This window comes from Euprymna scolopes, chromosome 39 (assembly GCF_053919585.1).
Source record: "Euprymna scolopes isolate OS-2025 chromosome 39, ASM5391958v1, whole genome shotgun sequence".
Lineage (NCBI taxonomy): Eukaryota > Metazoa > Mollusca > Cephalopoda > Sepiida > Sepiolidae > Euprymna > Euprymna scolopes.
The window spans coordinates 14,973,585-15,045,673 of NC_136520.1; the positions used below are offsets into that span (position 1 = coordinate 14,973,585).

Genomic DNA, 72,089 nt, shown 5'->3' on the forward strand with positions numbered 1-72,089 from the left:
ATATGCTGTTCTGTCATGATGATATTGAGGTAGTGCACCATCCTGCTGGCCGTGACATTTTGTATTTCTAAATATCTCTTGGAAACGTGGCATAGCCTATTTATGTAGCCAGTATAGATATTTGTAATAGTGTATACATTTTATTGGGACACCATATATATATATATATATATATATATATATATATATATATATATATATATATATATTTTGACTGAGCTCAATTCTGTAAGAAGAGACGTATCGGATAATATAAAGCTCGACAAGTATCAATTGGAGCTTATATAGGAGAACAATAGGAATTGTTTAAGATGTTAAAGTTTAATTCTGAAAATAAAAGTATTACCTCAAGTAACATCTATCAGGATATTTCACCTGATTTTTAATCTGTGTCTTATCTTGCTTATATAAATATATATATCTATATATATATATATATATATATATATATATCTATATATATATATATATGTATGTATGTATATATATACAGACACACCCACACCCACACACACACACACACATATATATATATATATATATTTTTTTTTTCTTTAGCAGCACCGCTTCTATACTTTGCTCTAGAATATAAAAGCTCAAAAGCGTAATCCTTTTTTATTTATTTAAAAATTGGATCTAATTAAACTCCGACTGAAAAATTCCTGTAAATATCGGGCAATTCGATGCATATATGATTTTTTCTATCAATAAATAGTTGTATTATTGGCCATGATTACATATAAATAGTAAAGATTTCCTAGACTGTTTTTCTGTGAATATAAATATCTTAATTACTAATTATACACTCACACACATGCACATACACATACACACACATATATATATATATATATATATATATATATATATATATATATATATATATATATATATGCCGAAACTGCCTCTGGATGAATGAAATTAATAAAAAAAATCAGTACAAATATTTTAAATACTGGTAATTTTATTTTCTTAATTTCATTCATCCGGAGGTAGTCTCGAAATAAAGACAAAACGCTTATGAACACCGAACTCGTTTTTTTTTTTCATTTTTTCATTTTCTATAACGTCAGAATACTATTTCCGTTATTCTTATCATTATATCTCACTCGCTCTCTCTCTCTCTCGCTCTCTCTCTCTCTCTATGTATATATATATATGTGTGTATATATATATATGTGTGTATATATATGTATATATATGTGTGTATATATATGTATATATATATATATGTATATATTATATATATATATATATGTATATATATATGTATATAGTATATACGTATGTATGTATGTATATATGGTCTTGTTAGATTTTATGCTTTAACAAGTACATAAAAGTAACTTTAAACGTGTGCTTATTTTTTTTAGACTTCTGTTGAAAATTAGTAAGTAAGTCATTTAATCTCCTGCAATCGCTGAATCAACTTGCCTTCTCTAATTTACAATAGTCTTACGTTTTCAAGGATCATCAGTTGTTTTCTATGAAACACTGTTTCGAGGAATTAAAAATAGCATATTAAAGCATGGCTTCTTAGCAGTGTCGTTAAAACACCACCGCCCTTAAAATAAAAATAATAAAACATTTTTCTGGCTATGACCAAAGTTTATTAGCCTAACCTAGTTAAGTCCGTATGAAATAATTCCTTTTATAAATTTTATAAAAATAAATCTAGCATATTAGTAAAATGTGTAAAATAACAATTACTAGTCGTGGCACTTATCACGAAAATGTGTGCTGAAACATACACGCACTTATGCGTTTATAAATTTTATCATTTAAGATGTAAAAGAAATAAGTTTAACGCAGATGCTCTTCATTATTTTGGTAAGAGCTTCGTAATGTAATCCCCATTCTAATATGTACCCGTGCCGTTATTCCTATGATTATACATCGTCGATTATCTACATATTCTGAAGAATATATTTAACAGCATTTTTTAGTATGCGAAAATATGCGATTCAAGGAAAAGCTTTTACCTGCATTGCTTTTATACAAAAAACAAAAAAACATTAGGTTTTGAGACGTTTCTATTCACTTAATTCAACTTTACCGATTGAGAGGTTATTTATATTAATACAAGTGCTAACACTGGAGAAGCATAACTTACTTCGCCATTTATTACGGAAAGCGTAAAAACTGCGTGAATCAATATTTGTTTTAATGAGTTCCTTCTCTATATTTTAATTATATGGCGACGATAGTTAGCTTAAGCGGATTGAACCGGTTTTCTCCGGAAGAGAAAGTTTATTGGAACACAAGAGGACTGCAGTCTCATTTAAATCGCGAATAAGATGGATGACGATATTAGGTGTTAACAGTTCATGCGTGAAAGTGTCGATGTCTTTCTACATAAAGAGTTTAGTATTTCAGAATGGTCACTCTTCTGGCACTGGTGAGTATATATATATATATATATATATATATATATATATATATATATATATATATATATATATATCTATATACATATACATGTGTATACATATATATACATATATAAATCTTTACATGCGTATACATATATATATATATAAATCTATAGTATATATATATATTATATATATATAAATCTTTACATGCGTATACATATATATATACATATATAAATCTATATTATATATATATATATAATATATATATATACATATATAAATCTATACATGCGTATACATATATATGCATATATATATACATATACATATATATATATACACACGCATATATACACACACATACACACACACACACACATATATATATATATATATATATATATATATATATATATATATATATATATTCAGAATGTGAGTGATTTATATAACATTTCTTGTGTGCGGCGCGTTTCGAATCCCGGGTTCGGATATGTCTAATAACTGAGGAGCACAAATAAGGGCGAAACTCAAGTCTTGGATTCATGATTGTCGAATGTTTGCCTCTTCTGGGCTGCGACGTTATTTGGCTGTAGAAATATATATATATATATATATATATATATATATATATATATATATATAGAGAGAGAGAGAGAGAGAGAGAGATATTTATATATATATATATATATATATATATATATATAAGTTTATTTTCTGAATGAATTACGCAGCTATATAAACTAAATCCAAATCGTCTGTTTTTATAAAGTTTTATTCGTGGCCTTATGATTTGTTTTACTGCACGATAACTTAAAATTTCTAAAAATCACATGTTCGAATAATCTGAAATCAATCTACTAATAAAACTCATGTGTTTCCGAATAACTACGTTACCCTATTGTGTGACATCACATCTAAGTAGCTGATTAAAACAATAACCTGGTTAGGCTTTATTTATCTATACCAGATTTTCATGAAATTAAAGCCATATTTTATGAGGCAGTAATTCAGAGATTTTTCCAATATTTTAACCACTTCTGACTTTATCAGTGGTTGAAACAATATAATGAAAAAAAACAAAACCAACATAACGTTGTGCAATCTGTGCCGGTGCATCAACCAGCAATATCTTTCTATTGGACCGGATTCCAAAAGATCTCCAACGTCATTTCTCTTAATCTGTCAATCAACCTCTAAACTCTGTTAATAGCTGAAACATTTAATCTTTCTGTGGATAGGTGAGAAATGGGGGCACGTATATATTCAACAAATAGACAGTAACAGATACGAAGGCACTTCCATTGTCATACCCTTAAAACTTAATACCTCTAATTTAAATATCATAAAAATAGAATATACTTTAATGTAAACATGCGCTTGATTGAATGTTGGCTTGCCATTTTAATGACAAACATTGCAAGTGATAAATGATTGAGCAAAGAATGGGGAGGTACAAAGAATTGAAAATATTTGTGATTGAAACCCAAGCACCCAATAGATCGTTTCCTTATTTAAAAAAAAAATCTCATTAAAAGGAAGTTACTCTGAGACAAGAGTAATGTACAATGTAATCTTCAGATAACAACGATTAATGTAACTGTTATTTTTAATGGATATCTTAATCACATTGACACACCGGTTCACATTAGACTACCAAAGTTCAGCAATGTTTAAGGCTTGTCAGTACTAAAATATATGACCTCTGGGGAATTATACGTGTCCTATGTGCTCTCCGTTATCTCGGCATTGTTTTCAAATATTCTGAACTTCTCCTTGCCAGTAGATTCAAACAGTACCGTTTTATAAGTATGGTTTGTGATGGAACAACAATAGCCTAGCAATTACATGTGCAGCTACAATTACAGGATATATGTAGTGCTTTAAATGGAGGAAACCATATATATCTAAGTGGTTCAATTCTAGCTGATCGAATAGTGGTTACTAACAAAGGCCAGCATCTAAGGTTTTCATTTCAAGATAAACCAATCGGAGGAGATAGGAAAGGCGAGGCGGTAAGAGGTATTCCTTTTACGATGAGGTTTTTGATTGAATTTGGGCTTTCTAGGAAACAGTTTTTGTTTTTCCTGTGAAATTTCAATTAATTGAATCGATGTTGCCTTTCCGATCAATATGAACCCTTGGCGCTCTTAATTAAAAGACTGTGCGATTAGGACAGATATGTTTCCGTTTGATAAGGGAGAACTTGTTTTGTAAATCTGTTATTCAACTAAGAATAACAGGTACCACTGTAATCTAAAAAAAATTCAACAACTGTTATTTGTTTTTAAACTGAAATTGAGTGGGTTTTTCTTCGTTTGGTTCGAAGAAACATTCGCAGTAAGTATTGACTAGATCTAAAAATACTTTGTTCCGGAAAAATAGCAAACACACAAGCGCATGTTAAAAAAAAAATAATTGACACTTTTCCGTTTAAATTCTAGCATTGAATATCTCATCGCCAAATAATCACGTAAGACAGGAGGTATATTATTTAATCCGAAAATACTAATTAATCTGTTCAACATACATTCTGTTGAAAAATATTTACAAAATTTTCAAAAAATACGAGTGAAAAAAAACTGATTATTTTATCTAAATTAATTTCCCGTAGAAATAATATTTTTTCCAAAGTTTGGAACTGTTTCCGTCGGCAGTTTTGTATTTTAAACCGTTCCGCCCCAATTCTCACTCGTGACAATTCCAAAGATTTAGCACAATACAATCAATAGATTAGAAATAAATCGATTTTGTCTCAAATAATTTCCACGTTCATTTCTAGGAGGCAATTAGCGCAATTTCAACAGGGAGGAAAAATAATAAAATAAAATTTAATTTTTGTTTGTCGTCTTGAAATTTGTTTTGATTCATAGACATTTATATGTGTGTTTTTGTTTGTTTCGTTAACGAAATTGTTTCCATTTTTTTTTCATTTTCTTTATAATTTAGTAAAATTTGGTCTGCTTTTTTTATTTTGCATGTTTTTTTTTAAAATTTTAATTAAGATTTCAACCGTTGGTTTCGTTTAACTAATATATTGTTTTGTAGTATTGCTTTCTTTTGTTATATTTTGATTGGTTTCAAAAAGCAATTACCTGAAATCAAGATGCGCTTTTAACGGGAGTTTAGAATAACAAACGCGCACATATAAACAAACACGCATGTATTAATATATATATATATATATATATATATATTATACATAAGTATTTATATGTATATACATATATATATATGTATATACATATATCTATATATAAGACAAGTAGTCCAAAGATGGAATGCTGTCGCCGCATCTAACCGGAAACGGCTTGATATCTTATCCTGCCTTGACAGAGTTCCAATTAGACTTTTTAGCTTAGTGATGGTTCCATTTTCTCTGCCCTGCGGCCTCTTTCCCACAGAAGAGACGTTCGAGCTTGCCTCTGCTTTATCGTTATTTCCATGGCAAGAGCTCGTCTGAGCTTCAACTATGGTACTCCCTCACCAAACTTTCACGAAAAACACTTGTCAAACTGGAACCACTATCAATAATTTGGCACACTCTTTATCTGTACCTAAACAAAAACGTAGATTCCATGAACAACGCTTCTTTCTTTGAGAGTCATGCCTTTGGAACTCTCTTCCGTTTGCCCGTTTGCAATCTGGCTACAATTTCATTGTCTTCAAGTCCAACGTAAACATATTCTTGATGAACCGTCTATTTAAGGGATACAATTTATCACATTTCCACTAGTAACGATTGCTATAGTATCCTACTGACTACTTTATACTCAGTAACCTTTATCATCGAGTGGCTTCTGAGCCTTGATAAGTAGTGAGACCTATGTAAAACATATGTATATATATATATATATATATTTATTCTACATGAGTATTTATAATTCGCTGCACATTCATGAGCATATTTTGATTAGACAGTTACTTGTAACTAGATATCCTTTTAGAGGATAATGCTTATACCAATGTAAAACAAGAAAAAAAAAAGCAAAACATGTACAGCAAAAAATAAAAAAGGAAGTGTCAAAACATAATGTTTAAAAATACAAAAGTATTACTATATTTTACATACATGGACAAAGACAAAAAAACTAAAAAGATCAATATATATATATGTGTATATATATATATATATATATATACATTATATATATATATATATATATATATATATATATATATATATATATATATATATAGTGCAAACTTTTGTTGAAAATTCAAAGACTCACATTTTCTTTTTATAGCCTTCGTTTCTTTCCTGGAGTTTTTTCTATTACAGCTGTTTCATTGATGAGTTGGTAATTTTACGGTTTAGGTTTCCATAAAAATATCCTCTCTCCACCAACTTTTTCAGATGTTTATCCATTCGATTTTTACAACAAAAGTCATATTTTTAACATGCTGGGCATATTATTCGGGTACAAGTATTTCCACAACCATGCTTCCTAACTTCCTTCATTTTTTGGTGTTATGTAAAGATAGTTTTCCGTTTTAAACCGTACTTTCGTATTTTTATTTTTTTATTTATTAATTATTTATTTTTGTTTTAATTTTCCCTTTTCTCCTATTTTTTTTTCAAATTATCATATTATTTTATACTAGCAGGGGTAGCCGGCGTTGCTCGGATGTTTCGAGGTGTGTGCGGTTTTGAGTAAATCAAAACAAAAGAATAAAAAAAAATCGTTGCCCGGGTGTTCGTTTCCGGGGAGGGGATTGTGTAATAAATAAAAAGTTATGTTAGGTAAGTAGGAAGGATCAAACCCGGAGTATTGGGGCGAAGTTGGAAGATTAAGTGTGAAAAAAAAAACATGCAATGTTAACAACTCGGCCACCAAGAAAATCCATTTTAGGTGTTTATGAAAAAGAAAAAAAAGACTACGGTAGGTCAGCGCGAATGTGAAAATATAATGTGAATTGTCCGGCATGTTAACCACTATGCCATGGAGCACTGCAACTGAGTTTAGTGATTTTAAGTAACTTAACATGAAAGAAGTGAACGGTTGTAATAAATTACATTTTTAATAGAAAAAGGTACACATTCTATAATGAAAAAGATTAGAAACTTCCCATAAGAATTTCCTATCAGAATTTTAAAACATTGACCTGACAGGAATATGGGTGGAGTGTGGACAATACTTATGAGACTGCCATGCTGATAATTCACAGCAAAAACTATAAATAATAATAGAAGGGAGAATTGGCTTTCCTATTTGTATAAAGCTCTTGGATACACAATGTTTGATGTTCTACCCTCTGGTGCTAATATATATAGATTGTGTGGGGAACCTACCCGTGAACATCCTACATAAAACTGTCCGTGACTAAAGCAAGAAGAAGCTAAGTTCAGACCAACCACTGCCAAGGTTTGTCCTTGCGACTTATTTATTGTCATGGCAAAACATAATTTTATTGGGAACTGAAGCCTTTTAAATGGAATTGTTGAATCTGATGGAATAATTGGTATTCTAGGAAGAAATGTCAATTGGCCTGTAGCTACACCAGTCAATATGACTGCTTCTATCACATGAGGTTGCATTCGTGTTACACATAATCTTGTTCCATTACATAGTCGTGGAGCATCAATGTTTCTGAGTAACACAATTGGACATCCAGATTTCAGTTTTAATTTGTGTGGTGGCATACCAGGTAATTGCAAGGAATTTAAAAATTCTGTAGGGTACTGTACAGCATGGTCATTATCTACAGTAGAATCTAGAGAAGTGTAAATTTGTTCCTCACCTGGAATTTCATCAAGCAGTTGGTCATTGATGATGTGTACCATATCATTTTTTGGAGCTAAAATTGCTCTTTCTGTTAGCCATTGAGGATTAGTATAATTTGCAGCTATATTTGGGTAAACTTTGTTACAAACAATTGATCCAATACTTGAAGTAATTACAATTTTACCATGTTTGTCTGTTGGAATTTTGCCATCTCCAATTTGTAGAAGTATGGAAGCAAATTTATCAGCCAATGGGTCACTATTAAGATGGGCATGCATGTTTGTAGATAAGGTTACAGTCTTGATGTACTTCCACAAATATGACAATTTAATGCAAGCATCGAGCTCATCAGCATGACTTCCACGTGGAACAATAGGAAGCGTTTGTCGGAAGTCACCAGATAATAAAAGTGCGATGCCACCCATGACAACATCACGTGACTTGAGATCACGCAATGTTTTAATATATGAGGGGAGTAAAGTTTATGTAAATGCAAACATCGGACTGTATTTTGCAAACGAAATAAACCGGTAATGATGTATATTTATTTGTTATATACTTGCGGAAAAAAATGGAAATAATCATAGTTCTTTTTGTGGCCAATTTTTGTGGAAAAAAACATTGCTGTGGATGTTTCCAATACCCCGGTTTTGGGGAAGTTATAATCGCCCCCCCCGGCAAACAGAAGGACCCAAATATGTAAACTGTGCCAAACTGGGCGGGCAAAAATGAGGGACTTAGTTGTGCAAGCCGATTTATCCTAAATGTTTTGTAGGTTTCCTATGAGTTTTCTATTGTATTCGAAAGAGTAAGGAGTAAACTTAATGTGCCAAAGGGGAAAAAAGTATTTGTACACGTGAAAAATAAAGTTTTCTGGGTCTATTTCCGAGTTAATTAGTAAAGTGAAGTGCTAAGACATTGTAAAAAAAAACACCTTGTTAGTACAAAACATGAATTAATTAGAGCCAAACCGAATGATATTGGCGTTCGCAAAAAACAACAAAGTAAAATTTCGTACATGATGCAATAGAAAATGTGTGTTAAAATCATTGGTAGATGTCCCCCCCCCAAAAAAAAGGAAGTAAATAAAGAACGAAATAAAAAGTGGAGAAAGAGAGGTTCTACTGCAAACCGGAAAGAATAAAAATGCAACAATATTGAATAACCCCAAGAATCGTACGCTGAAAAATGTAAGTATGTGTAAAAATTTATAGTGTTTATTTATGTAGTTTGGTAGGGTAAAGTAATTACCCAGATATAGTTTTTGTATTATCTCCTGGTGTTATTATTATTATTATTATTATTATTATTATTATTATTATTATTATTATTATTATTATTATTATATATTGTTTTTTTCTTAAGTAATTGTGTATTTGGTTTGGGTTATTGGTTGTTGTTGTTGTTTTATTATTTTATAGTCGTAGTCGGTTTCTTCCCATTCGAATGTCGTCTGCTGACATATCAATGGTTTAATGAAACTTCCACCAAGGGGAAAAAAGTAATAAATTGCAAAAAAATAATAAATAAATAACCACTGATGTAATAAGTCACCCGTCCCCTGAGTGTGAATTCCGAAATTAGTGGAAGGTCCCCTGAGTATGAATTCCGAAATTAGTGGAAGGTCCCCTGAGTATGAATTCCTAAATTAGTGGGAACATAGCATAATATAAAAGTAAAAAATAAAAAAAAGAAGTCGTATTATCGTCTGACAGCGATCGCCCGATCCATGGCTAACGTGTAGTAACGTAAACCGGCCCACAAGAAAAAGAACAAAAAGGGAAGTCCATGTACGTGAATATCGCCGCATATAAAACTCTATTTACCTGAATGTCGTCTGGTAAGTGGTACGGTGAAAAAATAAAGGAACGTGGCACGAATAGAGTTGGATACACAAGTAAGAGTCGTAGAGTGATAGAGTGTAAGTAAAACCTGGAATATCAGGTTGTTTCGTTTCGTTTCGTTTAAACAATGGAAAGAGCAGAAAACGGAAAGAAAAGAAAGAAAGAAGCAAAGACCGAAAGGAAAGATTATAAAGGAAGTTTGGTAAGAAGTAGCTTTACAAAAGTGAAATATCGTACATAGGAAAGTAGTCCCCCCACCACCATCAGCACAAAAAAGGAAATGAAAATGTAACGATGTTAAACATGCCGTCCCGTAAATCGAAGGTCTGATTTTTAGAAAACCCTACCAACGCGAGTCTAAAGTTAATGTAAGTCGAGTAATCGAAGTAATGTGTTCGGTAATACAATTCAAGATAACGTATAGCGTTTAGTTTGTGTTTATGTTTATGGAAAGAAAGAGAAACATAGGGAAGTACCCCCACCACCATCACCCAAAAAGCGAAAAAGACAACGAAAGGTAAGAAAGAAAGAAAGAAGGAAAGGAAAGAGCAAAACGGAAGTTGTGTTGTTGAAAGTAAGTTTGGTGCGTTTCACGTAAATGTCAATTCAGGTTTTCATAAAACTCTAACCACGCGGGTTATAACGAAATCGAAGTAATGTAATTGTGAATTCAATTCCAGGTAACGGATTGTGTTCTGTTTTAATCTAATTTTATTATAATAAATGCTTTATAAATTGTGTGTATGTTTTATGCTAACCAATGGCAAAGTAAGCGTGGTTCGTTTCAGCGTAAGTACAGTCCAGCTTTTAGATAAATTCTAACCGGTGTTCGGATTTAAATGTCTCCTGTGAACGGTCTGGAACGGTGTAAGTGAGTGGCGGTGGAAGGATGAATTTAGTAGAGAGAGTATACTTTCCTACTTCCATTAAATGTAACCGATTTTTACAGTGGACTCTCACCAGACAGAATATAGGAAACTCTGATCAGCGAGATACTGGATATGTAATAAGCCTATAACATACGGCAGATGTCGTGATTCAGTTTGTGAATGATACGGCTGCACCAAATGTATACAGGTGCAGTCCTATAAAGGTCAAAGTCGGAGGGGAAAAAATGAGTTCATTTTATTTATACAGAGATAATTTTATTCCTATATTTATGCGTGTTTATTTTAATTTTGTTTTTTGGCTGGTTGCAGGGAGGTCACTCTCGTGGTATCATTATTTATATTTAGGATTACCTCTTTTGCATATTTTTCTAATCTGCTCTAGCGCGTGACATAAAATATATGTTTCTATGACAACACCCGTGGATTACATCTAGTCTGTTGTTTAATATTTTTCTTTTAATATTAGTATATGGTAAGATTCTAAAATTTCTTAGGTGGCATCATAGGTTGCATTTCGATTTGCTAGGTTTACATTTTTCTTCCTTATCAATTATTGACCATCTTAATTCATATTCATTGTTTCCTTTAATTCCTTAATCCATACTGCTAAAGTGGTTGAGGTTTTCTTTGTTTTTTTCATATACATAAAAACAGAACGAAATCAAAAATAAAAAAATAAAATGAAAAATAATACAAACGACATAAAAAGTAATAAAAATCAAATAAATTAATAGGAATTGTGAAAAAATTATAGTTGTAGAAAAACAAAAATATTAAATATATAGTTATAATTTTATTATTATTTTATTTTTAAACCAACCAAGCCTAACCAATCAGAGCGGAACCATGCGGGTAACAAAATAGAACAGAAAAAAGTTACTAACAATGCATTAGACTAAATGAAAAATTAAAAATTAAAAAAGTATAAAATTGATGTTAAAATAAAAAGAAATAAAGAGAGATAGGATAAGCTATAGTTAAATAAAAATCAACATCATTAAAAACAATAAATGCGGTCCTGCTTTTTCTCCAACAGAAGCAATATGGCTGACGAGAGCCTAACATTATTTACAATTTTCCATTAACTGGTAGCCCTTATGTTAGGCTTGAAACCGAGGGCGCCTATGTTTTTGTGACCTTCTGTACATTTTAATATATATATATATATATATATATATATATATATATATATATATAGAGAGAGAGAGAGAGAGAGAGAGAGAGAGAGAGCGAGAAGGAGAGAGGAAGAGAAAGAGAAAGAAAGTGAGTGATATAAAACATGTCGGTATGTTAAAATCTTTTCCTCCAAAATTGTACACAATCAAGTTCGATATAAAAAACTATGCATAAAATAATTACGCATCATAGTCAAATTAAACCAAACATCTAATAAAAAAAAGCATAAAAGCATATAATATAGGAACGTTGCCTTTCAAAAGAATACTCTATTGGTTCGCTTTCATGAAGTCGCTCGCATATCTATGATTATTTTATTAACACGTTCTTTCAAATAACGTTTAATTGAAATTAATGTTAATATTAATACCAGCAAAAGCAAATCCTCAGTTATATGGGTATATAGAAAGAGAATAGATAAATAAGACGAGAAAATATTTATTTACTATTTCGATTATAATAAATCATACGAACGAAAAATAACTGCTTGTGTAGCTAATGTTAATTTCTTGTGAAATATTTCGCATAAAATATATCTGATTTAATCGCCATTTTGATTTTATTATCCGCTGTTGGTTGTCAGAAAGAACACAAGACACTTTGTCTCCATATGTGTTTATTTCGAGAAATTGCAAAGCGGGAATTCTATTTCTTTCCGCATTTCCCGGAAGCATTGTGCAGAGTGAAACTGCGTCACAGTAAGGCAGGCGTCTGGAATTAAGTTAATATGTTGATCAAAATTGACGATGAATATGAAAAGCGTTTAAGAGTAAACTATTTTTAACATGCTTGATTTAGCGAAAAAAAATACATGTTTCCATAGAAATACACACACATATACACACGCACATACACACACACGCATATATATATATATATATATATATATATATATATATATATATATATATATATATGCGTGGGTGTATGTGTATATGGTGTGCCAAGTCACGAACTGTAAAATAATACATTTATTTAGACATCCCGTATAGGTACAACTAAATAATTACATAAATAACACTTATATATAAACCTAATCAAATGTTTCCAAATACTTTTGGATTACCACACACACACACACACGCACACACACACACACACACACACTCATACATACATATATATATATATATATATGAGAGAGAGATGGAAAGAGAAAGAGAGAGATAGAGTTAACTTGGAAAGTATTTTTTTAGAGAAACTAATCTTTCCGAATAGATAAACCTTCACCCAATTAAAAAGAGACATTTTAAAGGACACATAAGAGAGGTATACCTGGTATATTCCGTATTTTTTAAGTCAATTTTTTTTCTTTTTGTCTTTTTATGCTTTTTATTTTTATATCCCAACTTCTTTTTCTCCTTCCTTTCATACCCTACATTTTATTTCCAATGTGTTTTCCCCCAGCTATTAGTTGCGACTTTTTTCTCATCAAATATTTAATTTACCCCACTATCTGTTTCGCAATATACTTCTTTTGAAAATGTTCCAATGCTTTCATTTCCCTCTCCTTTCGTTGCCTCTTCCAACTAACTTTTATATTTCTAGTGTAAAATGTATATAAACTCGTTTTTATGTGTTGCCTGTACTTTTGAGCAATGCTGAATTTCCTTCGTGCTGGGGAGAACAACTTAGATTTGAAATGCCATGCCATTAAAATGCTTCCCTTCGTAGTCCACTTTCACTAATGTAATCATACTTTAACTTTTGACAGGATATTATAGTTTTAATTTAACTTTAATCCTCGTCTCCGTTTTTTTGTATATATATATATATATATATATATATATATATATACATTTATATACACAATTATACACACATATACATGCACCATATATATACATATATACATATATATATACATATATACACGTATTTACATATATATATATATACCCATACATATATACATATATACATATCATATATACATATATACACATATATACACGTATATACACATATATATACACACATATATATATAGATATACATATATATATATACATACATATATACATACATATATATATGTATATACACATCTGCACATATATACACACATATGTATACATATGTATATATACACATATATACATTATATACACACATATGATGGCAGCAAATTCGCTTTCGAACATTGCCATCACTCGATATAGCACAAAAAAGGTATATAGAAACACGAACACATTCAGTGATGGGCTGTATGAATGTGGCGTTTAACCCCTGCTAAACTTTGACATTCCTTAGCACACATTGTACAGACATGTGCACCACTAACAGCACGTTCTTACTGTTCTTTTCTATGCAGGATCAAATGCCGTTCCAAACCGTCTGTTTTTGGTACATTCGCCCGCAGTGTACAGAGGTTAAATCTGGCAACTCCAGATTGGTTTGTGGCCAGCTGCTCCGATGAGTAGACTTATGACTTACCAGCCCAGCCCAGCTCTGCTAAGACATATTTTCCACACACCTCACACTCCAGACCAATTTGACTCCTTTCACTCTCCCTTTCCGGATATCGCGCTTCAGCTGCTCATACTGGGTTCGATCCACCTCAAACTTACCTACACCTCCCAGCAATGTCCTTCTCCACACTCCGCGATCCAAAGCAAGACTCTCCCAGGTTCTTTCATCAATCCCACATTTTTTTAAGGTGGATCTTAAACAATCCTTAAATCTCAATTTAGGGTTTTGAACCTGACGTCTTCCCTCATCGAGCTCACCATAAAGGAGATGTTTGGGAAGTCGACTGTCTAACATCCTCACCTAATGTCCACTCCATCTCAGTCTATGCTTAATAACGTGAGCCTCAAATACTAAGGCATTGGGTTCGATCAAGCACCTCCACATCACTGACATACATCTGCCAACCCACACCTAAGATTCGCCATAGGCACATCTGGTAAAACCGCTCGTCTCAAATGCTCCCTGTATGTTGTCCAAGTGTCACAACATATAGAAGAGTAGAGAGAACGCATGCGGCATACACCTTAATCTTGGTTGTCAGCAAGATCCCGTGACCTCTCCACAGACGCCCGTCCAACTTTCCGATGGCATCACTTGCCCTGCTGATCCGTAACGATACCTCATCATCAAGGGTACCAGACATACTCAGTGTGCTACCCAATTATACAAACTTAGAGACAACCACTATCCTTGACACACAGATATAAACTGATGATTCATATTATGACATGCCCGGAGCAGGCTGATACATTAAGACAGTTTTTTTTTCAAATTGATGATCAGGCCTAATGCGCTGCGGGCAACCGCAAAAGCGTCAACAAGATGCTGCATATCAGTCAGCGTATGAGCCACCAGATCACAGTCATCCGCATAGAGCAAGTCACGTATCGTGTTGGTGAGTACCTTTGTACTTGCATTGAAGCGCCAAATGTTGAACAACCCCCCAGTAGTTCGGTAACGAATATAGACACCATCAGAGAGCCCCCCAAATTCCATCCGAAAGACCATGGTGAAATACAACGCAAAGAGTGTGGGTGCTGGAATGTCTCCCTGCTTAACACCATTTTCTACTGAGATAGGGTCAGCCAGCTTTCCCCCAACATTTAAGATGGTTATAAACTTGTCAGGACAGCCAAGCCTTTGCAAAATCTCCCACAAGGCATCCCTATTGACTGTATCAAAGACCTTAGTAAAATCGATGAACACCTGATACAGTCCCTTTTGCTGTTCTATACATTTCTGCTGCAGTTGCCTGGCTGTAAAAATCATATCCACTGTCCCTCGACATCTTCTGAAACCACACTACGACTCAGGCAAAACATCGTCAGCAATATGCCCCATCATTCTGTCTAGCATGATCCACCAGAGCACTTTACCGACGACTGACAGCAAAGAGATGCTTCGATAGTTTCCAAATTCATCTCTGCTACCCATCCCCTTGTATAGCCCTACCATCAATGCATCCCGCCAATCCTGCGGAATACACTCATCACGCCAAGTAGTCTGCAACAATTTCGATAAGCGTTGCATCATCTTGGGTCCAGAACATTTAAAGATCTCCGCATTCAAACGATTCGGATCAGGAGACTTTCCATTGAAAGATATACATGTATATATATATATATATATATATATATATATATATATATATATATATATATATATATATACATATATATGTATATATACACATATATATGTATATATACATATATATATGCATATATACACATATATACACACACATATATATATATATATACATATGTATACATATATATACACATATATACATTACATACACACATATATACGTATGTATACACAGAGATACATATATATGCATATATACACACACATATATATATACATAAACCCACATGAATATACACACATATATACATATATGTATACACATAAATATATAGATACATATATACATATATATACATATATACACACATACACACATATATATACACACATATATATACATATATATACACATATATGTACATATATACACACATATATATACATATATATACACATACATGTACATATATATATACACACATATATATACATATATACATACATATACACCCATTTTAATACATACATACGTATTAAGACACACACACATAAAATTGCATACACATATTAATGCATATATATATATATATATATATATATATATATATATATATATATATATATATATATATAACACAAGTGAACATTAACGGAAATCGATCTAGCCTTCTTTTAACTATCAACTTATCCGGAGAAAAATCGTAATCCATATGTTATTATATTGAGCCCTAATGATTTGTTCACCGAGTAAATTTGACTCACAATCGAATGGCAGCAATGGAATTTTCATAGTTAACGGTTACTCAGTTGACCATATTAATGTTTATATTAGCAGCATCATTTCAAATTCTAGGTCCCATAAAGTATCTGTGATTTAAAATGCCGAGTTTACTGAAAATTACAATGTATAGGAGATAATGTTGCAATATTTACCAAATAGATTTCTAGAAGTGTTATTAATTACTTATACCATTTTCCTTGCATTTCGTATGCCCTACTACATTTGTATTTCCTTATGTTTTCGAACGTTGTTTGCTTTACATCAGAAATATTTTTTATCAATTTAAATGCTAGTTTTATTCTGGTTATGCACAGCGGACTTCTTTGAATTGGCAGACGTGTAAAAATCAGTACGTTCCATCCAGGATTTAACAGGGTAGGGTAAGATCTGTGTGTATCTCTTTCTCTGTAGCTTTATTCTCTGCTATTGGCTAGCATTTGTTTGAGAATCCTTGTTGTACCACTCAGATAAAATGATTTGAGGTACTTCGTAGAGCGGATCCCAAAACTCATTTAAAAATTTAAATCTGCTCTATCGAAAATCTGTGGTATGACGGCAGTAAAAATCGTTAAAAACGTTAAATCTCTTTGGGGAATTAAACCAGCTCCCTTTTGCATTTTAATGAGTTCATACTTCTTTATTGAGTTAAGTTCATTTGAACCTTCTTCTGGCACCTTAAATCTATATATATATATATATATATAAAAGTGAAATTGTTTGTGTGTCTGTATATTTCCATACAAAATTCCGCTCTCAATTTTCGGTCTAAAGACTCGAGATTTGACATTAGGGGTGTTGAGATTTTGAAAAATATTTTTAATTTGTTTACAACCAGAAATGTAGCTGTTAAGGGGTCAAGGTTAAACGATTTGACCTTTGGAAACTCCTCCGTCTATTTGCCAGCGTACCCGAAAAGCTATAAAAGTTGCCGTGTCGAATGTGAACGATGAGTTGGACGTAATGTAAAAATGTACCGAATTTAAACGGGAACGAAATTCAAATTTCCGTTCCATTATTACAACAACCGTAAAGCAGAGCATTCCATGAAAATTTTACCTACGTTACTGTATTAAGGCTATTTCTTAAGCAAAAAAAAAATTAGGTTTGGCTATAAACTCCTAAATTCATTTCACCCTAAATAATTTAGGTGACTGAAATAGGAATCTAATTGAATCTTTAATTTCCTGAATAGTATGCGAGAATTAATTTTTCTTCGAGTTATATCGAATTCATTAATACGAACTAAAGGGGCATTTTTCGTAATGTTACTGTAAAAATTATTTTTATTGTTACAAATTACGATGCTTTATATAAAAAAATATATATATTTTTATATAAAAAAGCAAAAATAAATTCTTGCGTTTTTTATTTATTGCTGAAAACCATAACTTTAGTAAAGGTATTTTTTTGTTTAAACAGAATAAAACATTTCCCCTAAGAGTTAAGTGAAAAAAATTAGTTATTTATATTCTGCGATCATTATTTTATAAATACTGAAATTTCTATTAAATTGGTTAATTTCCTGATTTTTGGTGAATTTTTAAGTAAAGGGAGGGGTCAAAATGTTTATACACTTTGAGCGTCGGCATTCATTTTGTCTGTACCTATCATTTTTCGATTTGATAGGAAAGCGACCACGTGTGGTTAGTTTAAATTAAATTTCAATCACATGGTTACATTATCAATAATCATGTGATTAAACCCATTGAAAATTTACCATTCTGTTTACATTAAGCCTGTAATGTTTCTTTAGTGATGCAGTGTTGGCAACTGGGATTTAAAAAAAACCCGCGATATCAAGAGAAAGAAATCTCCAGAAAATCGCTAGATTTTTAACTTTTATCGTCTGAAATTTTCAAAAATCGCTAATCCTCCCCCCAAACTCCATATTTTAACTTCCTACCATAAAAAATTATAAATATAGTATATTCAATATATAAAATGTACCGTGTTTTCTCACTATATGTTTCTGGAATTATATTGAAGCGGTTAGCTCCCCAGAAGGCTTACATATTTTATCAGCTAGTTTTACCTGTTTTTTGCAGAAAGAGTATTTTTTTTGCAGGAAACAAATCATAAAGTCAAACTTTTTATAATAAAAGTTAAATTGAAATATACTGCAAATTAAACACCACAATAATGGTGCAACATATTTTGAAATTAGAAAAATAAAAAAAAAACAAAAAAAAACTTTGTTTTAGCATGTTAAAAGTGTTAAGGTTGGTAGATAATTAAATTCTACTGTATTGGTATAATTTTTTTTGCTGTTGTTTCTTGGTTTTTATAATTTTCGACTAAATACTTCTCAATTAAGCAGGGTTTCTTATATCGTATTTTAAACTAAACTTCGGAGGTTGGAATGCCCACGCCTAAAATGTACTTGGAAAAATCGATTTTATAGCGAGATTTAAGAATGGTTAGTCGAAAAAAGGTGAAAACCAAAACAAATAATCAATAAATAATTGTTACCGGAGGCAATAAATGCTACTTTTTTTTACTTACATGAATGAGTTTATTTTATGTTTTAAAGTATTTTCAAGCGCTTTTCCTTATTTTTTAATTTAAAATTGCGGGTGTGTGGGTTCGAAATATCCCCAGATTTTCAAGAATTCCCCGCTAGATTGCAAACGAAATCTCCAGATCTAGCAGGAAAACCGCTAAATTGGGAACACTAGTCACGTGACAGGTAGCGGTAATAAACAATTGTCCCTAAATAAAAAATGGCCTATCGGTACAAAGAAAACCACCTATTTATCATATTATATCGGGCAACTACTGAATAACTAGAAAGTGGCCCAATCAAAATAGTGCAGATACTCAAATAACATCAACATATGAAACTGGTTTCATTTCACCTATGAGAGTCAACTACCCTGTACAATTCTTCAATACTGTATTAGAAACAACAGATCACTTCTCAAATGTAGAGATTACAAAGATAGATAATCTCGGTCATGCGAAATGGCGAGTGTAGCTTTAAATTGAACAAATGATTTATATCAATGCGTGGCGATTGAATGTCCGTAGTGGTTTAAGGATACGGTTTTCGTTTTTTGTATGTTTGTGTATAATCCGAAATCATAGAATGTCATGGTTGCAGCCAATGAGAATAGGTGGAATGTCATTATATTCAAATAGCGAAGTGGGATGGTAGTTGTAAGTGTATGAGTGTTCAATCCAGTATATGAGTGTGTCATGTAAACATGGTTATAATAGTTTTCGAAGTACCCGGTCCTGTCTGGGAGAGTGGGAGAATTTTCAGTTGGAGGGGGAAATATGAATTACTTCATCTTTAGATCTTCACAATCGTGTTGATGTCGATCGTAGGAAGTAAATTACGATTTTATTATAAAAAAAATTCTGTTTGTATCAGCGTTCATAGTGTAAACAAAATAAATTTGCATTATATGGAGGATTATTATTATTATTATTAGTAGTAGTAGTAGTAGTAGTAGTAGTGGTGGTAGTATTAATAATATTATTATTATTAAATAAAAAGTTAGTGACGAGATTTCGTAACGCAAAAGTCAAAAGAAAGATGTGCCTATTCACTTAAAATAGTGTTTCACTTATAAACAATCAAATCGTCTTAACCGATACCACATTTTTCAACATTTTGCAAAAATAGATTACGAATTGTACTCATTTTTAGTTCGTGAGAGGGGAATCTCTCACCATACTTTCCCTTAAACACGTCTGTTGGACTTTTATTAAGTAGAATAATTAAATTTTTTTTTCTTTTAATGGAGAGTAGAAAACGCATTGTGGATGCGTTATCGGCAGCTCCTGTTACTCTCGTTTCTTCTTATTTGTCCCTCAGTCCTCATTTTTTAAATGAGTGATTTTTCTGACAAAGGGAGAAGAGTAAGCTGTTTTCTAGGTTGGCAGTATTTTGTGCGAACAGTTGGCAGAGATGGCGGAAATTCTCTGTTTCTATGTCTATACTTGTAGCCATGTCACTAGTAAGGGTGCTGGAGGTAAACGTTTTGTCTGGGCTGACATTATCCGACTGATTGTCAGGGACCCGAACCTTGGATTAACCACTAAGGAGGCTGTCCTATCAGCAGGTGCAAAGTACTGGGGCTGCTGTATTGCCATTTGGTGAATGGATTCTGGACCATGCAGTAGCTTCTGGCGGGGCCTCTCGATGCCATACTAATGGGTAATTGTTACGGCTTTACCTTATCATTATCTACGAATAAATAAAAAAATTCTTCAGTTCTTTTTCTCTCTTAGTTTCCCCTCTCTGTCCTGCTCTAAGTAATTCTGAGACCTAGTCCACAAATTCCAAAATTTCATCATGACACGTTTCAAGAAAAAATACACGATTAAACCCGGTTCTCCAACGTAGACCCCTACTACCATGTCTCCTTCTCCAACATCAGGAGTCTACGTTCTAACCTTCCAGAGGTTGAAACCCAATTACAGGAGACTAAACCAGACCTTTTATTTTTAAGTGAAACTGGCATTGGACAGGCTATTTCCCTAGAAGCGTTCGTAATTAAGGATACTCTAACTTAACTTCCAAATCTGACCTCAAAGATCGCCATGGGCATGGAATATGTGCCTATATTAAAGATAGCTTTCCATGTGGTAGAGACATCTCCAGGGAAGATCCTAAGTTACCCTATATGTGCTTCCGGTTTGCTTTAGCTCACACTACGGCATTTATATTTACTCTCTATCGCCCCCACAACAGTGGAGTTACTATCATTAAAAGCTGAGAAAATTGACATATCTGCTTATCTTTAAGCTAACATTCACGTATGTGGAGATTCAATGTTCACAACGTCGAATGGTTGACCCACTCAAACAAGACCGATGATGAGGGGAGGTTCTGTCAGGATTTCTCCATTGCCTATGACCTCACTCAGATTGTTCAGGAACCTACCCGTGTGCCCGACAATGACGGCCAGTATGCGAGCCTACTAGACCTTTTTCTCACAACTTGCCCTGAACTATGTTCAGTTTCTGTTCTGTCGCCTCTTGGATCTTCCGACCACTCTGTTGTATCAATTAAGATAAAAATGAAATGTAATAAGTCCCCAGACGTACCTCTCAATCGTACAGTATATCGATACACTAAGGCTGACTGGGATAGCTTCCGTACATTTATAACTGATCTACCTCTGCATTCCATATTTAAAAAGGATGTGTCCTCTATAGTATTAGACCTGACGGAATGGTTAATTGTAGGTATTGACCGTTTCATACCCTCGAAAAAGTTTCAGCAAAAACCTAACAGCCAGCCATGGTTCTCTCCAGAATGTGTCGCTGCTATTGCGCACAGAAATTACTTTTTCCACTGTTTCCAACGTAATAGATGTATGGAAACTAAAGCCGCTTTCAGGACTGCCAGCAACCATTGTAAGAAAGTAATAAAGAATGCAAGATGGTTGTATGTTCAATCTGTTAAGTCCAAAGTAGCTGAGCAGCGGCTTGGTTCCCACCAGTTTTGGCAAATAGCAAACAGAATTCTGAACAGAAGCGTGTGCTCCATCCCAACTATCATCAATGGACCTGAGGTAATCTCGTCAGCATCAGACAAAGCCAAACTGTTTGTCAAGAACTTTGCAGCTAATTCTACCTTTTGCGATCAAAGCCGCCAACCCCCAAATATTTCCTCCTGTATCAGAAGACACACTATGTGATATACGCATATCTGTACGTGATGTTGCCAAGCTAATCAAAAACCTTGATTCCAGTAAAGCAACTGGCCGGACGGTATTCCAATTATAGTACTCAAAAAACTTCAACCTGAACTAGCACCCATACTTACAAAACTATTTAAACGTTGTCTTAAGGAGAATAGTTTCCCATCTCCCTGGAAAATTTCATCAGTATGCCCTGTATTTAAGAATTAAGGTGATCGCTCATCCCCCTCTCAGTACAGGCCAATATGTCTCCTGTGCGTCATGAGTAAGTTGCTGGAATCTGTGTTAAATACAGAAGTAATCAATCATCTCAACAAAAATTACCTTCTTAGTGACACTCAATATGGTTTCCGTTCTGCTAGATCTACAGCAGATGTGTTTACAGTTATATCTCATAGGATTAGCAAATCTCTCGACGGAGGCAACCTTTCTAGCGCAATTGCTCTTGACATATCAAAGGCCTTTGATAGGGTATGGCCTAAAGGTTTACTTCATAAGATCTCTAGCTATGGTATTGCTGGAAATGTCTTCTCAATTATTAAATCATTTCTTTCTGATAGGTTCATAAGAGTAGTAGTTGAGGGGCAAAAATGAGAAGCCCACAGTATTAATGCCGGTGTCCCTCAGGGGTCCATCCTGGGCCAAACTCTTTTCCTGATCTACATTAATGATCTTCCAAATCACATCCTTACATCATTTGTAGACATTTATGCTGACGACACTACCATTTATGGTAGCACATCTAAGACAGTAAACGACCAAGTTCTCACCAATTCTCTCTCCTCTGATCTTGAGCAGGTAGTACAATGCGGAAAGGAGTGGCTGGTTACTTTTAATGCATCTAAAAACAAGCTTCTCTCTTTACATCATCATCATTCTCATACCCATCTGGCATCAATTGAAATGAATGGCTCTCGTCTTCAGGAGGCCTCAAGTTTTGACAAGCTTCTTGGCTTGACAATTACTCCTGATCTTAAATGGAACATGTACATCAAATCTGTTGCCAAGGTCGCTGGAAAAATGGTGGGATCTTTCTATCGATCCGGTAGATATCTCACTGCTGATGCAACTCTGTATCTATATAAGAGCCAGGTACGTCCAAGGATGGAATACTGTTGCCACATCTGGGCAGGAGCTGCTAAAAAGGACTTGTCCTGCCTTGATAGAGTTCAAAATAGACTTTGTAGCCTCGTAGGATATGTCCTTTTCTCTTCCTTTCAACCTCTATCTCACAGAAGAGTTGTTGCGAGTCTGTCTCTGATGCATCGTTATTTTCATGGAAAGTGTTCCACTGAGCTTCAATCTATGGTCTCCCCTCGCAAAACTTTCACAAGAAACACTCATCTAGCTGTAAACACTATCAATAATTCCCCCCACTCTTTATCTGTGCCTAAACCTAAACGCAGATTCCATGAACAAAGCTTTTTTATTAGAACTGCACGTCTGTGGAATTGTCTTCCGTTTTCCTGCTTTCCGGCTGACTACAATATGGTTGTCTTCAAGTCTAACATAAATAAGTTCTTGATGAGCCGTTCCATATAAGTTATCAAATTTAAGAAATTTTCATTACTAAGGATTACTATATTGTCCAATTTCTACTGTACACTCTTTAACCCGTATCCTTGAGTGGCCTCTTGGCCTTGATAATGTGTTGATGCCTATGAAAAAAAAGAAAAAGTCCAATGTGAACAAGTTCTAATTGAATCGTCTCCCTAAGTAATCCAAGTTACAAAATTCCCATTGTTTACTATGTTAAAATCACAATGACTAATGTATACCTATTAACCCTCATCCTCGAGTAGCCTCTGGGCCTTGATAAGTGGTGCCATCCATGTTAAAAAAAACAGATCGGCTTAATATTCTCAAGAATCATGAGTTGGAAGAAATAGATTGAGGAAATTGCCAAGGATTGCTGCACAGAAACATAATGTTGTAACCGTTTCATCTGTGATCATAGCGTTTTATCTGTGTTAAATGTGGCAAGCAGGGCCAAGGGTCAAAAAATTATTATTATTATTATCATTATTATTATTATTATTATTATTATTATTATTAATAATAATAATAATAATAATAAATTCGCAGATCGCCGGATCAACTATTATGATTAGAAAAATGAACAATTGAATTGGGTAAAAATGATTGGCATATAATAATATCGCAAAATGAATGTGAAAATAGAAAATAGATGTAAACATGATTTTTGGGTTTTCATAAACGAATAACTTGATTAGAGTTACATCAGCTTTCGTCTGAGACACGTGATGAGAGACGTAATGAGACACATGACGAAATGTAGATTTAGGGAGATTCTAGCTGTCGTTAGCTGGACATCAGAGGGACTCAAGAAGGGAGTTGGTCTCCATGACGCAATGAGCGGTGTCATTTGAGGCAGCCAAGATGTAAAAACGTGTAATCTCTTAAGATGCCGACCGGATCATGAAAATAATGTAAATGATTCGGGTGTTGTGTTATTTACGTCTGTTAAAAAGAAATGTTTGTCTACAACTGTTTCGGTACGTACACGTCAATCGTTTCGTGTTAGAACTGTTGCATAAATGTAAAAATATACACACAAGACGAGCAACTAAATGATGCGACGTATATACATACACGCATTTACATGCACATGAATATACTGATAAAATATAAACCCAGCTATTCAACGTGTACGTCGTTATAGAACATATTAATATTCATACATACAACGTAACAGAAAGTTAACTCCCTACAGTGCTAGAAAATTACTTATATATGAGAGAATTCCATATATTTACAAACCCACCATTAGCTCATGCACTGAACTTCCTCTGGGCTGGTTTATCAACCACCAGTCTTTTCATCGAAGACAGGGTTCAAAAAGAGTCTCGACCAAGCTCCAACTTTTGTTCTATCGCTTAAATGTTTCAGTCTTGTGCCTATTTAAGAAGTACTTTAATTGGAATGTGTGCTGATAAATTTATAGCACTTGTATCACCTCGATGTGAAAACTGCTGACAAACCGGGCAAGCAGGAAAAACCCAACCCTTCATTGGTGAGGTTGCTGGATGAAGAAAATCCTTCTATTTTTATAATTTTGTCTCTCAGTGTGCTAGACTACAAAACTCCTGTCCTGTTTCATGTTTCTATAAATGTACTGAAATATATAAGTTTAAATATACTGAGTATAGACATATCACTACTAAACCGTCCGCGATTCACCGTAAGATATTATAATAAATAGTAGTGCCTGGCGCTACGATTGAAATACGCTTTATTTTGAGTAAATAAATGTTTTACAAATTCACGCTAAAATAGTATTTTTTTTCTTTCCTCTTTTTTTACTTTCATGTCAATTTTCAAAATGTAATCATTAATTGAATGTGGGATAATTATTTAGTCTTGAATTATATTTTTCTGACGGCTTCGTATTTCACTGGCATCAGTGAATTGTTGCTCTAATAGAATATTATCAGAAAAAAAAAAGCAAAGCTGTTCCTAAGGTTTCGGGAAAGTTAGTTGGATAATTCTACTGCTAAGAAAAGCGCGTTATCCATTAGGACATCTGGTGAGGAATGATTTATTAACGTTCTTATTCCATAAAAATAGATGCCGCTCGCTTCTTTCTACGGTATCCTTGTCAGCATCAGACGTCCCCTATTAAGCACCAATTGAAATTCGTTGTATGACATTTGTTGCACTCATCTGACTACAACAACATCAATTAACTTTATCGTTTTAACAATAATAAAATGGAATTTTCATGAAGAACGTATATTTTAGAAAGTTCTGTAGGACTGACATGAGTCACCCCTAAAAGCCATGAAGTAGGACGAAAATAATACAATTCCCCAAGAAATAATAGTTTCTTAGCCCCTCTCTATCCCTTTCTCATAAACCGGACACAAACCAGAAACTACTCTCCCTGTCTGTATCTCTCCTTCTCCTTAACCAATCCATAGCTAGCATGATAGGAGTGTAGGCAGTACACTCTTAGTCCTGAAACCAATGAGGTGTATCTTGCCTGTGAATAATATAACACCAAAATTTAAAAAGGCAAATAAAGTAATTTCTTTTTAAAGGTTACAATTTGCATTACTTTTATTATCCCAACAACAACTAGTGAAGACAAGTAGGAGCCAATGTTACAGTTTTATCGGTAGACAAAGATATCAAGAGACTGCTTCTCAATCGACTGCATAATTTCCGTCTTCATGTCTAATGCAAATAAATACTTAAACCGTATTCTTAAGTAATCTTTTGCGCATATCACCCATTGTTTGCCGCTATCTCGTGCCAGGTATAATCAGCTTACGATCTCTTTGTCTATTTCTCCGTTATCATCGAGTATCGCCTAAGTTTTAAAAAGCGGTGATAGGACTGTAAAAATAGTTTGCATGAATTTATTGTTTGGAAGGATACTCAAAAAAAGATTTATTGAAATTTCCTTAATCCATAAAATTTCAAAGAAATGCATACTTCTCGTCAGTGGAAAGATAATTGGAAATGGATATCCTAGCGAACCTATGAATTTGCTGGTACCGGCAATATCTGACACACCACACATTACATGCACACATACACGCACACACGCACGCACACATACACAAACGCACGCATATACACGCACACACACACATGTACGCCCGAATACACATGCACGCACGCACGCACACACACCTACGCACATATAGGTACACGCACACATACACACAAATACATACACGCACGCACGCATACATACAAGCACGCGCGAGAACGCATGCACGTACACACACGTAAAAACGCACAAACATACACGCACACAAACCAACACACACACATATACATACAAACCCACACACATATATATATATATATATATATATGCAGATAATATAATTTTCGAAGTGAAGAACAATATGTAACACTACGTAAGTTTAAAATATTAAGACACGTGTGTATGCATAGTTGTGTCACATAAAACACGTCGACATCAGTAATAGAATTTAAGTATGAAAATTATTTGCGCATGAATGTTCTACATTTCATGCAACTTTCGGTGGCACTGCATCGATAGAATAAAGATGGCGGAGAAAGTTTAGAACTGCAGCAGAGTTATTTCTCTTTGTTCTAATATTAATTTTCTTGTGAGAAAAAAAAAACATGAAATGTTTGTTAAATTTCCATTACATGAATTTTCATTACAATTAAACCCGAAAAATGCCGAAAATTATATATATATATATATATATATATATATATATATATGCAACCACACACACACATATATAATATATATATACATATACACACCCACACATATATATAATATATATAAACACACACACACATATATAATATAAATAAATACACACACACACATATATATAATATAAATAAATACACACATACACACACACACACACACATATATATATATATATATATATATATATATATATATATATATATATATATAAACGCACTGTTCCAAGATTTCAAAATACTACCGCTAAGATACAACGTGCGGCTCTTTATATTTGTTTATTTTCGTAATATTACGCTGTGATTTGGCTTTCAAGCGCACCTGATGCGTATTTTATTTTATTCAAATTAAATCAACAGTTCTATACGGAATTCACACCCTTGACTTTATTCGCGCGTTGCCTAGGCTCTGTCCCAAGATTTCAAAATACAACCGCGGATATACAACGCGCGTCTCTTCACTTTTCTTTCTCCAAGAAACAACATGGAGAGAAATAAGTAAAGAAAAAGGAAAGAAAACAACATATTAAAGACGGACTTTAGCTTTGAAATATGTTTATGTTATACATACCAGTAATATATTTGTTTCTTCTCCTAATATTATGTTGGCTTTCAAGCGCACTTGATTCGTATTTTATTTTATACACAAACACAGACACAGACACATCCATACACACACACACACACAGGTACACACACAGGTATACACACACACACACACACACACACACACCCACACATATATATATATATATATATATATATATATATATATATATATGATTAGTTTTTTTGGAAAAAGAAATCCAGCAGAGTGCTCAATTAAAAGGAAAATCCGAAATGAAGCGTGTTTATATTTTGCGTACGGAAAGTTGTTAGATGAGACAAGTCATTGCTACCGTCTGTTTCAATAATAATAAGGACCGTTTAAGATATCCTTATCAAACTCTCTTCAGCCAATATTCGTCTATATATATATATATATATATATATATATATATATATATATATATGTATGTATATATATATATATATATATATATCGCGTGTATTTAGGCAGAAATGTTTCATCTAAACATATATTGTTGAGGTAGGCGAGCGTTGAGTTTCTGTTTTACACATTTCTTTCTGATTTGTTCTATTTCACGTATTAATCTTTTTGTAGTATCTTTGAATTTTAGTATGTAGGATACGTATATTACATGCTGTCAATTGTTTCAGCAACGCGTTCTACTGAAACATAAGTCGCCTCAAGGCGAGTCTTCGTTTGTTGGTTTTCAAACCTTTACTTTTACGTTGGGGTAACCAATTATCAAGACCCAGAAGCAACTCGGGGATAAGGGTTGTTGTGTGTACAGTAATAAATGGGATAGTATCGTAGTAATAGTTAATATTGGAGATTTGATAAAGTGTCATTACTTAAGGGGGATGTTCATCAGGAATTTGTTTGTGGTGGACTTGAAGATATCCAAGTTGAAGTCGGGGGAAGGGACAGGCAGGCGACAGAGAGTTCCACAGGCGTGCAGTTCTAAGAAAGAAGCTTTGTTCATGGAATCTACGTTTTGATTTAGGTACGGATAAAAAGTGGGGAAATTATTGACAGTGGTTTCAGGTAGTCGGGTGGGTTTCGTGAAAGATTGGCGAGGGGGATCAGAGAATAGAGCTCAGACGAGCACCTTCCATGGAAATAACGATAAAACAAAGACAGGCTCACAACGTCTCTTCTGTGGGTGAGAGATTGCAGGGAAGAGAAAAGGGCATCCCCCACTAAGCCACGAAGTCTATTTTGTACTCTCTCAAGGCAGGATAGGCTGTTTTTAGCAGCTCCTGCCCAGATATGGCAGCAGTACTTCATCCTTGGACGCACTTGTCTTTTATATAGATAGAGAATTGCATCATTAGTGAGATAGTTTCTGGAGCGGTAGAAGGATCCCACCATTTTCCCAGCGACCTTGACCACAGACTTGATGTATGTGTTCCATTTCAGATCAGGAGTAAAGGTCAAACCCAGAAGCTTATCAAAACATGGGGCCTCCCCTTGACGAAATCCATCCATTTCAATCGATGGCAGATGGGGATCAGAGCGTTTGTGATGTAATGATAGGAGCTTGGTGTTAGATGTATTAAGGGTAACCAGCCACATATTCCCCCACTGTACCACGCGCTCAAGATCAGAGGAGAGAGAATCAGAGAGAACTTTGTCACTTACGGCCTTTGATGTGTTGCCATAGATGGCGTGTTATCAGCCTAGATGTCAACGAATGATTTTAGTATGTGTGTTTGGGAGATCAATGATGTAGATCAATAAGAGAGTTGGGCCCAGGATGGACCCTTGAGGGACTCCAGCATTAATACTGTGGGCCCCTGAGTTCTGCCCATCAACCATTACTCTTATGAGCCTATCAGAGAGAAATGATTTAATGATTGAGAAAGCATTTCCAGTTATACCGTAGCTGGAAATCTTGTGAAGTAGCCCTTTATGTCATACCTTATCGAAGGTCTTTGATATGTCAAGAGCAATTGCCCTAGAAATGAAACCTTTACCGAGAGATTCGCTAATTCTATGAGATATAACCGTTAGCACGTCTGCTGTACATCAAGCAGAACGGAAACCATATTGCGTGTTACTAAGAAGGTTATTTCTGCTGAGTTGGTTGACTATTTGATATGGATTCGAGCAATTTACTCGTTACACACAGGAGATTATTGGTCTGTATAGAGAGAGAGAGAGAGAGAGAGAGAGAGAGATGAATTATCACCTGAATTCTTAAATACAGGCCATACTGATTAGGTTTTCCAGCGTGTTGGAAAGCACTTCTCCTTAAGGCAACGCTTAAACTGTTTTGTAAGTATGGGGGCACGTTCTGGTTGTAGCTTTTTAACCCTATAATTGGAATACTCGTTGGTGAGATGATTTCTTAGTAAGTATGTCTTGACCTGTTGAGTGTTCGCTTATGTTTGGAGGCGGGGGGAGGGCTATGATTCGGGTTATTTATTTTTAGTTTTTATTTTGTTGTTAATTGTTTGGAGAGGGTTAGCTAGCGGTCGTCGCCACGGATACAAACATGCGCACGTACACATATATATACTTAAAAGAAACGGTCACAAGTACACATACATCCCCGCCATGGCATGCAAATATATGTACAAATGTTCGGCTGCATGCATAGACACTCGCGTCAAATTTTCTTGAGACGCTAAAAACTTTAACACCAAGACTCGAACTTTAAAGTAACAATCATCCTCCGATCCCCACACATTCCGCTTCCCCTCATGTATCCCTATGCCCTCGGCCACACCAGAATTAACTTCCCAGACCCTCCCCCACAAGTTCCTTAAACCCCAAAACTAAAACATTATAAACATACCAAGCGCCCTCCACCTCCCTCCTTGTTCCCTTTCTCTCTGTCTCTTTCTTCCGCCCTCCTCGCAGCCCCCCCCCTGACCTCATTCACTCTTTCACTCTTTCATCCCAAAATAGCGAACATTTCTGTAAAAGCCTGAGGACGCTACAGACGGCCAAAAAACGGCCGAGTAGCCGAAACAATAATGTACCTTAACAGAAAGATACGGCAATAAAAAAAACGTATATATGTACATATATATATGTATATATATATGTATATATATGTGTATATATGCATATATATGCATATATGTATATATAAATGTATATATGTATATATACATATATTTATATACATATATTTATATATATATATTTATATGCATATATATATACATATATATACATATATATATACATATATACATAGGTATATATATATACATATATATATATACACATATATATATATATATATATATATATATATATATATATGACCTCATATACCTGTCCTAAATATGTTTACTTTTTACACCAGCCAAAACAATTAAAAATGCGTGTTGTATTTACATTCACCTTTCTGGTCCGGCCTTCAACTAAAAACTAGACACAACCTCCCTCCTACTGTGCAAAAACGGCTTCACACGCAATAACTGTTTCGCCACTACTACTGCTTTCAGCACTGTCTCTGTCAGCACAACCAAATCTTACACATTTCTGACGATGTCTTGACGAAAGACGAAAACAAAAAAATTGCGACATGTTTCGAAAGGACAAATCTAACGATGAGACATTTATTAATACGTTTAGTTTATACACAAAAAGAATCATCAGGAAAAATTAAAAATTAAAAAAGTATAACTAAACAAAATCCTTCTGTTGGAAGTAATGATGTTTGTACATATATATATATATATATATATGTGTGTGTGTGTGTGTGTGTGTGTGTGTGTGTGTGTGTGTGTGTGTGTGTGTGAGAGAGAGAGACAGACAGATATAGATTTAGACTTCATCCAAAATATATAAAGATAAACGCGTGTTTCTCGGTTTTAATACTTTTATTGTCATCGCAATGATTTAATTGAAAACAATTAAATCAGTTGATTCTATGCTTTATTGGAGGACCCATCACGATGCAAAGGAGGGGATTTCATATGCTTCTATACAAGTAAATAAGTACTCAATCCATTTTAGGCTATATTGAACTGTGAGGAGCTATGGCTAATTTTTTTATATAATAACTTGAATTTATGTTTAAAATGAATAGGTAAAGAATCATGGTTCCCATGTACTTAATACAAAATTATTGATATCGACGTTTCCACCGGTGCGCCGATAATAATTAAACACACTTGTGATGTTAAGCTGTATTAGTATGTTAACTGTTTAAAATCAGCCATGATTCTTTAGTTGGGTTTTTAATATTATTGATTTATATATATACATGTATATATATATATATATATATATAAATATATTTATATATATATATATACGACTATACATAATATATTAAAAATATTTATATATATATATATATATATCAATATGTATATTCATATATATATATTAATATATATATTAATATATATATATATTAACATATATATATTAACATATTTATATATATATATATATTAATATATATATATTTATATATATTAACATATGTATATTAACATATATATTTAGATATATATTAATATATAAATATTAATATAGATATATATATATAAACATATAATATATATTAATACATGTATTTATATATATATAAGTATAGGCATATATATACTTATATACATATAAATATATATATACATATTAATATGCATATATACATATATATATTAATCAATGTATACATATATTAATATATATATCAATTAATATATATATATTTTGATATATATAAATACATATATATATACATATTTATATATATATAAATATATATACCAATATATATATTAATATATATATATTAATATACATATACTAATATATATAATAATATATATATTTAATATATATATATACATACATACATACTAAGTGGTTCATATATGTGCAATCCGTTATTCCAGCCGCTACTGTTGAGTATAACATGTCTAAGATGTGATCTAATTTAACATAATACAAAATTTTAGTGTAGAAGTTTTATACTATACCGCAGCGTAAAAGTAATTTTATTTTCATTTTTGTGCGGTTTTTCACTCCAAACGTATAGCTACTTTGACACAAGGTGATTTGATTTGGAATCGTGTCTTACGGAAGATGTTTGTGATCTTTATGTTTGACATTTCCTGGTCAGTACAGTGATTACATTTGGCGTGAAACCACCGTTATTTCGTTGGCGAGAAACATGTTCTAAATAAATAAGCATAAATATAGAGCAACAAAAAAATGATGGATTTTTAAGAATAAAAATTATTTAATTTTATGGTTGGTTTTAAACGCATTTTGCAAGTTACTTTTTAATTTAAATACTAGAAATATGTTTCCCTATTCCAATAGCACGTGGTTGCTAGAGGTGTATAATTCTAACGGTGACGTGCTATTAACCTCCTATATAAAAGGAAATGCGTTATTGTTGTTAAAATAACCTTGCTTGAATGCTTAGAGACAGTATTTGAAATATTATCAAATTGAATACGTTTACTTGCTTTTTAAAGATTCGTTCTATAAAGATTAAATTGTTTGGATTAAATTGTTAAGATTAAATTGTTAAGATTAAATTTTTAAGATTAAATTGTTAAGGTTAATTTGTTAAGATTAAATTGTTAAGATTAAATTGTTAAGGTTAAATTGTTAAGATTAAATTGTTAAGATTAAATTTTTAAGATTAAATTGTTAAGATTAAATTTTTAAGATTAAATTGTTAAGATTATATTGTTAAGATTAACTTGTTAAGATTAAATTGTTAAGATTAAATTTTTAAGATTAAATTGTTAAGATTAAATTTTTAAGATTCAATTGTTAAGATTAAATTGTTAAGGTTAAATTGTTAAGATTAAATTGTTAAGATTAATTTGTTAAGATTTAATTGTTAAGATTAAATTGTTAAGGTTAAATTTTTAAGATTAAATTTTTAAGATTAAATTGTTAAGATTAAATTGTGAAGATTAAATTGTTAAGGTTAAATTGTTAAGATTAATTTGTTAAGATTAAATTGTTAAGATTAAATTGTTAAGATTAAATTGTTAAGATTACATAGTTAAGGTTAAATTGTTAAGATTTAATTGTAAATATTAAATTGTTAAGATTAAATTGTTAAGATTAAATTGTTAAGATTTAATTGTTAAGATTACTTTTTTAAGATTAAATTGTTAAGATTAAATTGTTAAGGTTAAATTGTTAAGATTAAATTGTTAAGATTAAATTGTTAAGATTAAATTGTTAATATTAAATTGTTAAGATTAAATTGTTGCCATTAAATTGTTAAGATTAAATTGTTAAGATTGAATTGTTAAGATTAATTTTTTAAGATTGAATTGTTAAGATTAAATTGTTAAGATTAAATTGTTAAGGTTAAATTGTTAAGATTAAATTGTTAAGATTAAATTGTTAAGATAAAATGTTAAGGTTAAATTGTTAAGATTAAATTTTTAAGATTAAATTGTTAAGATTAAATTGTAAAGATTAAATTGTTAAGATTAAATTGTCAAGGTTTAATTGTTAAGATTTAATTGTTAAGGTTAAATTGTTAAGATTAAATTGCTAAGATTAAATTGTTTAGATTAAATTGTTAAGATTGAATTGTTAAGATTGAATTGTTAAGATTGAATTGTTAACATTAAATTGTTAAGTTAAATTGTTAAGATTAATTTGTTAAGATTTAATTGTTAAGATTAAATTTTTAAGATTAAATTGTTAAGATTAAATTGTTAAGATTAAATTGTTAAGATTAATTTTTTAAGATTAAATTGTTAAGATTAAATTGTTAACATTAAATTGTTAAGGTTAAATTGTTAAGATTAATTTGTTAAGATTGAATTGTTAAGATTAAATTGTTAAGATTAAATTGTTGCCATTAAATTGTTAAGATTAAATTGTTAAGATTGAATTGTTAAGATTAAATTGTTAAGATTAAATTGTTAACATTAAATTGTTAAGGTTAAATTGTTAAGATTAATTTGTTAAGATTAAATTGTTAAGATTAAATTGTTAAGGTTAAATTGTAAAGATTAAATTGTTAAGATTAAATTGTTAAGGTTAAATTGTAAAGATTAAATTGTTAAGATTAAATTGTTAAGATTAAATTGTTCAGGTTAAATTGTTAAGATTGAATTGTTGAGGTTAAACTCATGAAATAAGAAACAAAAATGAAAGAAATTTTTATAAGGAAGATATTTTCATTTGCTACGCCGTTTCCAAATACATTTTCTAGTTTTGTATATCTTCAGATAAATTTAAATTCTACCTGAAATTTTGGAAGTTTTTGCAGAAGGACGCGAGCAAACAATTTGCCAGCAAATCATCAGGCGTCCAATTTTCATGTTTTATTATTTTATTTTATTTAAAAATTTTTTTTTTTTTGCAAATTCAAGTCATTTTTCTTGTTGTATTATTTTATTTTTAATTTTTAATTTTTTTTTTTTTGCAAATTCAAGTCATTTTTCTTGTTTTATTACTTTATTTTTTATTTTTTATTTTTATTTTTTTTGCAAATTCAAGTCATTTTTTCTTGTTGGCCTGAGGCAAGTATGGCTTTTTGCTTACTTTGCATATTTTTAATTCCACATGTAATAACCTTCTACTCATTTTTTTAGCTGATCTGATTGTATTTGCGTCTTCCATTACTTCAGAAGCAAGCTTTGAAGAATTACTTTTAATATCTGCAAGGTATGTTTTTTTTCAAAGATCTTTATTCCCTGGCAGTTGTTGACATTTTGGGGTTTTGTCTTTTTCTGTTTTTGAAAGACTTTGCTTCCTTGGAGATTTTTAATCGTTGTTTGAACTCCTCTCCTTAAACATTCCATTTTCTAGCAATTTATATCTAAGAATATCCTTCACTAAATGAAGCAATAATGTTTGCCCTTTTAATATCTGAAAGCTGATTATTTGAAGTCAATTTCAATTTAATAAATTATTATGGCACTAATTGGTATCACCTATTATCTGAAAAGTAAGTACTAACCTTTATTATGACGATTCATTTTGAATATTGGAATGAATTTTGTATGAAACTATGCTGATTATATACTGGAATATCGTAAAGCAAACAGCTATATATTATATTGTTGTCAGTACCCATCCAGGCATATATGCTACATTACAATGTGTATATGTGTCGCTAAATGTTTACTGTGGTAGTGCACTAGTTGAAGCATGTGTTGTCTTTGTGACCTATTTGGTTTTGTTATGTGTATATACTTGACCAGTCTATTTACGGCCCATGATCAGCCTACATGTACCTATGCGTGGGTTTGTGTGTTTGTCACGTACCTGTATTTCGACATATATTTCTTCTGCAGCGTTGGTTCTTTTCTCTTTTTCTGCACCTGGGAATTTCATCTGTTCTTAGATGGAAAATGGAACCTGTAGATGAAAGCATTTCAAACTCCAAGCCGATGATTGATTTTATATAAATTTTTATTTTACTTCCCAGGTGTCGTTCGCAGAAGCAATTGGAAGAGAATAATTTCTGCGTCAGGGTTTCTCTTAGTCTCCATTTTGAGAGAAAACCGTTAACCCATCCGCTCTGCTTGGCGTCTGAATTCTAACTCCAACTCTATGCCCAACTAACTAGAACACGTGACAAACAGACACGTCAACTTCTGATCAGCTGTTGTAGAGCTTTCGGTGCAACTTGTATAATTTACAGTTTTTTCATGTTTTAACAACTTTATCAAAACATTGTTGACATCTCCTCCTTTACTTGCCAGTGAGATAGATATATTGATCTATATATAGATAGATAAACAAGTAAACAGATAGCCAGATCGATAGGTAAACAGATACAAAGAAAGATTCACCGATAATTAAATAGATAACAAACTGCTCAATCAACTAGATAGCATTCCTTCCCTTCCTTTCTGCAAAAATGTATACCTAATACATATTTAGTCTCTCACTTTTATATGTCATAATCATTAGATCACTATGACCGGATGTTATAACATTAAAAATTAAATGTTAAAATTCCAACCATATTTCTCGCAGTTTATATTGGTCTTTAGAGTTCCTTGCTAATCTGTCAGAAATGGTTTCGTGGCTGGGTTCGAATCTCCGACCGGTAGTAATCGTGGCACTGATTTTTTTTTCCGAAAGGAAGAAAAACTAGTGTCTGTATGTAATACAATTATTACGGTACTATTTATGCCAGTCCCTTTAAGTAACTCGCTTTCTTACTGTTGACCAGTTTAAAATTTAAATAGAAAGTCGGTCGCCTTATCTCGCGGAGCAGATCATGATGTTATAATTATTATATCACTATGGCCGGATGTGACGGCAGAAATAAAAAAAGAATGTTAAAATTTCAACAATATTTCTCCTGGTTGAGATTGGCCTTGACGATAATTCCTTGCTAATGGAGCCAGAGATGTCTTCGTGGCTGGGTTCGAACTCTCGACCGGTAGTAATCGTGTCACCTTGCCCTGATGATTTCCGAAAAGAATGATATGCTAGTGCTTGTAGGTATTAAAATTAATTATTGTAATATATATATATATATATATATATATATATATATATATATATATATATATATATATATATATATGTCCCTGGGTTACAATATTTTCTAAAATTTTTCTCAGTTATGCAGAATATAGAAACTATGCATAAATATAATTCAGCGTAATAGTCAAATGTAACCCATCCTCTAATACAATAAAAGTGAAGAAAGAATTTATGAACGCTTTTATTTCAAAGGATTATGCGAATTACTTAATGTTCATGTAGTCGCTCGCATATCCATGACGGAGTTTATTAAGAAGATTAAATAATTTTAATTAAAACGTAGGCTTTTAATATCAATGCGAAAGTAAAAAAAAAATATCTGTTTTACAGACATCGTCGAAATTTCTAGGCTGGTACCTGTAGGCGTGTTTACTTCAATGGGGCTGATGTACAAGCTCACCTGACGGGTCGGCGACAAGGTAGTACTTCAGGTAATGGTTTACCAGCAACTTGATGCAAGATGCCTCCCCGTAAGTGCATATCAAGCAAATGTTTCCCGCAGCAAATGCTGACAGATGAAATGTGTGCGACACGAATTTGCGCCTCGTGAATCACCTAAAACTGTGGTAATTATTACTGACCGGAACTCGATGTGGAGAGGGGAGGCAGTGGAATTCTGGGAGGCAGTCGTTCAAGCAAAAGGTTTACAAATGTGCTTGGTCGACTGATTTTAGTAGTAGTAGTTTGTTGTCCACCACGTGGGTCGGACTGAACTGTGCATAGCATCAACTTGTAGGTGAAAAAACACCCCTACCGTTGATGTGTTAGTTGGACTTTTTTGTTTAGTCAAGTTACACGTTTAACAGTTACTATTACAAAGACAATTTGTCGTTGTAAGCAACGAGGCAATACGTTGCAACTCCAGTTAGCCGAGAAAAGCCGAACAGGGTTCTCCACACAAGTTAAGAGTTTCATTGTGTTTTCCTTCTACGTCGAGTTCAAGTTTAGCCGTTGAGTTGCAGAAACGCCCCCCCTTCAGTCGGTTAAAATCCGACAAAACACTTCGTAGCTGGGGATGGGCCAATACTAATGAGCAAAATGTATACTTGTATCCTAGTTCTGCCAACTTCGACATATTTTTTTTAATTTTACTTCAGTCAAAGTTCTCAGAAATCAAGGGGCCTACTACCTGGGATTAACACTTGAACTCTATATAAGATACATAGATATTCGAACGTTCTATTAAAGTTATTTATCTCTCTAACACTAAGCTTGCAAAGAAATTGAGAACATAATTTTTGTCTCACCAATTAGCCATTTTATATGCTATAGTATAACTTTCCTTTTGGTCTCTTGGTCTTACTGGATTCTAGGACAAAACATTATCTGATTTGGTGGCTTATTCAGCTTCGTGTTATTACTTGAGGTAACATCACTTGAAGGAGGTGTACCATTCCTCGCAAAAGCCAATGTAAGTTAGCCATAGCGTGGAGATCTTATCTGGGCAGCGAATACCATGGGATTTTGAATATTTGGCCAGTGTTAACTTCTGGGGACAATATCCTCATGGCAGGTTATTCTGGTACTCCCCGCACAGAGAGACATTAGACAATCGAGCATAGTGTTTAGTAGGCATTCCAGTTCTCTCCAGTAGGCAGTAATGTGCTGTCCAATAGGTATTCAAGTTATCTGTGCGCTTGTGTTAATCTAAATATACGTTGGCGACTTAATAATCTGTGTATCTCACGAAATAATAATACTAGTGTTTCAGAGTTTTGTTTTACAAATAAATGTAACACCTAATCTATCGAATCATGTTATATTTATTTAACAATCATCAGAGTTGCGATGTAATCATAATATTTAACAAAAATGGTGGCAATAAAATGGTCTCATTTCCTGGAAACATATTACTAAAGTGTAATAAAGTATAAGAAACAAAACAATGTTCTACTGAACTTTCATTCCTTTCTTAGATATTCTGAGTGACTGCTGGTGTCAACACAATTTATCAATGCATTCCGATGATCTGGAGCATCAACATCATCAATTTCCTCAATAACAACCGCAGGTTTCCCGTGAAGTCAGGTGTCTCACTATGTCTTGACAAAGAGCTTTTCTCCACCTAAAACATCTCAAAGATGAGAGGCATGTTTAAGATGTGTGTAAACGTTTAGCAGAGCGTTTACGTACACGCCAAATTGCTTTGTTTTTAGCAAAGGTGGTGTTGCCTATATGAATGGCATATTCATAAACATTAGACTATAGTTATGACGTTTTGTCACTTGAACATGATTCTAGCAAGAATCGAAAACCTTCATGATACATGTGTGACATATTTTATTTTTGTTTTCTAAGATTAACAAAATAATTATCTACCCCATTTTCTCATTATACAAGAAGCTTCTCAGAATAACAATAGCGATGTATTGATCAAAATCATATTTTAAAAATGTATTTTAATGCGTTTGTTTATATAGATATATGGCAACATATATGCATGTATATGTGTATACATATATGTATATAAACAGGTATTTATAAACCTCTCTCTCTCTCTCTCTCTCTATGACTATATTGTTTTTTTTTAATATAATTATTCCACTGACACATTTTACGTCGTCTACGACTCATCAGATTGGCTGAATCTAACGATCAAACGTAATCGACAAAAAGCGTGTGGGTGGATAGTTATATATATATATATATATATATATATATATATATATATATATATATATATATATATATATATATATATGCCAGCTCCTATTTGGGGGTGCCAAATTCGTAAAAAAATATATATTATTTAGAATTCGCATTCAGGAAAATTATTCCCAACTCACATTTAAGTAAAACTATGTTGTATGAATAATTAGATTCCATCAAAAGTATGACACACATAAATAATAGATAACACATATATACATTATTTATAAAATTATATTACTAGAGTGCCACTAGTTAAAATCGAAACCGAAACCAAAACTTATGAAGAATTCTTGATAAAATTATTTATAAAAAAAATTATGACTTAAGTGCCATCAGCTATAATGGAAACCTAAACCAAAACTTATGAAGAGTTTTTGGTAAAATAATTTATGACAAGAAAAGGAAGTACATAAAAATTAAACGACGCGGATGAAAGCGTGACACAGAAAATAGCACACATGCTAACTTATTCTCGTAATAATAAAATGTCTTTCGGTCATTACCTGTAAACGTGTGCTTATGCAGTAGATATATTACAAAGGTTATTCATTTACGTAAGTAAGAGTTTGATCGTCTGTTTAATAAATACATGTTTCATGCAGTAAACCTATTTAATTTTTTCTTCAACATTTTTTATGATTGAATTTGAATTAGTTTATTCACAGAGTTCATAGCTATAGACATTTTTACAGCGTTATCATGACATGGGGTGTAAAATCGCCCTTTTGTTTACCGGCCGTGCAGACACAGAGATACGCGCTGAAACCGAACCAGGAAGACGAACAGGTGTATGGATTCCAAATCGTGGACAAGTAATCCAAGCGATATTTTCCGGCGTCGTAATTTAATCCTCTGTCTTCATTGACATTTGCGCGACTCAAAAGCTTGCTTGCTTGCAATCTGAAACGACAAGAATGACGATAGTACGCGCATGAATGTCAAACCTGGACGTGGGTGATATTTACAACTTGAAGCTGTGTTCAGTTGGCAGTCTCCCCTTCATCAATACACTGTGAAAGTCTCTTATTAAAATTGAACGCAACCAACTGCCCCAGAAGTCGGATAATTGATACTAACTACAATAACGAAATGTGGATGGGTAGGTTTGCACGTCAACGCGTGCAGTAGAACCCCGGAATTCGGTAGTCCTAAGATACGTTTTTTTCAGTTTTTTTTTTTTTTTTACATGGAAGTCACCACTTTTTCAAGTAATTATTTAAACAGCTGGCATAGGGCGTTGTAATAATAAGTAATAAACATTTTATTCTTTATTTTTTCGTGATATGTTAGCGAAATAGTAATAATTGAAACAATGAATCAAGCAATAAGTGTTTAGATTATAGTGTAAAATAAAGCAATGTTGATATTTTGTATTTATTTTGATCATTGAAACCGGAAAAATATCCGGTTATTTAAATAAATTTGTATTTAAAATAATTACTTATTATTAAGACTTTCTATTATAGTGGCATATTTATTAATTAGTAAAAATATCAAATATGTATTACATATTTTGAATCACCATTTAGATTTATATTTTTCATTCTAACAATAACAGTTTTTTGTGGATCTAATGATATCAATTTTTTATTGAGACAGAGCAAACATATTTCTGCATTGTTTCTATTTTATTAAAATTGACGTTCTCAAAAATCAAGGGCCCCCCATTCTAAAGGCTAACACTTTAGACTTATATAGGATACATAATAATTCTTTATATTGTATCAACTTTTTTTAAAGCTTAAACATTGAGTTAGTAAGGAAGTTAAGAATATATGTTGCTACTCCCCAACTGATCATTTAAGTATATTGTAGTATATCTTTCTCATGGTCTCTTGGTCTTACTTGAGTCCAGAACAAGAAATCACCTAGTATGGCTACGTACCCAGCTTCAAGCTGGTACTTGGGGTAACATCGCCTAGAAACGATGCGCTATTCCTCGTATAACTCAGTGTGGTTTAGCATTATTAAGTGAATCATATTGTGCTGAGTAGACTATATATTTTTTTAAATATTTATTCAAGGTTTCCTTGAAATAAAGGTATCCTCATACAAGGTTACGCTAACAAACCTTTTTACTGAGAGGCGACAGACAGTCGAGGATAGTGGCTAGTAGATACATAAATGCTCTACGGCAGGCGTTCAATTAAATAGATATCTATATATCTATAAAATTGGGAATAGGTGTGTCAGGAAACCTCCCCACCTATATAGTTAAGTAATTTTGTTCTACATATTACACATTTTATATATATATATAATATATATATATATACATATATATATATATGTGTGTGTGTATATATATATATATATATATATATATATATATATATATATATATATATATATATTGTATTCAGGCATGTGGAAGACTTGTAAATCCGTTTTGACTGAGGACCAACGGATGTGTATCTTTGTGTCAACGTTTCATGATTGCGCATGCGCGGTCGTGAGACATGACAACTTCCTCATATAAAATTTGAAAATACTCTCTAGATATCGTTTCCAGGAAGTCTAATGAATATCCTTCTTGGTTCTATATCTTTAGATTATAGTTTCGATGAATTTTACGTACAGGAAGTGAACTGTTTAGTAAATACATGTATGAACATGCTCTGTTTCTTTCCATTTTTTATTTCATTTATTTTTAAAGGAATTAAGTATTAGGTAAATACCTACGGAATTTCTGATTATAATTACTAAGGAATCTTACTTAACATTAATTAAGATAAAATATTTATGCGTATTTTACGATTGGGCAACGGTGGGCGGTCTGATATGCATACATATATATATATATATATATATATATATATATATATATATATGTGTGTGTGTGTGTGTGTGTGTGTGTGTGTGTGTGTGTGTGTGTGTGTGTGTGTGTGTGTGTGTGAAGGATATAATTTGTATAAAATAAGGATTTATAAATTTGTTATAATTTGAATTTTGAATAAAATAAAATACGCAAGGAAAGAACTCTGTGGCGTGTCGGAGTTCGGTTCGGGTTTTGAACTTTGGTCCAATCTATCCGGACCGTCAAAGTAGCATTGGCCTCATTTCTAAATAGAACCTTTGGAAATCCATTTTCATGTAATTCTGTGCCCAAGCTATTCGTTTTTCCCCTATGCTGTTTGCTCAGTGGAGGCATTAGAAGAGGTTTGATGGTCCTTGCAATCTCATTCAACAGATAGTATCGGGCATGGCTGGATCTTGGAGCGATTCCACCTTTTTCCTAAATGAAAGCACTAATGCTGTTAGTGTTTCGGTTGACTTCTCTACGAATTTTCCAAATATATCGACTTAATAAAGCATCGCTAAATTGCCACAAATAACAGGGACGCTCCTAGGGTTATAAACATAAAGTTTCCGACTACAGTTATAATCTTTGGTGTGGTTTCAGATTAGGGCCACATCTTGCCACCTCACATGTTTAAGTTGGCTTGAAAGTCAACACCAACGGGGACATGGATGTATTGAAGAGTGTGGTTATCACTTGGTGCATTGAGGTGGCCGTTGGCAGACACTGAGTGTGGCAGCAGGACCTGGTGCCGGCCCACCTCCAAATAGACCCGGAGTTGGCTTCAGAAGGAGTACACAACGTCTGACCTTTCTCTCACTGCCCCCCTCCCCCTGACCTAAACCGCAAAACTACTTCTTTTAGTCATACGTCGAGAATAATACCAACATGACTTTCCACAACAACAAAGCCTACCTGATCGCCACCATCCTCCTATCTCCCGCTGACGCTTGTGGAAAAGCATGGGCCACCTTCTGGACACGTATTGAGGCGATGATAAAAGATAACGGCGGTTACATTGGATACATGTAAGTTCTACTATATAAGGAAGATAGCTGAATTGATTTTGTTTTAATAAAAGTTTTAAAATAAGTCTGCAGGGTTGTTCTATTTAGAGCGGCATGTTCATTGTTCTACCCTGCACACCGTTTACGTAATTTACACTCGTTCTTTCGCTTTCTTTCTATTTCTATTCACTCCTTCTTTCGTTTTCTTTCTATTTTCTATTCACTCCTTCTTTTGTTTTCTTACTTTTTTCTATCCACTCCTTCTTTCGATTTCTTTCTTTTTTTCTATTCACTCCTTCTTTCGCTTTCTTTCTATTTCTATTCACTCATCCTTTCGCTTTCTTTCTTTTGTCTATTCACCCCTTCTTTCGTTTTCTTTCTATTTCTATTCACTCCTTCTTTCGCCTTTTTTCTATTTTCATTCAACCTTTCTTTAGTTTTCTTTCTACTTTTATTCATTCCTTCTTTCGTTTTCTTTCTATTTTCAATCCACTCACCCTTTCGCTTTCTTTCTATTTCTATTGACTCATTCTTTTGCTTTCTTTTTTTTCTATTCACTCCTTCTTTCGCTTTCTTTCTATTTCTATTCACTCCTTCTTTCGCTTTCTTTCTATTTTCATTCACCCCTATTTTTCACTTTCTTTATATTTCTATTCACTTATTCTTTCGCTTATCTTCTATTTTCATTCACCCCTTCTTTCGCTTTCTTTCTATTTTCTATTCACTCCTTCTTTCGCTTTCTTTCTATTTCTATTCACCCCTTCTTTCGTTTTCTTTCTTTTTTCTATTCACTCCTTCTTTCGTTTTCTTTCTTTTTTCTATTCACTCCTTCTCTCGCTTTCTTTCTTTTTTCTATTCACTCCTTCTTTCGCTTTCTATTTTATTCACTCCTTCTTTCGTTTTCTTTCTTTTTTATTCACTCATTCTTTCGCTTTCTTTCTTTTTCCTATTCAGTACTTCTTTCGTTTTCTTTCTTTTTTCTATTCATTCCTTCTTTCGCTTTCTTTCTATTTTAATTCACCCCTTCTTCCGCTTTCTTTCTATTTCTATTCACTTATCCTTTCGCTTTCTTTCTATTTCTATTCACTCCTTCTTTCGTTTTCTTTCTTTTTTCTATTCACTCCTTCTTTCGTTTTCTTTCTTTTTTCTATTCACTCCTTCTTTCGCTTTTTTTTCTATTTTATTAAATCATTCTTTCGCTTTCTTTCTTTTTTCTATTTACTCCTTCTTTCGCTTTCTTTCTTTTTTCTATTCACTCCTTCTTTCACTTTCTGTCTATTTTCTATTCACTCATTCTTTCGTTTTCTTTCTATTTTCTATTCCTCATTCTTTCGCTTTCTTTCTATTTCTATTCACTCCTTCTTTCGTTTTCTTTCTTTTTTCAATTCACTCTTTCTTTCGCTTTCTTTCTATTTTTTATTCACTCCTTCTTTCGTTTTCTTTCTATTTCTATTCACTCATTCTTTCGCTTTCTTTCTATTTTCTATTCACTCCTTCTTTCGCTTTCTTTCTTTTTTCTATTCACTCCTTCTTTCGGTTTCTTCCTTTTTTCTATTCACTCCTTCTTTCGTTTTCTTTCTTTTTTCTTATTCACTCCTTCTTTCGCTTTCTTTCTATTTTATTCAACCCTTCTTTCGCTTTCTTTCTAATTCTATTCACTCCTTCTTTCGTTTCCTTTCTTTTTTATTCACTCCTTCTTTCGCTTTCTTTCTTTTTCTATTCACTCCTTCTTCCGTTTTCTTTCTTTTTTCTATTCACTCCTTCTTTCGCTTTTTTCTATTTTCATTCACCCCTTCTTTCGCTTTCTTTCTATTTCTATTCACTCATTCTTTCGCTTTCTTTCTTTTTTCTATTCACTCCTTGTTTCGCTTTATTTCTATTTTTATTAACTCCTTCTTTGGCTTTCTTTCTTTTTTCTATTCACTCCTTTTGTCGCTTTCTTTCTATTTCTATTCACTCCTTCTTTCGCTTACCTTCTATTTCCATTCACCCTTTCTTTTGCTTTCTTTCTATTTCTATTCACTCCTTCTTCCGTTTTCTTTCTTTTTTCTATTCACTCCTTCTTTCGCTTTTTTCTATTTTCATTCACCCCTTTTTTTCACTTTTTGTATATTTCTATTCACTCCTTCTTTCGCTTACCTTCTATTTTCATTCACCCCTTCTTTCGCTTTCTTTCTATTTTCAATTCACTCATTCTTTCTCTTTCTTTCTTGTTTATTCAATCCTTCTTTCGCTTTCTTTCTATTTCTATTCACTCCTTCTTTCGTTTTCTTTCTTTTTTCTATCCACGCCTTCTTTGGCTTTCTTCCTTTTTATCTATTACCTCCTTCTTTCGTTTTCTTTCTATTTCTATTCACTCCTTCTTTCGCTTTCTTTCTTTTTTCTATTCACCCCTTCTTTCGTTTTCTTTCTTTTTTATTCATTCCTTCTTTCACTTTCTTTCTTTTTTTTATTCACTCCTTCTTTTGCTTTCTTTCTATTTCTATTCACCCCTACTTTCGTTTTCTTTCTATTTCTATTCACTCCTTCTTTCGCCTTCTTTCTATTTTCATTCACCTTTCTTTCGTTTTCTTTCTATTTTTATTCATTCCTTCTTTCGTTTTCTTTCTATTTTCAATCCACTCATCCTTTCGCTTTCTTTCTTTTTTCTATTCACTCCTTTTTTCGTTTTCTTTCTTTTTTCTATTCACTCCTTCTTTCGCTTTCTTTCTATTTCTATTCACTCATTCTGTCGCTTTCTTTTTTTTCTATTCACTCCTTCTTTCGCTTTCCTTCTATTTCTATTAACTCCTTCTTTCGCTTTCTTTCTATTTTCATTCACCCCTTTTTTCACTTTCTTTATATTTCTATTCACTCCTTCTTTCGCTTACCTTCTATTTCCATTCACCCTTTCTTTTGCTTTCTTTCTATTTCTATTCACTCCTTCTTTCGCTTTCTTTCAATTTTATTCACTCTTTCTTTCGTTTTCTTTCTTTTTTATTCACTCCTTCTTTCGTTTTCCTTCTTTTTTCTATTCACTCCTTCTTCCGTTTTCTTTCTTTTTTCTATTCACTCCTTCTTTCGCTTTCTTTCTATTTTAATTCACCCCTTCTTCCGCTTTCTTTCTATTTCTATTCACTCCTTCTTTGGTTTTCTTTCTATTTTCTATTCACTCATTCTTTCGCTTTTTTTCTATTTCTATTCACTCCTTCTTTTGCTTTCTTTCTTTTTCTATTCACTCCTTCTTTCGCTTTCTTTTTTTTCTATTCACTCCTTCTTTCGATTTCTTTCTATTTTCTATTCACTCATTCTTTCGTTTTCTTTCTATTTTCTATTCACTCATTCTTTCGCTTTCTTTCTATTTCTATTTACTCCTTCTTTCGTTTTCTTTCTTTTTTCAATTCACTCATTCTTTCGCTTTCTTTCTATGTTCTATTCACTCCTTCTTTCGTTATCTCTCTATTTCTATTCACTCCTTCTTTCGCTTTCTTTCTATTTCTATTCACTCCTTATTTCGTTTTCTTTCTTTTTTCTATTCACTCCTTCTTTCGTTTTCTTTTTTTTTCTATTCACTCCTTCTTTCGCTTTCTTTCTATTTCTAGTCACTCCTTCTTTCGTGTTCTTTCTGTTTTATTCACTCCTTCTTTCGCTTTCTTTCTTTTTCTATTCACTCCTTCTTTCGTTTTCTTTCTTTTTTCTATTCACCCCTTCTTTCGCTTTCTTTCTTTTTTCTATTCACTCAATATTTCGTTTCTTTCTATTTCTATTCACTCATTCTTTCGCTTTCTTTCTTTTTTCTATTCACTCCTTGTTTCGCTTTCTTTCTCTTTTCATTCACCCCTTTTTTTCACTTTCTTTATATTTCTATTCACTCCTTCTTTCGCTTACCTTCTATTTTTCTTCACCCCTTCTTTTGCTTTCTTTCTATTTTCAATTCACTCCTTCTTTCGCTTTCTTTCTTTTTTATTCAATCCTTCTTTTGCTTTCTTTCTATTTCTATTCACTCTTTCTTTCGTTTTCTTTCTTTTTTCTATCCACTCCTTCTTTGGCTTTCTTTCTTTTTTTCTATTATCTCCTCCTTTCATTTTCTTTCTACTTCTATTCACTCCTTCTTTCGCTTTCTTTCTTTTTTCTATTCACCCCTTCTGTCGTTTTCTTTCTTTTTTATTCATTCCTTTATTCGCTTTATTTCTATTTCTATTCACTCCTTTTTTCGCTTTCTTTCTATTTCTATTCACTCCTTCTTTCGCTTTCTTTCTTTTTTTCTATTAACTCCTTCTTTCGCTTTCTTTCTATTTCTATTCACTCATTCTTTCGCTTTCTTTCTTTTTTCTATTCACCCAATCTTGCGTTTTCTTTCTATTTCTATTCACTCCTTCTTTCGCCTTCTTTCTATTTTCATTTACCCTTTCTTTCGTTTTCTTTCTATTTTTATTCATTCCTTCTTTCGTTTTCTTTCTATTTTCTATTCACTCATCCTTTCGCTTTCTTTCTTTTTTCTATTCACTCCTTCTTTCGTTTTCTTTCTTTTTTCTATTCACTCCTTCTTTCGCTGTCTTTTTATTTCTAGTCACTCATTCTGTCGCTTTCTTTTTTTCTATTTACTCCTTCTTTCGCTTTCTTTCTATTTCTATTCACTCATTCTTTCGCTGTCTTTCTATTTTCATTCACCCCTTTTTTTGCTTTCTTTCTATTTCTATTCACTCCTTCTTTCCCTTACCTTCTATATTAATTCACCCTTTCTTTTGCTTTCTTTCTTTTTCTATTCACTCCTTCTTTCGCTTTTTTTCTATTTCTATTCACTCCTTCGTTCGCTTTCTTTCTTTTTTCTATTCACTCCTTCATTCGTTTTCTTTCTTTTTTCTATTCACTCCTTCTTTCGCTTTTTTCTATTTTCATTCCTTGCTTCTTTCGCTTTATTTCTTTTTCTAATCACTCATTCTTTCGCTTAATTTTCATTTTCATTCACCCACTTCTGTAGCTTTCTTTCTTTTGTTCTATTCACTCCTTCTCTCGCTTTCTTTCTGTTTTTATTGACTCCTTCTTTCGCTTTCTTTCTGTTTCTATTCACTCCTTCTTTCGCTTTTTTCTATTTTCATTCACCCCTTCTTTTTCTTTCTTGCTATTGTCTATTCACTCCTTCTTTCGCTTTCTTTCTTTTTTATTCATTCCTTCTTTCGCTTTCTTTCTATTTCTATTCACTCCTTCTTTCGTTTTCTTTGTTTTTTCTATTCACTTCTTCTTTCAGTTTCTTTCTGTTTTCTATTCACTCCTTCTTTCGCTTTCTTTCTTTTTTATTCATTCCTTCTTTCGTTTTCTTTCTATTTCTATTCACGCCTTCTTTCGTTTTCTTTCTTTTGTTCTATTCACTCCTTCTTTCGCTTTCTTTCTATTTTCATTCACCCCTTCTTTCGCTTTTTTTCTATTTCTATTCACTCCTTCTTTCGCTTACCTTCAATTTTTATTAACTCCTTCTTTCGCTTTCTTTCTTTTTTCTATTCACTCCTTCTTTCGCTTTCTTTCTATTTTCATTCATCCCTTTTTTCACTTTCTTTCTATCTCTAGTCACTCCTTCTTTCGCTTACATTCTATGTTCATTCACCCTTCTTTCGCTTTCTTTGTATTTCTATTCACCCCTTGTCTCGCTTTCTTTCTATTTTTTTCAATCCTTCTTTCGCTTTTTTTCTTTTTTCTTTTCACTCTTTCTTTCGCTTTTTTTCTATTTTATTCAATCCTTCTTTCGCTTTCTTTCTATTTCTAATCACTCCTTCTTTCGCGCAACTTTATTTGCCTTTTTCACTATATTTCTTTTCTTCTTACTTTTTCTTTCTCCGTTTCATTCTCACTCTTATTGTTTCTCTTTCATTCTCTGTCTTCCATTCTTGTTTTAATTCTTCGTTTTTTCTGTTTTTTTTAATTTCATTTTTTTTTCTTTTCTTCTTATTCATTTTCTCTTCATTTTTTGTGTCTTTCTTTATTTCAATGCCCATTTTCCATTTGATTAATTTTCTTTTTTTCCCCCTACACATTTTCATTAAATATGTCTTCATGCCTAGGTCACATTAACTTGGCGTAGCTTACCCTACTTCAAAGTAGGATCGTAAAATCGTTATCTGATTTTTACCAAGAGAAACATAAGCATAGATTCGCTACAATGAAGCCGCTTGGTAAATAAGTGTGAAAACGCAAGCATACACACACAAATCACACACTCGCGCTCAAACAAATGTATGTATGTATTTATAATAATACGCATGCATATATATATATATATATATATATATGTAAATATATATATATATATATATATATATATATATATTGCTTTGAAAAGTATGAATGGAGTCATTATGGGTGAAAAACAGAGAGAAACGGGAAATTGTATAGAGACAGATCGACTAAAAAGAATTATAGGTAAAAAGAACATCGATTAAAAAAGGATCCGTACGAAATTTCGTGTAAAAAAAAAAAAAAATTAAGGGATCTAGAGGTTAACCTTTCGTCCGACCCTTTTCAATAGATCTCGTCGGTAAGTTGCATTAAATTAACGAATGAGAATGGAAAAAGGGGAGGAGATGAAGCCGAGAAAAAATATATATATATATATATAATTAAGAAAATCCGTTGTCTACAAGTAAGTATAGACAAAACAGAAAATCCAGCGTACACGTAGACTTTTTTTTTCTTAGAGTTCTTTAAATAACTCTAATTTATGTGAAAGTTCTTTTTGTCTACATAAAGCTGGTTTGCGCATCAGCACACTGACGGCCTCCAAGATGTTGAGGTGATGTTTGTTCCGGGCTTTATGTAAAATGCGGAAGCATTCATCAGAATATGCTTGGCCACAAGTTTTATTTTCGTACAAATGAACACCAATTGCCGATTCGAGACTTGGTGGTCGTCCGGATGTATTCCGTAAAGGCCCGGATGTATTCCTTAAAGACCCGGATGATATAAAAAGCTTGCGTAAATACCCAGGAACGTGTTGTGCCACTCTGACCCCTAAACGTTAAAAAGTTCGACCCACGTAGTCAGCATCGCACCGACATCTAAACTCATATATTATTAAACTATTTTGTAGCGTGGGAAGTACATCGTGTTTAAACGCTGGGAAGGCAGTTTTGGTACACAGCACTACTCGGGGTTGCACCGCGTAAAAACAGTGGGAAACAACCGAAGTGATCTTGCTAACAAAACCCCTACTAATTGAACCTATGTAGGGGAGCTTCAAATAAACCGGACATTTAGCCGGACCGAAAAGAGGCTTAGTGTTAAAACTAGTAAGTTTTTGGCGAATATGCTTAGACATTATACCACCAGGGAATCCATTTTTGATAAGCATGTCCGTTATTTTCTTAAGTTCCTCCTCAAGTTTGCTTGGCGAGCATATCATGAGTGCACGGTGGACCAAGGTCTTAATTAAACTTATTTTCCTGTTCATAGGGGCAAAGGAATCCCAACTAATATACACCCCTCTGAAGGTAGGTTTCCTGTATATAGTTGTATTAAGCCGATTCCCTATCCTTTCTACAAGGACGTCCAAAAAGGGTAAAGAGTAATTCTGCTCTTCCTCCATAGTAAACTTAAGTGCCGGGTGGAGACTGTTTAATTTCAGAAAAAAATCACTTACTTCATGGCGGCACTTGAAAAATGACAAAAGTGTCATCTACATACCGCCAATAACGAACAGGTCTAGAAACCTGAGTAAACAGTAAGGATTCCTGAAAGCCTAGGAAAATATTGGCCAGGATAGGACCCAAAGGACTACCCATGGCCACACCATCTACCTGTTGATACATTACGTCATTAAAGCTAAAACAGACCAACTTGGTAGCTAGTTCTATGAATTCAAGGAAAATATTCTCCGGAAAATCCGGAGGGGTTAATGTGCTACGATAGAGCATATCCGAACAAATTTGAATAGTTTCATCAAGGGGTATATTAGTGAAAAGATTGGTAACGTCGAAAGAACACAGGAAAGTTGTTTCTGAATTAAAATCAAGTTCACGCATAGTGGCAGCGAAACGAAAAGAATCCGCAATGCAGTTACCCGAGAATTCCTTTAGTACAGGCTCAAGAATCTCGGACAACCATTTTGCCAGTTCATGCTGGGGTGAACCGATCATGGAAAGAATGGGTCTTAAAGGGACCTCGTTCTTGTGGATATTTGGTAGCCCGTACATTCTGGGTCGTTCTGAACCCACGGGCCGGATTCTATCATAAGTATCTTTACTAACAAATTTCCTCCTATGTATTTGAAGAAACTGTTTCTGGAGTTTAACTTCAGTGTTCGAAGTGCTATCAACAGATGTGTCGCCAAGCCTTTTAAATTTGGATTTATCATTTAAAATATCCAACATTTTTCCGATATAATCATTCGTATTAAGGATAACGACACCTGCGCCTTTATCCGGCTTAGTGATGTAAATATCCTTATTAGTTTTAAGGAGTTTGGCGGCTTGATAGTGGATTTTAGTCCATACAAATTCACGAACATTGATAGAGGAGTTCGTGAACTTGTGCACCAGTTCAGCTAACCTAGCCTTCATATACAACAATTCATCGTTGGAACGACGTGAGTTTAATATTTCGAATTCAGCAAAAGAACTTTCCCTACCAATCATTCAGGGGGGGAATGCCGACATCCAATCCTCTGGCTAATACAACTTTTTCATTATGGGAAAGAGTGACACCTGAGAAGTTGAACACATGACGGTCTACTGTTAACCCTTCACCGTACGAATAAGTGCGGACAAACATCTCTGGTTGTTCGAACGAGCTTTGTTGCTGCGAAAATTATCAGTAGTTGATAAAAACTTTGAAAACCGTAGTCTATCAAAAAAGGGTAAGGTTGGACCACGCAACCGACTATAAACAACGATATTTAGCAACAGTGAAAACAAGGATGCGTTCAAAGTACAAACATCCATCCTTGATAAATGCGCGTTCCCAGTTGAGAATATTTCTGGCTTTGATTTTGGCAATACATAAAGCCCGGAACAAACAGCACCCCAACATCTTGGAGGCCGTCAGTGTGCTGATGCGCAAACCAGCTTTATGTAGACAAAAAGAACTTTCACATAAATTAGAGTTATTTAAAGAACTCTAAAAAAAAAAAAGTCTACATGTACGCTGGTTTTTCTGTTTTGTCTATACTTACTTGTAGACAACAGATTTTCTTAATTATATATATATATTTTTCTCGACTTCATCTCCTCCCCTTTTTCCATTCTCATTCGTTAATTTAATGCAACTTACCGACGAGATCTATTGAAAAGGGTCGGTCGAAAGGTTAACCTCCCTTAATTTTTTTTTTTTTACACGAAATTTCGTATGGATCCTTTTTTAATCGATGTTCTTTTTACCTATAATTCTTTTTAGTCGATCTGTCTCTATACAATTTCCCGTTTCTCTCTTTTTTTTTCACCCATAATGACTCCATTCATACTTTTCAAAGCAATATTAAAAGTGTGTACCACGAAACATTTGTTTAAATATATTATAATATATATGTATATATTATATTATATATGTATATATATTATATTATATATAATATATATATGTATATATGTTATATTATATATGTATATATATTATATTATATATAATATATATATGTATATATATATATATATCATATTACATTATATATATGTATATATATTATATTATATTATATATAATATATATATATGTATATATATATTATATTATATATAATATATATATGTATATATATATTATATTATATAATATATATATGTATATATATATTATATTATAATATATATATGTATATATATTATATTATATAATATATATATGTATATATATTATGATATATATAATATATATATATGTATATATATATATATATATATTATAATAAATATAATATATATATATGTATATATATATTATGTAATATATATATATTATATATAATATATATATATTATATATATAATATATATATGTATATATTATATATATATATGTATATATTATATATATAATATATTATATTATATATAATATATAAATATTATATATAATGTATATATATCATATTATATATAATATATATGTATATATTATATAATATATATATATATTATATATAATACATATATATATTATATTATATATAATATATATTATATTATATATAATCTATATATATACAAGTGGACGTGTTTCTGTGTGTACAATTCCCTACGCGATAACTGTCAATTTTCAGTCTACAGATTCGAAATTTTATATACAGGGTACTGAGAGTCGGGAAAATATTTGTGATCGGTTTTCGGCCAGAAATTTTGCTGTTAAGTTCAACGATTTGACCTTTGAGAACTCTACCAATCTCCTCTTCCAATTTTGGGTCTAAACACTTGAGATTTTAGATATAGATTCCTTGGGCATGGATTTAACTTAATAACTTGCTTCGAGCCCAAAACTATAGATGTTACGGGGGTATAATAGGGATCAAAGTAAAAAAAAAAAAAATACTACTTTTTCTTTTGTTAAACATACACCTCCAAACACCCGGGAAACGCCTGGTTGAAATGCTAGCATATATATATATATATATATATATATATATATATATATATATATATATATATATATATATCTAAGGATATATGTGTGAGATAGATAGTTGGTATATATCATATTAATCCATGTAAAAAAGAATTGAATCGGTTTTTATCCGGAAAAAGTAGGCTGCTAGAAGTTAAAAATTGAATTTGGTACTTATGCGAGGGCATTGAATTTTTACTCTTTCCCAACTGTTTCATGACTGGGCATGCGCGAATAATTCACATGAAAGTTTCCTTTTTGACTTTAGGTTTCGGTTTCGATATCAGCTTGAGTATTTTTTACTTACAAGAAGTGAACATTTTAGAAAAATATGCACATGTCTCGTTATCTGTCAGTAGTTTTATTTAATTTTAAAATGAGTTCAACGTTACCTAAAATACTTACAGAATTTGTGCTTATTATTATTATCATTATTGTTAATATTATTATTATTATTATCATTATTATTAATGTTATTATTATTATCATTATTATTAATGTTATTATTATTATCATTGTTATTATTATTATCATTATTATTAATGTAATTATTATCATTATTATTAATGTTATTATTATTAATGTTATTTTTATTATTATTATTATTGTTATTATTATTATCATCTTTATTAATGTTATTATTATTATTAATGTTATCATCATTATTATTAATGTTATCATCATTATTATTAAAGTTATCATCATTATAATTAATGTTATCATCATTATTAGTAATGTTATTATTATTATTATTATTATTATTATTATTATTATTATTATTATTATTATTATTTGCTTATCTATACAACGATGACCATTACAGCGGAACAAAAAAGGATATCGAAATTCATATTTAAGCTTTTTAAGCCTTCGTGTCACAATTTGCGTCCAACAGGGTTGAAACAAAAACAGCGACACTTACACTAATGCGTGTTTAATAGTCTTCCCTGCAAAGGAAGATGTTTCATGGGGGTATGCAATTTGCAAGCGGCCCCAATCGAATGTATAATCCTCTTACGGAAGATGACGACGTTAGGTCTTTACAACTTTTGCAGGGAAATGTCAACAATCTCTCACATACAGCACATGGTATTCACGAATTGGTCACGAATCTGGTACTTACGAGACTCAGCGTAATTAATCTTCGGTGATTTTCGGTGTCTCAAAGTAATTGTGCCATATATATATATATAACAATGTTTAATAAGTTATTATATAATTATAAAAACTAGTTTTTAAAGATTGTGTTGCAAATATTAAATACAATTGAAAAACTACTTGAATGTTATTATTAAAACACTGATCAAGAAAGCACGTTTTTGGTAAGTGTTGTGAACAATGGGTAAGATGTTATGTGCTTATTGTGAATTTGGTATGTATAGACACAAATATTGCTGAAGTGTCAGCTCGTTTAAATCCAACATTTGTTCATAAAATTCAAACAACGTATAAAAATATGTATATATATATATATATATATATATATATATATATATATATATATATACATATATATGTATAAGAGAATCAATGGATTTTGAGCATGCAAAGAATTGGATGATTATATATTTCGCATATATTGTCAATGAGAATGCTGTGCAATATTGGAAACCATTTTTGCCTACACTCTAAATCAGCAATACCCTGATAATTTCGACCGTAGTTGCGACGGGTTTAGCGCACCGAGCAGAGATTCTTGAGCTAATATGTGAAAACAAATTCAAGCTGGATCGAATCCTTTACCGCAGAGCCCCATCTGCAGTTAGTTCAGGGAACATCAGCATGTGATAGCCACCAACATTGATCAAGGAGATAAATATCACTAATGAAAATTTTAGCGTTTTAGATTTTTTTCATATGGAAGTTATACTTTTCAATAGAAAAAAGTAGCTTTTAAATGTCAATGGACACACACATGACTAAAAGAAAAAACACCCATAGGAATGGTATATTTCAATAAATATATAATTTATATGACAAGGTAAAAAATAAATAGTTACAAATTAAATAACTAATACTTGGTTGATATTACCTTTACTGTTGCTAATGCTAGGACTATTCTAGGTATGACATTTATCAGTTGATGAATATCATCTTGAGGTAGATTTTTTTAGATTTGTGACGCAAAAATGCTAAAAATGTCAGGCTTAGAAGCTGACCTTTTTTTGCGAAGATTCTGGTCTAATATGCAGAAAAGGTCTTCTAATTGATTCATATCACCGGATTGACTTAACCATGGGAGTTCATTAATGTTTGCTCTACTAAGGTTTGGTCGCCCTACCCAAATGAAAAATAAATATGGAGTTAACTGGGTTCGTTTTACGACTTGAGAATATTGGTAAGAGTTCTTCATGTAATACTGAAAAATATTTAGTAGAATTTTTGCTTCCTTCGCACTCCACTAGCTCTGAACGACTATCACTCCAAATTGATCTCATCCCATAACCAGGAAACTTGTGTCAGCTGCAGTTTTTTTTATTTTTATAGTCAAATTCTTACTCAGGAAGCCTCCATATCTGTTCTCTTTCACTGTCGGGAAATAATAAAAATCTTGACTTATCAGAGAAAATAACACTGGTCTAAAAAGGTCATAGGGCTCTCTACTATCTCACAAGCTTAATCGTTTCTGCGCTTTATATTGCTATGATGAAGGAAAGGTGTCTTTCTTACAGCTGTTCTGGTACTGCCACAAACTTGTGTTGCAATGTGAGAACCTAGAAATCTCATCAACATTTCTTTTCACAAGAGGTAAGGTTCTTCCAGAGGGTCCGGCCCTGTCGGTGGGGCATTAGAATACGCCGACTGCCCCCCTGCAGAGGGTAAAAGTCCGTCAATGGGGGTCCTGGATATGACCTTAAACTATATCCAGTGGTGAGGCCCCAGCTTGTGGGCTTTGGGGAGTGTGGAGCCACCCTTTAATTACCATTGCTCCCAGGTCCACTCTGACCCGGAGTGGTAGTACCTGTTAGGGTTCCAACTATGGGTTAAATAGAAACCAACGTGAAAACAACAAATATATTCTATTAGAAAAATTTTTCTGCAAAATCTTTGGATTCGGCATTAAATAACCTGGAAAGGGTTGATATGCCGTAAAATAAAAACAACCAACCAAACAACCAATCCAGAGGGTCGGGTGCGACCTGCCTGAGGTTTTGTGTATGTATTGTCCTCTTGTGAATCGTACGATCACTCAACAGGAGAAAGGGGTATTAAAAAATGTTCTGCTATTTTCGCGTTGACTAAGCCTACCTTCATGTTGACCAAAGATTAGTCCTATCAGTAATTCTGATGGGTCTGATGCTCCTTTGGTTTGTGGCGTGCTTCACTATTTTTAGAGTCAATTCTAATGAGATACTCCAAGCTCTTTTGTTACCTGTACATATAAATAAGCATATATTAATCTTGGGAAAATATTCATGTGTCGTATCTGTGTAAGTGTTACTAAAGGGATTCTTACTTTAAAATCTTTTTATGTCTTAATTTCAAACTAATGTCATAAATTGAAACTCATCTTAAACTTCTCTTTTAATTTGAAGACTTGATGTTTGATGCGTAAATTCGGTTTTGTTTTCCACTGGTAAACATACTCTTAAGGGGTAAACTTGAAAAAAAATGGCAAGCGCAAATTCGATCTTGTCTTCAGCCGGGAAAAATAGAATATAAAACATAATAATTGTAAAAATATGGAATTGGCAGATGCAACCCAACGTAAAGTGCTTCTGCAAGCATGCATTAATATACATTTATCGATTAAATAAAATGGTTCTTTCAAGTTAATATGAATGGATGTTGTTTATACGGAAGTGGATAAGGCTTATGAGATGTGTTAATGTTCGATTTAAGCTGATGGGGTTCAATATTCTTTTCTAACAATTGAAATCACTACTACCGTAGTGTTAGTGCTGGAAGTTAAATAAAAAGTTGCGTTTTCCGTCTCTATAGGGAACAGTCTCCTTCAAACCCGTCTGTCAATGTTAGATCTACATACATCGAAGCTGATATATAGAGGAGTTGGACATTTAGAACAAATTCGATGTTCTCTTTAGCCGATGGAAATAGATGCTAACGCATCATAATTGTTCAAAACTGTAAATTAACAGCGCAACATGGCGTAAAATGCGTTTGCAAACACGCACAAATATACATTTATAGATTAAACATTATTCTTGAAAGTTTTAATGCGTACATGGTTTTGGTTTAGATTGAACGGGATAAACATTAAGAGCTATGTAAATGTTTCGATTTAAGATTAGTGAACTCTATATCCATTTTTAACGTTTGAAACCACAACTATCGTAGTGTATCACATCCACCGCTCTTATTTTGTAAAAAAAACACGGATACACGATCGGCAGAACCTGACAACCGTCGAAATCGCTTCTAGTATACTTGTTAAAATTAATACTCTTGTTTCGATCACAAAGAAAATATCATAAAACGTAATCTTTCGCAACTAAACAAAAACAACAACTTTTAATTCCGAACTGAATTTAATATAAAAACAATCAATAGGCATCTAAAAAAATTGACTGTTAAAAATTAAATAAACATTAATTTGTTTATCAAACGAATCGTCGGTAATATAAGCGGTTTTTCATGAAGCCAGTGACTCCACAGTAAATCTTAGGCTGAGAGCTTGGAGATCCCCACACTGACTTGACTTGACTTGCTTCAAACAGGTGAGCTTAATTAATGCGTGGAACCAAGGGCAGCAGTAGTACCTAAACATTATTTTTTACTCTCACTACCACAATTAAAACTGCGATTAAAACAGTTATTTTCAGAGCTAACTGCACACACATTCTGCATGCTTGCTTGTGAGAATCCCCTCTACAACCAACAATTCCTGGAGCATCTATCTTACTTTAGTGGTTCCTACCTGCAGCTTCCAGTGACTCAGACAGCCTCCAGAGCACTCATTTATCTTCCATCCCTCTGCAATCTCCAGTGGTTCCGGCAACTTCTAGATTACATTATTGCGGCTCTAGATCTCTCCGGAGGTCCAGCTACGCGTTACAGTGCCCACCGAGGTCAACTTACAGTTTAAGTGACAGGTGACGTCAAACTACCTGTTCTAGTAACCATCTACATTCCGCTAAGTGCCTACTGACGTACAGCTACCCGTCCTATTTACTACTAACGTCCAACTATCCATTACAGTGTCCACTGACGTTCAACTACCGTGCTAGTCCCCACTTGCGCCCAGCTGTATTTTCCAGTGATCATTGACGTCTAGCTACGCGTTCCAGTGTCCACTGGCGTCCAGCTACTAGTGCCCATTGACGTCTAACTTCAAGTCCTAGCAACCGACGGCGTTCCATATCCCGTCGTCATACGGCTACCAATTTTCAGCATCTGATCTCGTCTAAACAATTAAGATCCAAAACTGAGACATGTAATCTTCCACCAAAGAAGCAAGAATTCAAACGCCACGAAACGCTGATCCCTATTCAGGAAGTGTATTGTCATACACTTTACCCTTTATATTATTGATAAATAAAACACGATATCTATCGTCTTTAATCGATCATCTGTGTTTCATCTCTTCGTTTCTGTGTCTATTTTATTACTTTCACGGACAATTAGTACATTCACCATTTTGATGTTCTGCAATAAAATGTAACGATCAATAAAGACGCGTGTCTTCATTAACAATAAATACAGGATTTGCATAAATAAAACTATAATATATATATACGTATTTACGAGCAGTAAAAGTCGGACAACCGGGTAGTCTCGCTTTCCGTCTCTTTCCCTCTTAACTTTTATATATATATATATATATATATATATATATATATATATATATATATATATATATATATATATATATATAGCGTAGACATTACTTTTATTCGAATTTTCCTAAAGATAGTGTTTACACCTTCGAACCCATCAATAACCGCGATCATTCCGGGATAAAATTCGCAGTTGCCGACTTAGTTTAGTCCCGAAATAAAACAAAAAATCTACATTAATTAAAATTATCGTTCTATTATTTCCTTGGATACGTGGTCGGATTAAATATCCATTTCCAATCATTAATCCGTGTGTTTGGATGTATTCAATTTCCACATAGAAATGCATAGAGTTTGTGTGCGTGTCTGTTATCTGTATTTGTATGATGTATTGAATAACGGTAATCGATACGTGTTTCCACTGATCATCTCTGATTTCTACTGTCATTTCATCTGACTTATAATAAACGATATCGATCCACCAGAGAAGATTTATGATTTTCCTCAAACTGCAGCTTTTCTAGCGTGACGATTATCGATTAGAATCGATTTGTGATCAATCGGCTATCAGAGATTAACTTGCGGGAAAGAGGCTATGCTAGCACAATGCTAATAAAACACAGAAGATAAACAATAATATATATATATATATGAATATATATATATACATACATACATATATATAATCTCTACTGTATGTGTGTATACATACATGTATATCTATATATATACAAAATCATATAGAGTCATCCATGATCTGCGTATATATATATATATATATATATATATATAATGTTTATTTTGAACATGCATATACGTATATATACATGTACATTTATATGTTTTTGTGCATATACATATAAGTAAATATTCTTAAAAGTGAATATATATGTGTGTATATATATATATATATATATGTATATATATCTTCAGATGATCACATAAAAGAACATATATATGTTTATATATATACACATTAAATATGTATATATATACACATTAAATATATATATACGTACAAAAAGTATAGGTATATATATATATTTATATATATATATATATATATATATGCGTGTTATGTAGATGTGTGTAAAGATAAAAAATAGATAACATAAATAAAATGGTTTATTATAGCTTGTACTACAGTAATACTTCAACACAGGTCTCACGGGATAATAACACTTTGTTTTAAATGCAGTAGCCTAGCATTATCTCATGATACCAGCGGAGTTTGTTGCATTGTCGTCACTCTGTAGGATTTCTATAATATATCCACGTTGGTGAAGAAAGGACATTATCTTGTATTTTCTTTCTGCATTCTGTTGGGGAACAACAAGATTATTCAACAGCCCTACGGTGTATTTGGCAATAAAACCTTGGCATTAGAAATACAAATGTTTGCAAACATTTCCGATACGCTTTTCACGTAGATTTTCATATACTTTCTTCTGGCGTCCGTGTGTCAACTGTACATCTTCCGTACGTTATTGCAACCATTGTTATTGCAACCATTAACATACTGATAAAAACTTTACTTTCAGTGATAAACCAACTAAATGAGAATGACTTAAAGCTTCTTAATTATTTCTGTAATATATATATATATATATATATATATATATATATATATATATATATATATATATATATACTTAGCGAAATTGTATGTCTGTGTATGTACATTTCTCTACCAAACTACACTGTTATTTTTTCAGTCTACAGACTCGAGATTGGACATAAGGGGTATTGATAATTGGGAAAATGTTTTTAATCGGTTTGTGGCTAGAAATTGGGTTGTCAAGGAAACAAAGTTCAACGATTTCACCTTTGAAAACTCTACTAAACTCCTCCGCCTATTTTTGGTCTTAAGACTCGAAATTTTAAATGTAGATTACTTAGATCAATCTTTTCAATTAGATTTTAGCCCAAAACAATAAATGTTAAGGGCCACATTTGGGCCAAAGTTAAAAAATTGACCTCAGACAAAAAGTTGTCTAAACATTTTAAATTTTACATGAAGTTTATTCAGATAAAACAAAATTTTATTCGGTTTTTCGACGATAATTTGGCTGCCAAGAGGGCAAAGTTAAAAGATGTTACCTTTGCCGTCTCTAGCAAACTATTAGAAGAATTTTGTTCGTAACGATTTGAAGTTTACATAAATGATATTAAAAACTTACAACCGGTCTGAATAAGTTTTTGGGCGAAAATTTTGCTGTTAAGAGATCAATGTTGAAAGAGTTGATCTTTGCTAACTACAACCGCCACTTCAAATTTTAAATTTAGGTAACCTGGAGATAAGTTAAACATTTAACACACACACACACACACACACACACACACACTCATATATATATATATATATATATATATATATATATATATATATATATATATGCACATACAGTAAAAACAGTACATAGGGCCTGAGCAAAGCGCGCTGAACAGCTCGTATATATATATATATATATATATATATATATATATAATTAAATAATTTTCCCCTCCGACTTTGACCTTTATAGGATTAAAATCATGATATAGCATGCAAATGTATGCGTACAAATTGTAGCACATTTTCTGACGGTGCTATAGACCTATTACCTCTACAGTTCCTCGAAAATGGTGCATTCCTGTATTTTTTCGGTGAGAGTTCGCTGCCAGAATTGGTTAGATTCTATGGAATTTGCAACATCTTTTCTCTCTATTAAATTCCTTCTTTCCCCACTCCCCGTTTACACCGCAGCGCATGCGGTCACAAGGAACAGTACAAGGGAACACCGGTTTGGAATCGTACAAGTTTATTTATGCCGTATTTCTTTTGTTTTATGCTTTCTGTTTTTTCCCATAATAAAATAAAAATGAAAATTTAAAAAAATAACGCGAAAACTTTTTTTTTTTTTTTTTTGCTAGAGTAAGACGCACACCACGGGACTAAGCGGTTTTTACTTCCGGTTTAACGACTCGAACTGTAAAATCTAACTATGACCTTCGTTTATTAGTGCTTTCCTCCCTACATTTACACAAAGAATTCATTTTTTTTATATTTATCATTACAACGCAACAATATCTTGATTTCACTTGCATTACACTTGAATTAAACTTAAAACAAATAGGTTAATTTAGAATTCGACAAAGCAACAACATTTAGTTGGAATTCGATTGTCCAACTAAACCAAAACAAACTTCACTGCGGAATTAATATTTGACCTAATTCCTGTTTAGTTAATTCATCACGTTTTTTTTGTTGTTTTGTTTTTTGGTGCGCTTTCGCTTCATTGATTCGACTTCGTGCCGCCCCTTTCGAACTTTTTGGGGATTTTTCAAACACCCGTGCACGGCCGGACCGCTCGTATTGCATCACGTTCATTTTTATAATTGTTTTTGCTTTTTCATGATTTTTTTCATAGTTTTAACATTGTTTTTTTTAAATGATAATTATACAGGGTTATTACTCCGCTTTGTTTCTATTTTACCCCCCTCCGCAAAAACACACACGCCTCTAACAACCCGGGCAACCCCGGGTACCTCCCACTAGTATATATATATATATATATATATATATATATATATATATATATATATATATATATATATATATATATATATATATAAAGAGAAATAATAAATTATCGCACTGAAGAAAGAAACAATACAGCCTCGATACGTGTCCGGAACTGGGAATATGCCAGGTCTACAAGCGTCGGCGGGGGTTCAGTGAATACTCGGCGGATGGCGTCGATTAGACTGACTTTGGTTTTGTGAGAGGGCATGTTGATGAGGTTTTTGACGTATAACAAAACGAAGTATTCCAGCAAATTCAGGTCAAAAGAGAAGGGAGACCAGTTATACCACTATCTGCCGGTCACTGATGTGTGACCGACAGACGTGTTATAGTATATGTCTTAAAGCGGTCTCATGAAGATATGAAGATGGGCCAGTCATTAGGGTCTGTGTAGCAAGAAGAAAATCATACCTGAGATGTTGGATCTGGGTGTGGCTCCTTTCTTTTCTCAAGATGATCTCTTCACCCTGGTAGGAATCTTTATCTCTTTGTCCTCAGTGCCGCCTTTCGACTTAAGACATGTATGGAGACATTTATGAAGGCATTTATGAAGGCATTTATGAAGGCATTCATGGCAAACACAAGAAAAACGACACGCGACACAATTGTAATATATATAAAGCATAACTATTTTATTTTACAAAATATATATTACAAAAAACTTTAACAATTAAAAACTTGACAATAGGCTTTTCAAAGCTAACTAAGCTAACTAGTATTGAGGGAGGGGGTGCTCCCCCCACTTACGGAGAGACAGAATATGCGTCTTTCCTTTATGGTGGTCGTGCAGGAAAGAGAGAGAGAGAGCTCCAGGAAAGGGAATTATTGGAAGGCGTTTCTTTGTATCTCTACGCACATGGCCAAATAACCACCCGGCCATGCTGCGGAGTTAGAAACAGTGGCACAAAGAAATAGTGCCACACAGTGAGAGAAGGATACAAGGTCGTAGCACTCTATTCTGAAGGCCAGTCTGGGTCTATTTAGACGTGGATCAACGCCGAGTCATGTGCCACACTCAGCGTTTGGCAATGGCAACTAGGGGGACCATAACACTCTTCAGCACATCAAGACAGACATTAGTGTTGACTTTCAAGCGAACTTCAAAGATGTGGGATGGCATCACGTAGCCTTCACTTGAAACTACACCAAAAGTCATAACCGTGTCCGGTAACTTTATTAAGTTTAATTTGCCCTTAAGCGTTGAACACTCGTGATTTGCAATGGTCCTGTTGTCATAAGTTGGATCGCTCGGAGCGTTAATTGTACAGCGGCGTATCTCTGAAATAGCTTGTTCGACATAGTGGAACTTCAGGACATAAAAGATAGATCCTATCGCACTTGCGATTTGTATACAATTGGCCAACTAGTAGATCGTTTGCAACATAAAACGGAAATGGAATTATGTCGTCTAATTTAGGGCGACAATTTTATCATTCTCCACTGTATATAGTGTTCAGTACATAGGTAGAGCAAGGTAGTAAGTTATAAAATATAAATGACAATTTATCTACACAGAATATTTTGCGTTTCATATACGCTAGGATTCGTCAGGGTTATGCGAAGGGTTGAGCTTGACGCGTGTTTTATATACGCATATTCTATTAAGTTTTTAGTTAGCCAATCAGAGTCCTAGTTTCCACCGTCTCCTTTCCTAATCAGCCAATGGGCAGGCAATTACAGGACAAAGCCCCAGCTGACCTTAGGTTCACCCTTTCCTTTGTGTGTGTGTGTGTTTTTTTTTTTACCCAGAAGCGTAGATATCTAGTGGTTTTACCTTTTTTAAACCTAGGTGTAATAAAATGTGTGTATTTTTTGGGTTTTTATTTTGTGATATATATATATATATACATATATGTGTGTGTGTGTGTATCTATGTATGATAATTTATGTACATGTATGTTTTTTATTTATTTATTTTCTATTATTATTTTTAGTTTTGAAATTATTTTGTATCGCTGTACTAGAATAAACTTTATCCTGTGTACACACTTGTTCGCGATTTCTCTTCTACAGTTTTATAGATGTTGGGGTTCTTTAAAGTATTGGATAGCAAATGTTTCATGAAAGCATAATTTACATGGATCGTCTAACTGGCTACATGTGTTTGCTTGTCTTACTATTTTCTATTCGACTACTGGCGAACGTCCGCTCTCTTGTAGTTCCCAGTATTTGATTGCTAGAGTTGTTTTCATTCGGTGTACTTTTGTGGTCATAATATCGTGTTTGGAAATCTAAGGAAGTCATACCTACGTAATACTTCTTGTTATTTGGGGTTTCTTTTGCAAATATTGTGGCCTAGTAAACTATGCTTTTGGTTAGACATTATTTTGAAGTAGGCAAAGTGTGCGGGATCTGCAGTTGTGTTTAACTTGTTCGTTATTACTATTTTCCTATAGTTGTTGTTGACCTGAGTTGGTTTATTATTATTATTATTATTATTATTATTATTATTATTATTATTATTATTATTTCTACGAGTTACACATGTGTTCTTTGTGTTAGTTTAATTTTTGTCATAATTTTTATTGTTTATTTTGTTAGTGTTTTCATTGCTTCTATTTAATATTTTGTTATTATGTGATTTAATTATCATTTCGAAATTTTCGCAACAGCTGTATGATAACTTTGGGTTATTTTTATTGAAAATTTTGTGTAAGAGATTGTTTACGGTGAAGTGCTTTTCGATGAAATCTAGAAATTTCTTGCCAAGTTTTGTTTTTTTAACAATTTATTGTATGGCGCCGTATACCAGATTATATTTCTTTTTCTTCTATTTTTAATTATATTTTTATTGTTGTTTTTTTGCTTATATTTGAGATCAATATTTTTAAAGGCTGTTTCATAGAGATGTATTGACCTAATAAATACCCTTTCATCGCTTGAGTTATTGCTGAGTTTACTTACAATCGAGCTAGGAATCTGTTTTATAATTGATAGTGGGTGATTGGACTTAAGGTTTACGCGTATTGGATAGCGTTACCTATTAAGTAGGGTTCATATGTGTTTTTTCTAAATTTAACGTGACGTCCAGGAAGGTTGTTATTTTTTAGTTAAGCTTGTACGTCTTCACGTTATAAAGATTAGATAATAGGGAATAGACCCGATTATATTTTAACACAAAATGCTTGTTGTCAGAAGAATAGAAATAGCCGATATTATAAAAGCAAAAGGGTTAGACGCCAACATAGAATTTCAAAACATATTGGAAATAGAAACGAATATACAGGGGAGATCATATAATATAGAGACAAAAAATATAGGGGCAGATAACAAGACTAAAAAACTGAGGAAATGTTTTATATATAATAAAATATAAATAGGTCTAATAAATTCTGGAAATAATATGAAGAAAGCAAGAAAATGAAAAGATCAGATAAGATAGCTAATATGTAAAGCAACTCAAATTCTTGGAGGGTACTCCAACGCAAAATATGTGTACATAAAATTAAAATAGAATTGAATGTAAAGACCTAATTACACTAATTCGCTATTGCCACTTTTTCTATTTATTGTATAATAAAGTGCTTATATAACTTTACTTTTGTTATATGTTTTAATTATATATACACAAATATATATATACATATAATAATATATATACATATATATACATACATATATACACATACATATATATGCATATAAATACATATATGATGATTGCAACGTCTGGTCAGACGAGTACCACTCCCTCATACATTTAAAATCCATGAGCCCAAATGCCTGAGGGAGTATCTATACAAAGATGATGTTACAGAGTCTTAGCTTTGTACGACAGCTAAGTCTCTCTCTCGGTTCAAAATGTTGAGATCCAGCAACAAGCAAGAGCAAGATAGCCAGCAACAAATTAAACTGCAGACCAGCTTAATGCGGGTACTGGTCTCCCGCTTTATGGTTTTTTAAATCAGAGATTTGCTTCTCCTAGAAAGGTTGCCTTCACCACGGCTTACGGGAGCCCTCTCGACAACAATACACATATATACACACAAATATACACGGTGCTATATATACATATATATATACATATACATACATATACCTACACACATATGTATACATATACATACATATATACATATATACACGCATATATACATAAATATATATAAATATATACATATACACATGTATATACATATATACACATATATATATATACATTTTTACATATATAGACATATACATACATATATACATACATGTACATAAACATACATACATATATATATACTTACATATATATATATATATATATATATATATATATATATATATATATACATATACATATACAGGTCAATTAAAAAGATATCAATCTAATTAAAATTTCCTTCAACTCGAAACAATTTTACTGAATTAAACTACGGATAGTTGAACATATTTCGTACACCTTTCGTATTTATCAAAGAGAGCACAATGAAAAAAAACAAGGCCGATAGACATTAGTCTCGTGTAATGAATGAATGCATGAATGTAGGATTGATATGAAATTCTTAAAGATGAACTAAAATGACCGAAAAATGGGATGAAATGACTTACATAAATAAAAAGTAAATGATTAAGAATGACTTTAATGATCTAAGGTGAATTGAATGAACTTATGAATGACTTGAATGCTTAAAAATAACTGGAATCCTTCAAAAACAACTTGCATGATCTAGAGAAGGACTTGAATGGCTTTGAGACTGACTGGTTGTAAATTGGGTTATCATTTTGCATCAAATTAATACAGATAGGGATCCTCCACGTTATATCACGATAAGTACAGCATGTATTAAGAACAGATATTGCACTTTGATCTTGACGAAAAGGGTATTTATTTTTCTTGAAGAAAAGGGTATTTATTTGCTCCCCCACCGAGCAAATTTGGCACAAGGCCGATTTTTAATATGGGGAATGAAGAGGAAATGGGGACCAACTCTCGGGGGAGTAGCGGAGCTGGATAGTGACAATTGTTATGAAGGGTTGCCTCTACCTTGACCAAGGTCTTATATGTGGAGTTGCCCCCACATATTGTCTTTGCTTACAGTATCTGCCGGAACAGATGCTACACTTTGAGATATTAAATTCTTTATTCGTGTTAAAATACATTAAAAATCAACACTGAACAAAAAAATTTGGCCAACTCAAAAGGGGAGATTGTGGGGTGTCGTTGGTCATTCTTGTCACTCCAGAACTAAACAAAATCAAAAGCTTCTCCCAGCTAGTATCTTCTTTTACCGCATTCACCCTTTCGTACTGGGGGGCGTCCTACTTTACTCCCAATTGTTAAAACACTTTTTATTGACGTGTAAAAACAAAAACGATGATAATAAAAATGGTACAACAATTAATGTGTCTCGAGGGCGGGAAAAGAAAAAAAAAACAAAAGATGATTAGTAGGACCCCCCCCGACCCCGTCTAGTTAATACGCTGCCTGTTCCACTAGGTTTGTAAAAGGAATCTCTCTTCTGCGGGTCAGTCTCTAAGTGGGGATGCCCTCTAGATGGAGGTGAATGAAGAAAATAAAATTTTGTGGGTAAGGAATGGGGATTAATTTGTACTTCTTTCTCTCCAAGATGGGTGAAATTTAGAGGAAGGGTTGAAAAGAAAATTGCAAGTACGAGAGGTTGGGGATCTCGGAGGCTTCCTAATCGGAAAGGGATGGAACACACACTCAGCTAGCTGAGAGGCTACTTGTTTAATTTTACTTTACTGAACTGCGCATTCCACACCTAAGCAGGGAACATGTATTCAAATGTGGCTCCTCTTCGTACACACAGACTTGCTACATGTATCCACCTTCTGTCAAATGCCGCGCGGTGCAGCCTTCTTCTACAACATCTGACCTTCACCCGTAGTTGGTGTTTAAAGAAAGCGATCAGATCCTGATCAGAAAACGACCCCCCCCCGGCAACCTTGCAGACTTTACGTCCTAATCACCATTCTCGCCACGACCAGGATCGTAACATAGACCATTTGTCTTTTCCGGTCCCACGGCGGCCTCACGTTGTCCACGACATTGGATACGGTAATTGGGCGAGGATGCTCAGAATCGATGCCGTTGTGCCACATCGGGTACAATAAGGGTACTCCAAAAACCCGGAACTGCATTATATGTTGTTGATTGGAAATGCATTTCGGGTCAATCGTCAGGTCAGAGAGATCTCCGAATTGTTCAGATGACTCGAACCTGGCGCCCAGCTCCACGCGGAGCGGATCTCACTCTGTTGCCAACCCAAACGCGCGCATAGCGGGTCGTCGGAAGCTCCCTTCACTAGATCCCTGTGGAGTTCCCTACGGGTAGCAGTCACAAGGTCGCTGGACCTTGGTAGCCGTTTTAGCGCGGCTCGGCACTCTTTCATATGGGCAGATTTTCCCCGTGGCCTGCGACGGCTCTCAATAGAAGGGTCGAGGACTAGGTCGGGGAAGGCGGCAGTAACCACGGGTGCCACGGTTGGATATCTTGCATATAGTGGCTCAGGAAGGCCAGTCTGTCAGCGTCTCGATGACACTTCAAGTTCGGCATTCCCAAGTCTCCCTCACATGGACGTTGAATACAGACCTGCCTGCTCACTCAGTGTCTTCCTCTGTCCCAAAGAAGCAAGGACAAGAGTTCGACGAAAGCTGTTAGGTGTTGTGCAAGCAGGCGAAGTACGACCAGTCGGTAAAGGATTAGAGGAAAGACGTAAGTGACGCACGCCTCAGCTCTACCCTTAAAGGAAAGTTTCCTCGGAAGCCATGAATTGACTGCAGCCTCCACCTTGGACCGCACCCCTAACCAATTTTTGTCAAGTTGGAGACCCGGTCCGAACCACACGCCGAGGATCCGAACCGGGCCATCCGTCCAGCTGAAGGGCGCCGGGAGGTTGGCGTTGTCACCCCAGGCTCCCAACCGCAGTCCTACTGACTTGCTACGGTTTATCTTGGTCCCTGCAATTCTTTCATACCGAGCGAGCGCCTCCGACACGATCTTGATGCCTTGGTGGCTGAGCCACCGGGTATTGCAATTCCGCGCAGGGCCGAATTTGTCTTCCCACGTCTCACCTGGCGGAGCAGGAGCTCCAAAGCCAGGACATAGAGCAGGGGCGACAGCGGACAACCCTGACGAACCGGCCGAGAGGTAACAAAGAGTTTCGATCGCTTTCCATTGACTTGCACGACGGCTGTGGGCTGTCGATACATCACGGAGATCAACTTGCAGAAGTCCGGTTTAAAACCGGCGGTCTCTAAGACAGATGCCAATGAAACGATGGTCGACCCCTGTAGAATATTTTTGGACTTGTGATGGGGGTATGAGACGAATGGATTCGCCAATCATTTTTATAACCAACGGCTGTGCTAAACAACCAATGAAAACGTCCTAAAATTATTATAAAAATTGTCGAATTTTGGATTCAATCAGTTCGCCGTTTACTACGTCGCGGATCGCATTTAATTCTTGGCCGTCATCTTGGTTACTGATCTGAACTACGCCGCTATCTTTGTTCAACACAATATCTTAAAACTTAACAACCCTATCGAAAGTTTTTTACTGATCTAAGTTGATCAGCGCGGCTTCCGTGTCGTCATCTATCTCTCCCTCTAGGATCGTGCGTATCAGCTGCAAGATGTTCTGAATCGGTCTCCCTTCACAGCGTAGTTCTGTTCCGGTTCACCTAACTCGCTGATAACAACCTGAAGCCGATTCGACAGGACCTTGGCGAAAATCTTCAACTCTGTGTTTAGCAGAGTTATGGGCCTGTAATCGTCTAACTCTACCCTACCCTGCCCGTCACTTTTAATCAGCAATGTGATCACTCGCTTGGTGACTTTCCCCGGGATGTATCCCTGAGCAAACCAATGGTTGAACACATCCGTCATAAGAGGCAGAAACATGGGCGGCAGCCTCAAATACACTTCGTATGGCAGACCATCGAGTCCCAGCGATCTGTCACAGCTGACCTTCCGCTCCGTCACCCGGCCCTCGCAACTAGCCGCTCTAGCCCCCTCGAGACGGGGAGAGTAAGCCA

General features: G+C 33.3%; 1 protein-coding gene across 1 annotated transcript; it reads right to left on the reverse strand.

The window, feature by feature from the left end:
* Positions 1-26,489: 26,489 nt before the first annotated feature.
* On the reverse strand, positions 26,490-52,838 carry LOC145263576 (uncharacterized). The gene is made up of 2 exons (XM_080120422.1): positions 52,042-52,838; positions 26,490-26,520 (listed from the first exon to the last, which is right to left on the reverse strand). The coding sequence occupies exons 1-2, from the start codon at positions 52,836-52,838 to the stop codon at positions 26,490-26,492; spliced, it is 828 nt and encodes a 275-aa protein (XP_079976548.1).
* Between the last annotated feature and the right edge of the window lie 19,251 nt (positions 52,839-72,089).

Excerpts from the sequence above, each read along its gene's own strand:
- LOC145263576 (XM_080120422.1), bottom strand. The coding sequence starts at position 52,838 with ATGATTGGTAGGGAAAGTTCTTTTGCTGAATTCGAAATATTAAACTCA. Across the intron at positions 26,521-52,041 it reads TTCATAGAACTAGCTACCAA|GCAAGATACACCTCATTGGT; the intron begins GTTGGTCTGTTT and ends TATTATTCACAG.